The sequence below is a fragment of the Megalops cyprinoides genome, chromosome 14 (genome assembly GCF_013368585.1).
Source record: "Megalops cyprinoides isolate fMegCyp1 chromosome 14, fMegCyp1.pri, whole genome shotgun sequence".
In the NCBI taxonomy this organism is placed as follows: Eukaryota; Metazoa; Chordata; class Actinopteri; order Elopiformes; family Megalopidae; genus Megalops; species Megalops cyprinoides.
Window position 1 is genome coordinate 33,356,756 of NC_050596.1, and position 71,701 is coordinate 33,428,456.

Below are 71,701 nucleotides of genomic sequence, written 5' to 3' on the forward strand. Positions count from 1 at the left end.
CAGTTCTTGATAAAAAAAATGCTCCTTATTAAATTATTTAACTTAAAAACACTTTCTGAAATGAAATGCAGTGCAGACTCTATGGGTCAGTCCGAAGGGCTGTGATTGGACAGGTGCTCTTCCCTCTCCACGTGTACGCCGCTCCGTGATTGGTGCGTTCCAGTCTTTCGGTTTTCTTTTTTTCCCACTTCCGTTCCACCAGCGGAGCCAGCCGGAGCAGGGGGTCCATCGCGAGGCCGCGTCCCACAGTGAGTCCCCGTTCAGAACCAGTCAGTCAGAGTCTTTCCGTGTTTGCGGGCCTCACTTGCACACGCTGACCCACTCCGTTATCCTGCACTCCTCGCACACCACGTAGCAGCACCAGTGGAACTTGCAGTTGCAGCGCTCACTGCGGGTCTGCTGCAGGATGTTGTGGCCCCGCCCACAGCACAGGCTCTCGCAGCTGTCCGTCTCCAGGCTGGTCTTGTTGCAGATCCGGCCCTGCGTCCCCGCCGAGTCTGACCCCGGCTCCCGCTCGCAGAAGTCGGGCGACTTCTCGAAGTAGACCAGCTCGTTGAGGTTGGCCCTCCGCCGGTGGTGGGCGTGGTTGTGGGCATGGCCGTTGCCGTGGGCGTGCTCCACCTGGCCGGTGTTGCGGTTATGGGCTTTGATGAGGGTGGCGATGTGGAATCGGTCCTTCAGCAGCGAGCCCACGGTGCGGAACTCGGGTGTCACCTGCCAGCAGGTCTTCAGCTGGCAGCTGCCGGACGTCCCATGACATTTACACTTTCTCTTCATGTGGTCCACCACCACCTGCCCAGAGGAACAGGAGACATCACGGTCAAATCACGGTCAGCATCCTCTGCATACAGAGCATCATGGTCAACATCCTGCCAAAGAGTGTCACAGTCAACATCTCTCTCATATAGAACATCTCGGTCAAATCACGGTCCACATCCTCTACATACAGAGCTTCACGGTCAACATCCTCCTACCAAAGAGCATCACAGCCAACATCCTCCTCAGGCAGATACATGTGGTCACACAGCGGTAGCCTGATAACAGCCCTACACGCTCATGTTCATTTCTCATTCAGCATGTTGTCATTCAGCTGTGCAGCTGGGCAGCTCCTCTATATGTAAATACCCGCTGTGGAATTACCCTGTGAATTTCCTGTCTTGTGCTTAATGCTATGGTTCCATGTACTGTTGCACCTGCACTACATAATCAGAGTGTATTTGTTGTTGAATGATGGTGACCATGACAAAACAAATGCAATTTAAAGTCTGTCTGTAAATGATGTGAATGAGATTTCAGACATTAAAGCTGCAGGTGGGTTAGGTGCAGAGAACTTGTTTGTTGTTTTTTTTTTTTTTATTCCTTCACATAATGTTGCTGTCTTTTGGGTGCTCCTTCCACAGTCCCTGCCCCCCCCCCCCCCCCCCCCCCCACCCCCCCACCCTTCCCACAATGCACCTGTCTGTCAGCATGTGTCAGAAACTCTCAGAAAGCATGTCTGAGTGGGAGTGGGGCCACCCTCTACTCACCGCACCCAAAACCCCTTCCAGCATAAACACGCTCTCTCAGCACCGTCAGGTCACTGTAGCCCCGCCCCTCTCAGCCGCCCGCACAAACACCCGCAACACTGTCTGGCTACAGGCAAATCACTTCCGAGAAACACCTACGGTAAGATTACTGTGTAATTAACCAACACAGTCAACAGTACACAAGCAGCCGTACCACAGGGCCGAGCGTTTAATGGCATTCACTGGCCTCTCTCCTGTCCTGTGATTGGATCTCAGGGAAAAAGAGAATCTAGCCGAGCCGATTTTAACGCTCTCATTCTGCTGCCCTACTGGTGGGCGTCACTAACCCACTGTCCCTTGTAACAGTAGCCAGAGCCAGGTGGGCATGACTCCATGGCCTCCAGGTGACTGTAGCCAGTGCCAGGTGGGCATGACTCTGTGGCCTCCAGGTGACAGTAGCCAGTGCCAGGTGGGCATGACTCTGTGGCCTCCAGGTGACAGTAGCCAGTGCCAGGTGGGCATGACTCTGTGGCCTCCAGGTGACAGTAGCCAGTGCCAGGTGGGCATGACTCTGTGGCAGTAGGGCCTGTGTGGGTGTTTCCCTGAGAGGGCAGCAGCACCATGTGAGTGAATGGCTGCTGATTGGCTATAAAGGGCTTTAAACACTTTAATTTTCCATCAGTTACTGGCTAATGCTGTCAGCTGCTGAGAACCCAGTCTGAGATAGTGTCAAAACAAAAACACTATGATTGTTTTTGGTTAATAAATGTATCTGACAGAATTACTGTTCCTACCAAACCTTAAACCAGCAGCATGGATATGTCATGTTTTTCAGTGCCGCAGTGCAATCTAGGATATGTACCAAACCTTTACAGGATGTAAAGTTGGAAATAAAATATGCCCATCTGATAGGCTTTATTAAATCTGGATAATCTGGGTTATGGTCACTTCATATGGTCATGTGATTGAAAGGTGTGCATCCAGCAAAATGGTCATATATTCTCCCTCTCTTCCCCAGGTGCCATTCATTAGATTGACTGCTTTGGCATGTTTTAAAATGTTGTGCATATAGTCCAAGTGGCTGCCTGCAGATAGAGGGCCTCAGGCCCTAAGCTCTCAGACCGGCCGTTTCTGCGTCTGCCGCTGATTCTAGACACTTCTGTCCTCTGACAGCGGGATTCATGATTCACTTCAATAGCTATTTTACACAAGTCACAAGTCATTATTTTACACTGGTCGCAAGTCACACACTCTGCAGGTTGATTTAATCTAAAGAAACAGAAATGCTTGCTCAAAGCATCTTAACAGCACAGTGCGGTGTGCATATGGCAATGAAAAAAAATGTTTTGATGTAATTACTTTGAATTCATTGGTGGAGGAGTGGTCTGAAAACACATGTGGCCTGTTTTAACTGGAAACCAGTGGAACGAGCTCCTCTATAAAGTGCCACCAAGCTGAGATCAAAGAGACATACTAGTGGCGTATTAGGCTTGCGGGCACTGGGTGACATGCTGTGTTTCTCGAAGGGTTCGCCACGTCCCCCTCCGATCCAAACCCTGCCTCCCCTGCTGCTCACGTGAGCAAGGACACGTCCGAATGTTCGATTGTTTCGTTTTTGCGTTAATTCAACCAGCTCGAGTTGCTCCATATTGATTACTTTAGCAGTATCAGTATTCAAATTCAGTATTTTTTTTCCTGAATGGATGCAGATCCTTCTACAGTTACTCATTAATTCCACAGAGAATGCACACAGCGTTTGGGGGAAAAAAAGAGGGACCTGATCATTTGAATGTTTGATCTTGGGAGCCATGCTGTACAATACCTGAATATCAAATTAATCAAAACACGCTCACTTTGTGTGGCTGTATAGTAATATATACTGAAAACCACCCTTCCAAATCATAAACCTAATGCTGTCTATTAATCATTATTAAGTGTTAATATAAATAGAACTATTGTTTGCTGCAGTTATTGTTTAGTTTATTCATGGTGAGTACACATTTATGCCCTTTTTCTAAATTAAACAGCAAGCGCAATGATTTACACCTTCATTACACAGACAGGAAGTGACACTGAGGACCCAGGGTCCCTTGAGGGATTACTTCCTGGTCAGAGGGCATGTAGCGTGTAGCGTGTGTCCTTTCAGGACTGCAGTAGGATTGTCGAGCGTCTCTGATCTGATTGCACTTGATAAATACTACGGCCCACTGCAAGCTTTTCTTCTGAAGGCCTTAAATGTGTTCCATGTGGCCCTGAGTGTCTGCACTGAGGCCTTTATCAGTGCAATCAGTGTTGTTTTGGCCTGGCTTGGCTGTGTTGGGGTGGTCCGTTCGCCTCCTAAAAATATGTTCAAAGAAAAAGACCCCCCCCCACCCCGCTTCCCCCGACCTTAGCATGGGAAAAGAAAACAGATGGATAAAGGCTTCCCCAAACCCCCCAGAATCGTGAATCCATAATCATACATAATCACTTTAAGATTCGCCATGAGCTCTAAAACTCTGCTGCTCTCCGTGGTGAAGACAGACACTTCATAAGGCATGAGGTCAGAATCTCTTTAGGGATTAAATGACAGTGTGATTGGGCTTTAACATAACATTACAAGTTAGATGGTTACAGAAAAAAAAGTTAGGTAAAAAGTGAAATAAGTACCACCGGCTTAAATTTCTTCCGTAAAATTAATGGCAGATAACATATCATCAGGTAATATAGTTGCAATACACTAAACATATTACGACAAAATTACTATGCTTGCAAACATTGCAATGCAATTTGTATGCCTGTATTTACTGTAAATAATGAAATGCAATCATGTCTTGGTTTTATCAGAAATATGGTTTGGATATATTCATAATTACTTTTATGTGAAGTGTCTGAGTGTCCGGTTTTATTGCTGTAGTTTCCCCTGGTTCGGGCTCTTTCTCCTCTGACTTGTGTCAGTGTTTGGGGAAGGAAGGGAGAATCTCTTTCTACTTTCCGCCGTGTTTGATGTCTCAGATCTTTCGCTGGGTTTGAACATCTGTTTCCAAACAGCCAGCAGCCACTAATTAGAGCTTTTAACGAGAACGAGTGTCGTGAGAACCGGGGGGAGGGCGTGAGGAGGCACGTTCAGCCCTGCAAACCCACCGCATTCCTGCACAAAGGGGACCGTTCGGGGGGGTGGGGGCTGTGGGGGGGTACGCTCCATTATTCCTGACTTCACCTGGGAGGGGGAGGGGGTTGTACACCTTTTGAAGTCATCAAGGTCCTTCACCCTCATGTTGGCCAAGATTCTGAATTCTGTCGGCAGTTGAAAAGAGTAAAATGTAAGTTGCATGGTGTCTGTTGCGTTTGCAGTTCGCAGTAAATTCGGAGTTGTGTTGTGACTTATTCACGGGTCCAGGGAACGCATAACCTGATCCCGACTCCAGCCACAGGGGTCTGCACACGTCACTCTTGGTGTCGTGTCAAAACACACGTAACTCATTCTCCGTAATATTCGAAAGCAACAGATTAAATAAACAATCAATATGATGACAAACAGCTTCCTAAGACGAAATTCTAACTTTGAACATCAAACATTTTAAATGCTCACAAGGTTGTAAATTTAAACTGACACAAATACTAGTTTCACAGTCGGTGTTAAATTGCTCTGAATTCAGTTTCTTGCAGCTGTGACGTGCAAAACTCACAGAAGGTGTGCTACTTGACATCCACCGTGATATATTGTGTCATTAAATCGCTTCTGTTTAAGCTTAGAGCAAGTATTCAATAACATTGTCTTCTGTTTCTCTGTGAACCTTCCAGTAGTTTAATGATCTGGTAGCTGGTAGATTTTCTCACAATAAACTATTGAAGCTAAACAGCTTTTACAGCAAGCCTGGGGGCGACAATCCACCTGAACAATGCATCCTCTCTCTGACTGCATTCCCGTTAATGCCGGAGCAGATCAAACGTGTGGGACGCCTTCTCTCGTTCATAGGAGATTAGCTTTTGGCTTGGTTGCCATTCTGGTGACGATTCCGTTTCATCCCAGGACAGCATGTGATCAGGAAAGGAGTTTGCTGCCAGAGTACGCTTACTGGAGGCGGCTGCAACTCATTGCAATCTGTTAGTCATCCAAACAGGAAGAGGGACCTTCGAACCGAATAATCCACAGCCCCTCAAAAAAGCAACAGCAATAACAACAACAACAACAACAAAGCCGTGAGATCCCAGCGAGAGAGGGGAGTCTTCACTGTTACACGAGAGCCAAACCGAACAGTTGACAGCAGAATCTGTTGAAACTCTGCACTTCAGGGAAGGCATGAAGGGCCAAAGACACCAGACACAGAGTAAGCTGTGCCGCTGGAGAAAATGCCATGAGTCGCTTTGGTCACACAAATGAAGAATTTTACTTTCTCACACTTTGATTGGTGCAAGCAAGGGGCCTTGTGTCTCTTAGCAACCACACAGGGGACACAGGGGCCGGTAAAGGCGGGGAGCGTCCGAGCCGAAACGCGGCTCTGTCGTCTGCAGATCGCTCCCTGACAGAGCGACTCCGCACTGACATTTTGTTTGATCAATCAAGGAAGCCTGATGAAGAGATATTAGACCAAATTAGCCAGGAGGAAGCGCCAAACAATCAGCATGTTACTGCTGTTTCGGCCTGGACCAAAGAGCTGAGGACAATCAGAGGCGATCACTATCACATCCACTTACTGTTCGGTAAAGGACAGAATCAGAGGCCTTTTAAAAGGACCACGTGATGCACTCTCACTGTCAAAAGTGTATCGTCTTAGATCAGATTGTGACCTAGGAGAATCAAACGTGAGAGCTTGGTCGATAGCATTCAGCTATAGCAGAAATGAAAGGCAAGATGCTTGCAGTGAGGAAAATGTACTGCTTGCATCTGCAGTCCAGTCAGAAACAAAAGTTCTAACTGAATACAGGAGTTATATTAAGAACTTCCTGCAAAGAACTTTAATTACGGTTTCTTCCACTCTCAGCCACCAGTCTCAGCCCCCTGTCCTGTGGGTGCATTTTAATCCAGCTCATTTCATCCAATCAGTGTGACGCAGCAGCAGCGACAACACAGACACACCCAGAGTCCTTCCCATTAGCTGAAATGTGTTTGAGAAGGTTCTCAGCAATGAATTACTGTGGTTGCCTGGCTACTATATATGAGAGCAAAACCATCTTTTGAAAGCATCGCAATCGACAAGGCTGAAAGGACAGCATCTCTTGAAAAGAGACTGCAAATGTTAACCTCAGTATCGGAGGAGTTTTCCACATTTGTGTTGCATTTGATTTGATGGATTGTGTGTGAAAGTGGATTAGCAGGCTACTCTACGAGGCTGAGAGAAGCTGCTTCATAAGTACATTCAATTGAGCATGCTTAAGCTGAGTGCACAGCTGCTGAAGCGTGAGGTATGGCCATAACTTCCAATGCCCTGTGAGTCTGAAACCCGCTGAAAATACGGCAAAATGCTAACGCATACCTCAGCCAATGGCCTCAAGGAAAAGTGTTTTTGTTTTGTTTTTACTGTATTGTCCGTGCTGTGCATTATGTAATCTTGCACTGCCATTTTTACCCATGAGAGGATGTTTCACAATGTTTTAAAAGCCAAAAATAAATGCACAAATCCATGTATAGTCAGCTCTTCTCATACACCTGGCTCCCAGTTGCATCATCAGTGAGACAGCAGCGTGATTCAGGATGTCACGGGTAATTACAGATTTCCTCCAAGTGAAGTCGTCTGTGCCAACGTTTCCTAAACAGGCCCAGAGTAAAAAGAAGCAAGCCCTGCAGCCAATCACAGAGTGGTACTCAAAGTTGGCCATTATGACATCAGGGAACGCCAGCGCCTTACCTGCCTGCCCACTCTGTTGTTGTGGAGCCGCATCCGGGCGTGGATGTCCTTGTAGGTCTCGCGGGAGTCCAGGAAGTCCCGGGAGAACTTCTCCCCGAATTCCACGTTGGGGCTGCAGCCACCCCACTCCCAGGAGTCCTGGGGCCCCAGGGCGTCAGCGGGGAAGTGCTCCATGACGCCGTGCACCATGCCCTTGCCGCGGTGGATGGCCTCCAGCTGCAGCCGGTTCAGCTTGATGCGGAAGGCCTCCTCGTCGCCGCGGCGTTTCTCATCGCAGCCGCACGCCTTCAGCTTCCCCATGGCGCAGGCATTGGACACGGCGTGGACCACGCCCGCCGCCGCGATGGCGTAGGCGAAGGCGCTCTCCCTGAAGCCTGCGCGGAGAGGGACAGAGAGGGCGTCTCAGCGGAAAGAGCAGGAGGAGCGTCCGAAAGAGCGTCACCACCCTACTGCGTGCGTAGAGTGGAGCACGGCGCAGTGCGGGTCCTGGAGTTTCACCTTAAGTAATAATGGGGAAAATCATTTTGTTTTCATTTTTTTCTTCAGGCACCCATCACATACAACTGTTTCTGCTTCTCCTCCGCCTCTAAGACGAGGTCTCTCGAGGTAGTGTGTATTGTGCATGTGAAGCAGATCGGTATCTGCCAGATAAAAAGAAGCCCCCTCTGCTCTGATGGCTTTGGGAGACAGAACAGTACCAGTATGGCCTGCTTCTGTTGTGCTGTGACAGAAAGATCTGCAACAATAGCAATCAGGGAGAGCAGGGCTAGGTCCTCGGCAGCCGAGAATGAACCCCTTCACCCGCTGCTCTCAAAAGAACCCCCTAAACTCAAAGATCTGTCACTGAGCATCAAATGGACTGTAACTTCCACAAAAGACACAAGAGGCACTGCTGCCCCCCCTCCCCCCCCCCCCCCCCCCCCGAATCATCTGCTCTGCACCCCAGGGGGTATTGTTCACGCCAAACATGTTTACAGTTGTAGTGGCTACTGTGGGCTGGCGTTTGATCTGGTGTAATCCTATCCCATAATCTCTTTAACTCTGATCATCTGGGCTGACAGTAAAATGGAGCATGGTGTGTGTGTGTGTCTGTGTGTGTGTCTGTGTGTGTGTCTGTGTGTGTGTGTGTGTGTGTGTGTGTGGGTGGGTGTGTGTGTGTGTGTCTGTGTGTGTTGTAGCCGTAAATGCTGGTACCAACATACAGAGATACCTATCTCTCTCCTACTTGTACTCCACAACAATAAACGATAATGGATGAGTTGGGCTGGCAGTTTGCATTATTATGCTTAAGCTTCTCAGTGTTGTTAATGCAGACCCTTATAGTGGTTAAGGTATTTTAATGGTTCTGGGTTTTAGCCAAATGGGGCTTCATACATTACCAGGGTAAAATAAAGAGCACATTTCACCCCAGGTGGTTGCGTTCTCCTGACCGCTAATCACATGGAATGGCCTCTAACAATAATAAACGGGTCCTGTAAGAGAAACAGCATTACAGTATCATTTCCCCACATCATTTCCAAGGGCATATGGAGCATTACAGAGAGTCACTTGAGAAGTCCCACACAGGAGGACTGACATTTAGAGAAAATCTTAAAATTAAAAATGACACAATATTAACACAGTATTACTACGTGCAGTGCTGCTATATTAAATGTTAACGGTCTCGTAAATTCTGTGTTGATCTTCTGTCTTCTAATACTGAAAATACAATATGTGCTGAGGATTATTAGTAATGATGTCACTCCATAAACTTATTCAAATGAGGATGGAGCCGAAGTAAAAAAAAAAAAAAAACATTTTCATGATGTCTTTAATTTTGAAAATCCAAGACTAATTTCACAAGAATTAAACACTATTAAATGCATTCTTAAATGACTGTAAGTGGGTAAAATATTGTAAAGTCAGAAATATTTTGAGTGTTGGTCTGTATCTAGTTTTATTTGTTTTGGTTTAACCTTCAGATCCAGTAGTTATAATCTTGTGTCATGAGCCTAAATGTAAAAGAATGCAAGAAAATCAGACATATGTCAGATATGGATTTGATTAAAAATGTAAATGTTGATATGGATGTGGAAAGACATTTGTTTTTAGTCCTGCTAGTTTAAACAGGCTTTTCGTGGGCCGTGACCCCATGTTGTCAGGGAGGGATCCAGCTTTAGGTGGAGATTGCAGAGAGGAGCTTGGCTCTCTCTGCAATCTCTCTCTCTCGTCTTCAGTCCACCTCAGAGAGAACGGAATTATGATCCTCACTCAGTAAGGTCACCTGTGAAGCGGCCTCTGTCAGGAATTTGCTGTATTTAAAAGAAAAGTTCTGGTGACTAACCCTGAGGGCAGAATAACTTTAGGATTATGAAATTGGATCAGAAGTAGTTGTTCAGTGTTCATTTGATTAACCCCCACCCATACCCACACACACACACACACAAGGACAAGCACGTATACAGACACACACACAGAAGAAATGCAGACATACACGCACACACACATACACACACAGAGGCAAGCAAGTAAATACACAAGTATACATACACACACACACACACACACACACACTGAGAACAAACACAGACATACATGCACGCATGCACACACACATACACACACACTTGAGTGCAAACAGACAGACACGTACGCACACATAGAACAATCAGAGAGACACACACACACACACACGCACGCACGCACACACATCGGGAAAGTGCTGCTTGTTCTCTCTTTCCTTGCAGGATTTCACGGGGGACAGATAGCACTTAAAAGCTGCCCAGACACACTGACATGGAAATGCTGTTTTAGATTTCCTCCCGAACGGGCGGGAGTCCTCCACCAAATCTATCTAACAAATAATTGAAAGTGAGGGGCACGCCCGACTGAGCTGATGGCAGAGGAAGTGGGAAAATGAATTAAAGATTGAAGAAAACTGTCACTTTGGGTTACACAAACCAACTAAACAGGTTTATGCCTTTTGCCACTGAGAGTTGGGAAAGTGCTGAGAGCAAATTCACAGAACTCACACTGGCACAGAGAGGAAGCATTAGCCAGCTCAGAGAAGCCCCTCTCCATGTGTCTGATGCCTTCACAGCCTAGATCTAATTCAGCACATCTGTGATATACAGTCCCGCAAACTTGTTTTGTCTGTAAGGGCAAGACAGAAATGTGTCTGTTTAGCACATGGTGTGAATAGGCATTGAACGCACTCCCCGGCAGTTTTGCATTGTAGACAGACATGCTGTTGTCACACAGCGGGTTTTAGTTTTTACCGTACATTAAACAAATCCGTAATACTTATGGAAATGTAACTTGATCGTATTTGAAGCTATTTGGTATCATCTGAGTTGCAAAGGAGTGACACAGAAAACATTGTCAGTATATATGTGCTGGAGTGAGATGGACTTGCTTTCAGTTTTTGTTTCAGATTGTCTGTCAGCCTGGTTGTGATAGTTATTAGAGACGCAGTGGATCTGTGTAAAGTTGAATGAAGAGAGTAGCAGCAAGGCTTAGTGCTCAGGGACCTGGAATTGCTGAATAGGGCCACAGTGAGGCTCAGCGCTCTGCAAGCTGGACTTGGTAACCGGAAGGTTGCAGGTTCCAGTCCCCGTGTTATTACACATACTTAGTCCTCTGTTCCCGGCCATTGTCACATACACAGACTATGCGGGTTTCTCAATGCTTTGAAGCAAAGCACAACAGTGGAAAAACAGCATTTTGAATGGAATACTTGAGTGGCACACGAGCTGCAGAAACTGGACCTGCAGGGGTTGTTGTGTTTTAATATAACCACTAGCTAAACTGCACAACCGATTGCACTTTAGCCCTTATTGCCTAAATGGTGGCGCCCTGACCGAGAGGACTCTGCCTCACTGTGGCAGCATGTTTTTCACAGGTATTTTATCTCCTTATCATATCAGGGAGCTGGAATTGAAAGAAACGTGCAGAAATTAAAGTGCTTTTCTGGCTGGATGAACAGAGCCGTGCCTGTCCAGATAAAACAGCTGTGCTGTCATTTCATCAGCCATTGGAATCATGTCTCATGCAAGTGCTGTAGCCAATGGCAGGAACCAGCAATGAAGCAGCTTCAGTCAGTGCGAATTTAACTTCAACTCTGCTGCCACAGCTAAGGTGGTGAATTCATTTTGGAAGATATCCTTTTGCATAACTTGTCCTCAACAAATTAGCTGGTCTGCTAGGTATTACTCTTCGTGTTGCAAGATAGCTTTAATGCAGAAACCTGTTACCAGCTCTGTGGCTTGTTGTATTATCTATGTATTTTGCTGTTGTGAACCTTAAAGAAAATGGCTGCTGCAACACCAAATTCCCTCAACAAGTCTCAAAGAGTATTGGTTTTTTGTGGAAGTCAGTGTGTCACTTTCAGTGCTGTTGTAAATAGGCAAAATGCAAGAATTATGTGGAAGGCAGTTGCCTGAAGGCCGTTAAATGATACTGTGGAGCTATGGCTGGGGAGGGTCTGCGGGATTGGGATAACTATCCCTCTTGCCATTGTAATCTGAGAAGGATTGATAGTACATTCGTACTCCTTTTTGAGTTGACAGGATATGCAAAAAAGGGCAATTTATAGCACAGAACAAAAGGTTCTCAGTATCTCGCACAGTATAATAAAAGATAAGAGTTTAAGCGATTGCTCTTTTAATCACGCCCCCTCATGTCCTGTTAAGTTTTTTTATCTTTTAATTTAGCTAGCTGGCAGTGATCCCGCTTCCCCTGAAATCACACTCAGTATGAATGAATGAAATGTCAGATGGAAGCCACGAACGTCACCCTGGAAGAGGGCATCTGCTAAGCAAACCTAATGAAACAAAAATGACAAAAACCTCCACAATTTTCATCTTAACCTGCACACCATGCATGCCATATGGCAGCCAAGTCACTCGGAGATGGTCACATGAGTGCACATCCGTGCAGCTGCACACGGTACCCGAAAGGGGCCACATCACGACCGCACCCTGACCACACCCTGACCGATCCGCTCGGCCCGGGCCTGGGACTGACCTCGGTTGAAGACGGCGCTCTCGTAGGGGATCTTGTTTCGGGTCTCCAGGCTGGAACAGTTCCACCGGTGCCCCCGGAACTGGTGCTGGCACTCGTGGATGGCGATCTGGATGCCCTGGATGGCGGAGGCGGTGACGTCCGGGTTGCGCATGCACACCTCCAGCTGCCGGCGCGTCAGGCCGGGCAAGGTCAGGCACACCGTGTTAGCGTTCAGGATAGGGTCGTATGGAATCTTCAGCCCCAGGATCTCATTGGAGTGTACCCTGAAGCACAGAGGTGCGGTCACACCACCACACGCAAACTAACCAGCATGGAGCTCCACTGAACTAATAATACATGCAAACAAGACTGTGGTCCATACAGGGAGACAGGATGACATGTGATAAAAATCTGCTCTTTCGTAGAAAAAATGAGTCAGCTTTGCAAATGATGCTGTGAGAGAGAAGCCTTGTAGTAGCTGTGATACAGTAAGGGGAAAGAAAACTCCAGTTTGTGCAGTTAGTGTCCAGGGTAGGGTGTGCCAGTGAAGTGTTCTCTTATATAGTAGCTTACATAATATAAACACTTTAAGTGTTTATATCATGAGGTATTATTTGGCAGTGGTTTGTTGTGTGGGTGTTTTTTTATTATTATATATCAATTTCCTATGGGCAACTCTTTAAATGTTTTGAATATCACTTTGAGAATATTACTTTCCTTTTAGTTATATTTGACATTGGTTTGGACTCATGGTTGGACCGAGCAATAAGTTCAAATAAATTGTCTTTCTCAGACAGATCGAATTCCATATTATGTTACATAGGAAATTATATTCCGCTGACCATAATTTCGAGAATCTAAAAATAATAATAAAAAAATAAATGAATAAGACATAGTCAGAGGCGGCGCTGCATTTAATTATTTCAGCGTATTTCGTGGAAGTACTGAGAGGCAAAACGAGTATCCCTATAAGTATCACCTGCTTCAGTAAAATAATTAAGAAATGTTGCGTAAACACCCTTTTGGATCAGGATAAATGGTAAAGCATGCGCTTTCTAATGACTAACTATACAATTACTTGCTGTAATAGTGAGTCATAATGCCTATACACAAATATTATTCTACGACTCATAGTAATTGCGCAAAGGCAATATTGTGTGTACATGATACAGTTCCAAAAAAGGATGACTTGGATGACATTCAGGGCTCCAGAGGTCCCCATTGCGTGCCAAAAGCAGAAGAAACTGTGATAACGTTTTGAGCGAGGCGGGACGGGGGGTGGGGGTTGCGGGAGAGTGGCGTACGCACCGCAGCGTAATTAGCAGAATAACCGATATTAGTTACTTTTAAATGCAATGAGCAGAATTTGAGTATGCTGTTGATAGCGTGGAATGAACAAAGTATGCGCTCGTAGACAGCAGAATCGTGAATGACAGAATCTAATATGTGAATATTATGTACGATAATAGCAATGTGAAAGAAATCAATCAACGTGTTAATACAGGTGAACCCAGAGTTCCAGAACAACACAGATTCAAAGTGATCAAACTCACATAGCACATAGTCAATAAAAACGGTTTGCTATTCACATATGTCTTCCTATAAATGGCAAAGTATTACAGAGCTTTTCGAACGAACTTTAAAGAAAACTTACCGTTGTATAAGCAGGGCCACGACCATCAAGGATCGGAACAGATGTTGTACCAAGAATCCCATTGCTTTGGGGGTTTCTTAGACACTTCGGAGCCGGTTGAAGAACTGATGTAAAATGCTATCACTCCTCTGTAAAATGACAGCTTTCTCACGGAAAAGTTTCCCCCTCCTTAGTGTAAGTTCCACAGGTCCAGTTCAATTAAAAATTTTATTCTGTATTCATATTTCATAAAGAAAATCCAACTAAATGCCCAGCGTTAGTAGAAAAAGTCATTCATAAGACGCAAAAGTTTGATTCTGATATCTTTAAAACTTTTTCTTTAAGAAGTAGTAATTCTCAGACGGAATGAATGAAAACTCACTCGCACATGCTTACTCTACAGATCAAATGTGATATTTGTGTTGGAGCAGATCCGAAAGCGGCAGATGTGAGGAGAGGAGCACCCGGCGCTTCGCACTCTCGCTGCTTTGTGATGTTTTGCTTATCCCGAAAGCATTCTCAACTACTCCACTTAGCGCTCCGCCGGCCCCCTCTGACGTCACACGACAGTAAAGAATCGCTGCAGGAGAAGACAGCGTGCTTCTCCAGAGAAGTGATTCTTCTACCTGACGGTAACAGGCAGCGCTACTTTGTATTCTACGAAACTATTTTGGGTACTTCTTTAGCACAAACATGCAAACTTCAGACGTCTTCAGTATCGGGCGTGCCGCCACAGGTTACGTTTCTGTTGTGTCCCCTATCCCTGGAAGCAATGACAGTAAGGTACTCTCTTTATCTCCCTTTATGAGGTACATTTTAATAAATTATACATAATTTATATAACGTACTATGCTTACACTGGAACATAAACTAAGAGAACCTGCGCCAGAGCAATTCAGCCGTTTCTGGCCGCAGATCAACTTTAGAATTAGGGTGATGACGGCGACGGCGATGATCAAACATTTTTATACGTTCATAGAAATGGATATGCTTGCACGTGGGGCTTTTACCCGTTTATGTTAGAAAACATGAATCTGACCCTGTTAGTTTTAAAAATGTAAATGAAAAGCCTGTTCTGCAAGTCATACCAGCGTATAACATCTTACCTTTCCATGAGAAAGACATCCATTGTGTGCAATTAAAGATGTTTACTCCAGAATGGAAAAATATTAATATGGATTTAACATCAGGTATTTTGAATTCTGGACAGACATTCAACTGGTTTTCTGTTCGTCTTTTACTATGCCAATTCATTTTTAAAGAGCAATTTTATACGTCAGTCACTGTAATGAAATTTTAATTTATTGCTGATATAAATGATTGCACTTGTCACCAGATTAATGATAGGTTTGCTTTTCTAATTTACCAAACAAAGTGTGCGTGAAACCTCTGGAACGTTCGTCGCCCCACGGCTCGCCTCGTCATGTCAGATTTGTGGACGACCACACCTCCAGACCGTTTAAACACCCAAACTCTCATAATGCACAGATTATGTGGTCAACAATAAATGGTTTGTTCTGTGCCTCCTACGTGTCTAGTACATTAACAACATAAAATGTATAATTAAGGACCATTTGAAAAGGACTCGAATACTTCAGACTAATTTCATCACTCATACAAATTAGTAGCTTGATAGCATGGATCAGAGGCCCCTACGTCTTGCAGCAATCATCTTCTGCTGTATAAAAACAAACCAGCTGCCAATCTGGTACCATTTTCTGCACAGATACAGAATCGGAGCTGAATTCTTTGCCACATTTATTGGTCACTCCCATTGTTTGTTCTAACCCTTTCACAAAGTAAATAATATCTTTACACTGAAAATGCCCTCAAAATCAGCTAGGGACAGGGGGATTCATGGATCAAATATACTTATTTTTTGATGTGCAGTAGCTGGAAGAATTTACACACATTGCAAATGTCCAGATCCAGCAAGCTACGTTTGTATATTACCCTTACATACAGCCTTGATAAGTTAAAGCTAAGTCCCCATACTACGTGAGCAAGGTTTTCAATTCACATTTTTGCAATCAAAATAACATGTCATTCAGATGGTTTTGAAACATTCACAATCATGACACCTTGTCACAGAGATGAAGGTTAAGCGTCCACTCAGAGCAGAGTGATCACACGTGATGAAAATGGCACTGCATGATCTTCTGTTCTGACACCCCCTCAGTGAGGAGAGCGATGGTGGAGGTGCAGTTAAAAATATAACTTTAAAACAGGGCTCCAGCACGGTGGCGGTGTGCTCTCACAGACTCAGGGCAGCACGGTGTCAGTGTGCTCTCACTGTGCAGACTCAGGGCAGCACGGTGGCGGTGTTCTCTCACAGACTCAGGGCAGCACGGTGGCGGTGTGCTCTCACTGTGCAGACTCAGGGCAGCACGGTGGCGGTGTGCTCTCACAGACTCAGGGCTCCAGCACGGTGTCGGTGTGCTCTCACAGACTCAGGGCAGCACGGTGGCGGTGTGCTCTCATGTGCAGACTCAGGGCAGCACGGTGGCGGTGTGCTCTCACAGACTCAGGGCAGCACGGTGGCGGTGTGCTCTCACAGACTCAGGGCTCCAGCACGGTGGCGGTGTGCTCTCACAGACTCAGGGCAGCACGGTGGCGATGTGCTCTCACTGTGCAGACTCAGGGCAGCATGGTGGCGGTGTGCTCTCACAGACTCAGGGCAGCACGGTGGCGATGTGCTCTCACTGTGCAGACTCAGTGCAGCACGGTGTCGGTGTGCTCTCACTGTGCAGACTCAGGGCAGCACGGTGGCGGTGTGCTCTCACAGACTCAGGGCAGCACGGTGGCGGTGTGCTCTCACAGACTCAGGGCAGCACGGTGGCGGTGTGCTCTCACTGTGCAGACTCAGGGCAGCATGGTGTCAGTGTGCTCTCACAGACTCAGGGCAGCACGGTGGCGGTGTGCTCTCACTGTGCAGACTCAGGGCAGCACGGTGGCGGTGTGCTCTCACAGACTCAGGGCAGCACGGTGGCGGTGTGCTCTCACAGACTCAGGGCAGCACAGTGGCGGTGTGCTCTCATGTGCAGACTCAGGGCAGCACGGTGGCGGTGTGCTCTCACAGACTCAGGGCAGCACGGTGGCGGTGTGCTCTCACTGTGCAGACTCAGGGCAGCACGGTGGCGGTGTGCTCTCACAGACTCAGGGCAGCACGGTGGCGGTGTGCTCTCATGTGCAGACTCAGTGCAGCACGGTGTCGGTGTGCTCTCACAGACTCAGGGCAGCACGGTGGCGGTGTGCTCTCACAGACTCAGGGCTCCAGCACGGTGGCGGTGTGCTCTCACAGACTCAGGGCAGCACGGTGGCGGTGTGCTCTCACTGTGCAGACTCAGGGCAGCACGGTGGCGGTGTGCTCTCACTGTGCAGACTCAGGGCAGCATGGTGGCGGTGTGCTCTCACAGACTCAGGGCTCCAGCACGGTGGCGGTGTGCTCTCACAGACTCAGGGCAGCACGGTGGCGGTGTGCTCTCACTGTGCAGACTCAGGGCAGCACGGTGGCGGTGTGCTCTCACAGACTCAGGGCAGCACGGTGGTCGTGTGCTCTCACTGTGCAGACTCAGTGCAAGTGGCTGCAATCTGCTGCAGCAATGAATGGGGCTTATGGCAAGGCAACTCTCCCACTGTCTGCTCAGGGCCTGGTCAGGCCCGGTCAGGCTCGCGGGGCCTGGATCACTATTCCACTTTATTGCTTTTTTCCTTCTTTAAACCAAATCAAAAACATTGCAAGGGGCTTTTTTTTCTCCTTAGGACAATTGCAAGATGTCGCAAGAGCTCCAGGAAAACTAAAAGACAGTTCCCATCTGGACTGCAAGAGGCTGCCAAGGAGATCTGTGGTCAGAGCCCTAATACACACTGATTTTAATTATTTCCCATTGTTCTCAGGGGGATTCCAATCCTATTAGATTTACTGCGTTATTATGTCAAGTAGAAACAGTTCTTTTGGGACCGGTTCATTTTAGGCCGTTATCCATGTCAGAAATCCAAGAGGAATATATGCGTTTGTTTACCTGAATGGGAACAATTGGTGATTAATCACTTGCATTATAATTACTGTCATAAAGCCATGTGCTTTCAGTTATTTAGCTTCTCAGCGGACACCCTTAACCAGGGCAGCTTACAGCGTTTATATAACGTTTTTACTATGTTTTTGTCAAGCAATCAATTCAAACTGGCTTTTTCATTTGGGCAACCTCACCTTGTTGAAGGTTACAACAGCAAAGTCCAACCAGGGGATCATGATGTAGAATTGAAAGCTCTAGCCCTAGCCTCTAGCTCTAGTTTTTGGATGCCTTTACTTAATATTTTTGATTTAAAAGGTCTTTTTGACCTTTGGAGCAGAGTCTTATCAATGCTTTGCAGGATTAATGTAAAGAAGACATATTCGTTTCCTGTCTGTCTTTTCCAGGCAGAAGTAGAATAGCCCTGGGGGAGAAATTCTTCAGGTCGACACTGCTGACAAAAGACATGCTTTCAGCTCGGTGATTTCCAGAAACTGCATTACCTTTGTTTGGCAATGTTATATCTGATCACCAGTCAGAATTAATGCAATCGAGTTAGATTCGCTGGTTATAAGTATCAGTCAACCTGTGTTGAAGGTTTTATTCAAAAGTTGAGAAACATTAAGAGGCAGCCCACAGTGTTGACCAGTGACTGAAATGTATATAAAGCATTATTTACAATGCACAGTACCTTGGAATAAGATGCACTGACGTGTCTTTATCAGAGTATCACCAGGCCTTACCAGGGGAAAGGCTATAAGGGATTCACAGATATTCTACTCAGTATGACCAGATAACCAGCTGTGTGCTGCGCTGAAAGTTCTGTCTGCCCTTGTCAAAGCTGTGAGCGCTCTGATGCGCTGACTCGTAGCGAACGTTCTTGATGGCGTGTAGTCTAAAACAGCACATCCATAGCTAACATAGTGGTGCAGACAGTGCCAGATCCTGTGAGACAGAGGATGGAAGGGAACGGAATATCTATTCATACCAGAAAATCTGTGCTGGAAACTCATGTTGCCAGCCAGAACGTCCAGGACTCAGAATCCAGGTAACAGGAAAGTGTCCCATGAATAAAGTAGAGATGTCTGAGCTAATCTTGGAAGGAAGTTTTTGGGTAGATTAAAGTTAATTAGACTGTGCACAGTATTGCACTGATTGCATTGAGGAAAAACTTGACTGAATTAGCCAACATTACCCACTGTCTCATGCGGTTCTACAGCCTGTGCAAAGCTGGTGTTCCACCTAGTGTTCCACCTTTGTTTGCTGGTGAGACTGTCCAGTGTCTGTACCAAAGAAATAATCAGTGTCTTCTCCAATGAAATAATCCAGCCTTTCCCCAACTATTCCACAATGTTTTTCACTGGGTCCCAAGCCTGCCTTTGTCCTCCAAGCGTCTCACTTGGGAATGAAAATGAAGTTGATGAAAAAGAATGCCAAGAATACCATGGAAATCAAGGTGCATGAAACGGCGTAAACATTCTCAGTGTTTAGCAGTAAGTCTGTTCTTTTAGCAAGGGTGGATTTTACATTTAAGCATGATATCTGTAATAAGCACAAACTTACACAGTGTATCAGACAACATAGTTCTACAGCATATTCCACAGCATTTAGCTGGGGATTTAATGTTGTTCAGTTTTGATTTTATATTTTTTATGGTTTTCTCAGCAGTTGTGAGTGTGTGTTATGCATATGTAATGATACTGGATGGCAAGTCGTCGTGTTGAAGGCCTGCCCATGTTTTTTTTTTTCTCATTGTGTTATTTTGTTTTGTGATGCAAAATGCCGTAAAGAGTTAAAGCAGTAAAACAGCGTGCTCTCCCCACACCGGCACGCCTCCATCCAGGTAAACATTCGAGTAAATCAGTGCAGTGTGGATCCATGGTGTCAATCACTCAGTGAAAAATCCACATCATTGGCTGTGTGGTCTGGCGTTCTGTACAGTAACTCTAAAACTCAGAAAACTAACTTTGTTATGGTGCCGGATTAATATGGGAAGCTTTGCTTGTTTGGATGAATTTCCCTCTTCCCTAACATAACTGGGTTGTTCTGATTGAAGCCAGGCCTATGTCACTTTCCTGAAGTCCTACAGGTAAAATTACAGGTAAAATTTACGATCCCTGCTGTCAGGGAGTTTTTTTTAAGAGTATTTATGTGGTTCATTACACTTTCTGGATTGTGTAAATGCAGTGCACACAGGGCCCAAAGGGTGACCAAACGAAGCAGAAACCCTCCATCCTTCAGCGTGAACCCGGAGCAAACTGTTGCTCAGACGTATGGCTCAGTCGGCATATTAGTTAACTGGGGAGAACCACTTTGGTTACAACTTTTAAGAGGCACTTGAGCCATTTGGATCAAATGCTAAATAACAATGCTTTATTGCAACCCATTTTTGACCTAAGGATTTGCTCCCATTTTTCAGTAGCTGTCACGGCTTGCCAAAAGCAAAATGTCATTATATGACATACCCTGATGTGTGAAGAGTGAGTGAGTCTGCATGTAACACACGGCAGGCCCAATCTGTAGGAAACCTGGGCCTGTATTCAGTCAGCTCACAATGTGTTTGCATCAGTGTCTTAGAGTGACACGCTGAAGTGAGACTTACCTTCCCTGCTTCCTACAAAGAGCTCCAGCAGTCATGAAAAAGGAAATGGAAAGGGTCAGATATGAAAAAAAAAAATTGCTGAAATCTATCACTCAAAAATCAGGAGAGGGCTGTACTGCAGGGAGGCTGAGTCTGATTCCCAGCCTGCATTGCTAGCCTGACCGTGTGCTTCTAAACCACACCTGATTCCCAGCCTGCATTGCTAGCCTGACCGTGTGCTTCTAAACCACACCTGATTCCCAGCCTGCATTGCTAGCCTGACCGTGTGCTTCTAAACCACACCTGATTCAAAACTCAGTCACACATTTTCCGGGTAATTTACATTGTGCAGATTTTAATTCCATCAGAAATGGAAGACAATGTTATAAAACAGTGTGGGTTTGGTAAAAGAGGGATCCTGCTGGTCAGTTTCTACAAATGGCTACACTTGCCCCAGAATGGATGACATACTTCCTCCTACCATTGTATTGGGTGACTTGCAGGACCTCCATACACGTTCCTTTGAGAGCTGAGCCACTGCAGAGGGTTTAAGTTGCTGTCAAGTTCACATTTTTTGAAGAGGAATGAGAGGAGAGCATTGGAGGTTAGGCAATTACACCTCTCCTCCAGCAACAATTTTCCAACAAGCAAATACATGTGTGCTCTGCTGAAGAGAGGGAGCCCATTGGAACAGCAGAACAGAGTGGCACACAGAAAAGCGCTCTTTCAATAGCACTTCTGACAGGTTATATTATATGTGTGCAGGAAACAATCAACCTTTGAAAGGGACCCACCTTTTGGAAATGAGAGAAAGTGTGGGATCTTAATTACAGAAGAAAAAAAAAACATCTTCAGACAGCTCTGTTGTTGCGTAGGTTTAAGGGTTTGTGTATTTAACAAGGAGCGTGTTTATGTTCGATTATTACATTTACCTCTCTCATCCTTTGTCTTTTTTGAGCCGTAGACTTCAGGCCCAGATTTAATCTGACCACAAATTCCTTTGTCGTTAACTTTGAAAAAAATGCATCAAGAAAGAGTTCCTTTTTGTCCGTTTCACAGTTCTGCGCGTTCACTGGTTGCTGTTGTGCCTTTCTCTTACGCTGAATCTGGCCATTTGTCTTCCCTGCTCGCTTTGCTGATTCTGTTTTTGCTTCGCTTGATCCAGCCCCCAGTGAAAGTCACCTGTTTGCCCATTGTGTCTTCGTGTCCCAGGTGTTTGGGAGCAGCGCACAGAAGGGTCTGCCTTTCAGCTGTAGCTCTTTGGATTTTCGTAAATGGCAGACGGGATAAAAATGGGAGACCAGCTGACATAAGAGAGGTGGGATTTGAAAGGTTAACGACCTCTTGTTTCTTTGTGTCTTTGAGTCAGAATCCTTGAGGTAGTAGAACGGAAAGTTTTAAAACAATTAAAACAATTAACTGGCTTTTGCGGAAATCTGAATATTTTAGAGATTTAGCTTTTTTAGGACAGCTGGAATAGCTCATAGAGGGTACAGCAGCCAGCTGACCGGGGTACTCCTTCCTTGTAGCTTTTTTATTGCTTTTACAGATGTTTAGCCTGTTTTGTTTTCACTCTTGTGAAATCGTGAGAAGCACTCTCTATACGAGGCAAAGCCTGGTGCCAGTGCTGTATCCTACCTTATTTATTCATTTGGAGGAGACATGTTTACTGTTAGGACAGAAGGCCCGTATCACCACTGACATCTGTAAACCGGAGGCAGGAGTGCAATGTAGGAAGATGAATGTGTAGAGCGTTGTGTAAAATTGAATCTGGAGAGCTCTGTGGAACGTGCATTTGTTCAGACCCAGAGCATTAGTGACCAGACTACGGCGGGTGACACCAGGGGGTCAGGGGTTTGAATCCTGTATAGGCCTTTGTAGTTATTCCAGCAGCAGGTCCCTACTGGAGCATAGTCCTTTACCTTAACTTCTCCAGTGCTGATAACCCAGTAGTACACAGGAGTCCAATGTCCCAGTACTCTGTGCCTACCAGCCATATTACCTGCTATATTATATATTATCTATTATTATTATCTATATTACCTGCTGTTAATTAGCGAAAAACAAAACACTGTTGTCATCAGTTCCCTCTCTCCTCTGGAGGGAGGAGCTCAGTGGAGGGAGGAGCTCAGTAGAGGGAGGAGCTCAGTGGAGGGAGGAGCTCAGTAGAGGGAGGAGCTCAGTGGAGGGAAGAGCTCAGTAGAGGGAGGAGCTCAGTGGAGGGAGGAGCTCAGTGGAGGGAAGAGCTCAGTAGAGGGAGGAGCTCAGTGGAGGGAGGAGCTCAGTGGAGGGAGGAGCTCAGTGGAGGGAGGAGCTCAGTGGAGGGAGGAGCTCAGTGGAGGGAAGAGCTCAGTGGAGGGAGGAGCTCAGTGGAGGGAGGAGCTCAGTGGAGGGAAGGGTTCAGTGGAGGGAGGAGCTCAGTGGAGGGAGGAGCTCAGTGGAGGGAAGAGCTCAGTGGAGGGAGGAGCTCAGTTACACTCACACCCAGGGATGGCTGCATGCATAAACTGTCTACACAACTGGCCACCGCTTACTACACTAAGTAGTTGTTTATTATACTTCATTATACATAGTGTTTAAAATAAACACTATTTTTATATTTGAACTTTCATATGAGTTGTTTTGAATAATAAGCTGAATCACGTACATGTTGCCATTTGATATTTGTCAGTCAAATTCGCTGATGTGAACACGTTAGGAAGGGGCGGGGGGGTACTGAAGGCAGATATTAAACCTCAAACTGTTTTTAGCCCTTGGCTGCTTAAACTGTGAGTATGCAAAGTTTTAAAAGTACATTTGCTCTATGCGAGAGGATGAGCGAAACAGGTGGGAGAGTCTCTGAAATCTATGGCTCCCCCTTCTGGAGAGACAGTAGCATGTCTGAGAACTTTCACCAACGCACAGCTACACCTGAGCCAAGCAAGCGTCTGTAGCTTTAGTAAATACCTTAGCGCCTTGACATGTATTAACACAATATCCAGGGGATCCGCTGACACTGATAGTTACCCACCCTCGCTCATGCACTCTGAAGCTGGCTGAGGGAAATCAGAGAGCTGCTTGTTTTCTTTAACACTTTATTTGTGTCTGTCTGTCAGTAATTGTGTGTAATTAGTGCGCAGCCTATCTGAGCTGCACTGCTTGTTGTGCAGAGGTACTCGCGTGTGTGTGGCGGCTGACTCACAGGCCAGGAATGTGAGGGGCTTAATACAGGTGGCAAAATATGAATTTCTGTAGGAGTGATGCCTTTCACAGACACTAGTTGCATTCCTGAGATATCTGCAATAGTAATAATATAATTATATAATAATAACAATAATAATAAAAAGAAACATATATAGTAGACAATCTGCTTTTCATCACATTTCTTTAAACTTATTGACAATATTATTGTTATGATGATGATGGTGGTTATTATTATTGTGTGTGCGTGCGTGTGTGCGTGCATGCATCTGTGTGTGTGTGTGTGTGTGTGTGTGTGTGCGTGCATGCATCTGTGTGTGTGTGTGTGTGTGTGTGTGTGTGTGTGTGTGTGTGTGTGCGCGCGCGCGCGCGCTGATGCCCAATTATGGGCCTGTGGAGATGCTGACGCAAACGTTTCCTGATGGTGGATAAGGAAGACAGTTTGAGGTTTTGTGATTCTGCGTGCTCCAGGGCAGAGGGTTAAGGGGTGTCTGAGAGTTACAGAGAGGAGACATCCCAGATAGAGATCTGCAGAGAGGCTGCGTTTGCGCTGTTTTTAAAAGCCCTGAGCGAGACTGTGTCTGAGATCAGGGGAGGATAACACAGGAAGCAGAGAGAGCAGCCGGTCAGGCTGCTGCAGCAGCTGGACAGCACTGGACTGAAGGATTCTGGGAGATAAACCGCAGAACTTTACCCAGACTGCTCCAGTGAAAATCCATTTTCTGTAATTATATGCCGCTGAGGGATTCTAAACAAATCGCTTAATATGGATTTCAGGGATGACCTTTCACGGTATGATCTCCTGGGTAAACCAGTCAGGGAAATCAAATGTTCAGATATTTAAAATTTTGAACAGGGAAATTACTGGTTCCCTCATTGGCTGTCTTGTGAATCTTTCCCTGTTCTCCCAATCTCTACACGGACATTTGTCTATAGGCTGAGGAAAAGTGAGAGTGCTTTTATGGTTGCAATTGACCTTTTTCGTGAAGACATCTTAAATAAAGTCTTAATCTTAAATAAAGTGAGGAAAAATAATTGAAATTTTAATACAGCTGAATGCATCAAGACACTCTATTATTGCAAATTGTTTTGAAGCGTTTTTACTGAACTGTCGCATCCTTAAACAAAAAAAAACACTCTGTTCAACGGCACCATCTAGTGGTTACACGGAGAACACATCATGTTTTCAGGGCAAGCTGGTTCCTGGCAGGTGAAACATTACTGAAGAGAAAACCAAACACAAGGAAAGACAGCTTTGTAAGGTCCACTGAGCTGGGGTTCATTTTGCAAACCTTTTTCTCTTAAAATCAAGCTCTGAGTAGACATCTGAGATCTGAGCTGATATTTTACAGTGTTACAGTGTTGATCGCACATTAAAGGACATCCTGCATTAATGGATACCCTGCTGCTACTTCATTAAAGCCTTTTGCAGGAGCTGTTTGGACACAAGGGCAGTTTTCCCAGCCCAGTCCAGCTCAGTGTGTTTCTGCCTGCTGAGAGGTGCAGTGTGAGACTGCATTCTACAGCACACCTTGGGCCCTGAAAGATGCTCAGTGGTTCTCAATCAGCTATGATTCATCATGTACAGCATGCGTCATTGGAGCCTAAAGTGTATTTACCATGTTCAGAAAAAGAGCCAATTAGTACTGAAAATGCACCGCAGTGAAGGTGTATAGTTAAAGATGCAATGCTTAGCAAGTAAATGTCCCTTTAAAAAAACTCATTTACAGATGAGTGTCGAGTCCAACATAATCTTTACCAGTGTTTACCTTTCTTGTGGAACAACCCACATTGCCTTTAAGAACATGTTTAAAGATGCAGTGGTGTGCTAATTGTTTTATTTACCACGCTGTGTGTGTTTTATCTGAACCTCTGTCCCAAACAGAGCGTACAACACACATATGCCACTGTATCATCCATGCGTGTTAAATTCAGGCAGAATGGAGTTGAAAATACTAAAGGTTGTAATTAAGAATGATGAATCTTAAGATGAGATCTCCTGCTTTAAAGAAGCATATTATGGGATGGATTTAGATCTCAGGTAGGAATTTATGAAGAGATTTACTCAGATTAAGCGCTTCAATTTAGATAAAGACGGGTTGTCAGAGCTGGGTGCATGTTGCGGTGTTGCGTTACCTGCGGCAGTTTCTCTCCCTCCCGCTCTCTCCGCCTCTCCGCTGTGGGCTGAGTCTGAGTGGTGAGCCTGGTTCCTAATTCTCTGACTCAGGAAATGGTTGCGGTTTCCATATAAAACCCAACGACCTGACTGGCTCAAGGAAAGAAGATCAGGATGTTCAATTCGAAGTGATGATATCTGTACAACTTGGTAACTGCTTCCAAAATGTTATATAGCCTTTTTAACGAGGAGTGATGTCAACCTGGTTTGCAACGCATGATATGATTTAATGCGGTTTAAAATGCTGTTTAACTTACACAGGGATATTTATCTGAAAATACATCCAGCTCACCTCAATATTATGAATTTATATCTATATATCTCAAGAAGGTTTTTTTAATAATATGTTGAAATAAATGAGTAAGTCATTCAAAACAGCAGGGAGCACCATGCAGGACACCATGCAGGTGGCCCAGTATTAACGTACAAATGCTCGGTGCGGCCAACCAACCACTTTCCCTTTGTTCTGTCTTTCAGAGAATAGGGTCCTTTAACATGGAGTCCATACCATGAATTCTTAGCAGTCTTTCTCCGTGAGCAGATAACAATGATTCCTATATTCCCAGCTCGGGGTTTACGTGTTGCAGTCCTGATTAATGTTACATAAAATCGGTCTGATTGATCCAGGTAAATGAGCGTCTGCCCCATGACAGATATCCGCTAACGGTGAGCTTGGTTTGTGCCGCGCAAACAGGCACAGGCAGACACATCTGGGAGCGTGCCACGCTGTGGGGTGAGAGGGAGAGCAGGGGCTGATGGGAAAAGCTTACCACCGATTCCGTAAATCTGTCCCCAGTCCATGTTCCCGTTTCACGCGTGTCGAGGAGTTGCCCCATCAGGGCAGCGTTGCTGGCAGTGTTCCTGTCTCTACCCTACCTCCGTCTTTAACACCACTGGCTCCACACACCGAATTCCTGGAAAAAATGAACTTGTACTGACTTGCAAGGCTAACACTAATAGAGAGGGAGCCTTTTCCAACTGCATAAATAACTCAAAACAACACCTTTTTTCTGCTGAGCTGCAGAAGGAGAGGCTTGGAGTGAGAGAGTCTGAAAAGTCCGAAAAAAAAAAAAAAAATCTTCTCGGAAAGGACTGGGGTGAAAGTTGCTCAGCCTTGAACGGGTCTGAAGTCAACCGGTTAGAACAACATTTACATGTTGGGTTTAAGGTCAATGGAAGGAAAAAGTGACACGAGTTTTATGAAACCATCCTCAAAAAAGACTTGTTTAAACAAATGCCCTGTCTTTAAGTCAGAGATGAGCTAGAACAGCAAAGCTAGCCGAGGTAGCTAACAAAAACCAAAAACCTTTGAAGTGGAGATGGTGACTGTGTACACCAGAGACAGAGAGAACTCTGGGTAAAAAGAGAAAATTTTTACACATAGATGGAGAGATGGTGCTTATAGAACTGTAGAACATAACATGACACATGACAGAAGTGTATAGATAGTTAGAAATACACGCCGATTTTCAGGTCCTGCTGTTGGGAATTCTGCAGAGGAGAAGTGTGTGTGTTTTGCACAGCCCTTCTGCAGTAGACTCAGGGTGAATAAGTAATAACAATAATAGCAATTACCCAAGCTCCGCCCACAGTGTGCGGGTTATCACTCAAAACAGAGAACCAGGTGTGGATTTCAACAAATTTAAGTGGCTACAGAGCGGTTCAGTAAAGCATGCAATATGCCTACAATGTGCATTTACTGTAGGTTTACTCACATTCAACAGCACAGGGCATTCCGACTGTAGAGGACCAAGACTGAATACGTGCCAATCAGACCCACACAAAAACATCATCCTGTCCTTCAGCATTTTAGTTGGGCAACTGTGAAACAACAAACTGTTTTACATTATAAAGACATTAAGAGATCTTACCTGAAATGTGCATTGAACAGTTACAGGGATGCACAGTGTGGTACCTGGAGCTGCTGGTAAGGAACCTCGTTGTGTTAAACGCTGGAGAACTGATGACAAGCTTTAGTGATGTCATGGCTTCTCATTGTTCCTCCTCCTCATTATTTTCATGTATTACTTTCCTGTTTTTACACGGATAAAGCATAAATGAAGCTTTGGTTCACTGTTGCATTAAATATGCCTGTGTATTTGGAATAACAGTGTAAATTACAATATTATTACAAGATTAAGTTGTTCACAAAAGAAGCAAAAGTGTTTATTTTCCACAAGCAGCCAAATATCCACAGCTCTGAATTATGGGCTCATGTCGGTTTATTATGATTAATGCTACCCCCCCCTAACATGAGAAATATTCGAGTTAAATGCGGATAAGAGAGAGAATGGTGGCACACTGGCTTCAGTGAGCTGACTGTTGAATTCTGCCGTTCACATGACCTCGGGCAGTGTTATGGAGGCTGGCCTTTGTGCACACAAAATGAATATGTATGGGGGGAAAAAGTTTCCTCAGAAGTGCATTACAAAAAACCATATGCAAAATAACTGAGAACCGTTCATTATGTATAATCAGATATAGTTTACATACATCATAAAATGGAATGATTTCAAATATGCTTGTAGTCAGTTGGTTTTTTTGGGTTTGGTCTGTTTTATAGAAAACAATGTCGTACAAATTGGAACAAACATGCACGTATCACCGGAGAACACATTCCTGGGTTATACAGCTCTTAGGGTTCACAGTGCTTTTGAGGAAGGGTGGGCACGTTTGTCAGCTTAGCGTCATGAGTAGTCTCACAAAGAAACGTATAAATAAAAGCTCAAACAGAAGTTGAGTCACAGTCAGGTGGGCATGTGCAGCGCAGAGATTCACTTTCCCTTTTAGCTCTGCGTCCTGCACACTGATGTGTTCTGCTCAGGAACAAAACAAAAGAAAAGCCCGTCCACGCGAAGCACATCTGTAATCCTGTCAACAAAAAGGAGCTTCCTGGTTCTTTGTGCGTGTTTAATATTACCCTTTCCCGCAGTACATTCAAAGATCCAGACTCAAATTCCACTTCTACAGATGCAGAACTTTTCCTCCTGTCCTGAAGGTCTAAACCAGCTTTCTGCTGCTGGGTACTATATTCTGAAACTCTTCCGTTCCACCATTCCAGAAGCTGAGATTCAGAGTGTTCTAGAAGCACAGATCTGAACAGAAATTCAGCTTGTTGTGGTGAACATTAAAAATTCTGTATCTGCCAGTGCTGAAGCTGACAGTGTTATAATTTGTTTGAGACAAAACATTGTCAAAGACAAAACATCCATAGCTAGCTCACCAGCAAGGACAGAACAAGAAACTTCTGGGCACAGAACATCAAGGACGGAAATGACAAAGGTCTGGAGGCCCAGTTCTGCATATGACCGGGGTTTACACCCAATGCTCTCTCTTTTTTGAAGATATCTAGAATCTGAGGCCAAGCTTTCTCTTGTGGAGGGTTCTAGAAGCAGAGGGCCAGTGCTCTGTTGTGGAGGGTTCTAGAAGCAGAGGCTCAGTGCTCTGTTGTGGAGAGTTCTAGAAGCAGAGGCTCAGTGCTCTGTTGTGGAGAGTTCTAGAAGCAGAGGGCCAGTGCTCTGTTGTGGAGGGTTCTAGAAGCAGAGGCTCAGTGCTCTGTTGTGGAGAGTTCTAGAAGCAGAGGGCCAGTGCTCTGTTGTGGAGAGTTCTAGAAGCAGAGGGCCAGTGCTCTGTTGTGGAGGGTTCTAGAAGCAGAGGGCCAGTGCTCTGTTGTGGAGAGTTCTAGAAGCAGAGGGCCAGTGCTCTGTTGTGGAGAGTTCTAGAAGCAGAGGCTCAGTGCTCTGTTGTGGAGAGTTCTAGAAGCAGAGGCTCAGTGCTCTGTTGTGGAGGGTTCTAGAAGCAGAGGGCCAGTGCTCTGTTGTGGAGAGTTCTAGAAGCAGAGGGCCAGTGCTCTGTTGTGGAGAGTTCTAGAAGCAGAGGCTCAGTGCTCTGTTATGGAGAGTTCTAGAAGCAGAGGGCCAGTGCTCTGTTGTGGAGGGTTCTAGAAGCAGAGGGCCAGCGCTCTGTTGTGGAGAGTTCTAGAAGCAGAGGCTGAGCTCCTTCCTGACGGAGCACTTCTTGCACTGCACCATGCAGCACCAGTGGAACCTGCAGAGGCAGTTCTCCTCGAACACCACGGTCTCGTCCCTGTAGCCGCGCTCACAGCACAGCAGGTCGCAGCCGCTCACGTCCATGGCGGTGCTGTTGCAGACGCGGCCGCGCGTGCCCAGAGACCCCGTCTTCCTGTTGGCCAGGCAGAAGTCAGGCGACTCGGCCGAGTAGATGAGGTCCTCCTTGTCGGGCGGCTTGATGTTGTGCCCCACAGGGACCAGCGTCTTGCCGTCGTTCCCGCCCATCACCTTGGAGGCGCCGTTGAAGCGCTCCAGCAGCCGGTTTCCCACGTCGCGGAAGTGCGGCATTTTCTTCCAGCAGGTCCGCAGCGTGCAGGACCCAGACAGCCCGTGGCATTTACACTCCGTACGCATGTAATTCCGCACCGCCTGCAGGAACCACACAGAGATGGATCGGTGAGATGAAAGTGAGACACAGAGACGGACTGTGAGATAAAGGTGAGATAGAGATGGATTGGTGAGATAAAAACGAGATGCTTTCTGAAAGAATCCAACCGCCTCTTGCCCTCTGGGGCCACCTCCATACTCACAGACCTCTGAAGGAGGAGTCTGTTTCAGTAAGCACTGATGATAATTACTCCATGGCCAATGCAACAGCCTTATCTCTTTGTTCTGTTTTAATTGAGATATTTTACGAGCGAGCATGGAGAGAGGATCCTGTTTACTTTATATCATTATCTCAAAGGATGTGCATGTCTGCTGTCCTGGAAAAGTTACAAGTCTACATCTGTCTGCCTCTCTGAGCTCTCTCTCTCCACCCCACACCTCCCTGTGTACCTGCATCTGACCCCGTGTCAGGAAGGCTTCAGATGTGTGGTGGCGTCTCAGACAGAGACGAACTGAAGCCGACCCAGTAAAAACAAAGGTGAGGCTGATGCAGTTTATTAGCATTCAGTATATTAAGCAGGGGCCCATGAAGTGAGCTCAGCTAGCACAAGACGGCCACAGTGGTTCCTGTGTGCCAGAGTTATTTGCATATTTGCTTGTTGGTTAAGGATAACTCTTACGTTTTTATTAAAAGAAGCATGACTTGAAGGGATTCATAGTTAATAGGGAAGTACCCACTTGCTTTCCCATTTCAGCAAAATGATGAGCAGAAAGATATCGGTTCACACTGTAAGTAAAGTATTGCTGAGTAGTAAATAACTGGGTGGCTGATTTTACTCACGTTTCCCAATGTAGGTGACTTCAAACGTGCCCCAACAAAGGTGGGAACATTTTATATTAAAAAATCTACCATCATGAAATGAAATAAAAAAATCTTTTTCCTAGGTGTGGCAGTGACAGTCATAGTCAGTAAATGTAGTTTACATGATGTTCAGTGGTGCCTTTGTCTGAGTTTTTGATCCTGTTATCTGGTTATTTAGGCAGAACTATGTCAGCAGATCTGTACTTGCAATGAAACACTTGGCTGTACATGAAAAACCATGCAAACGCATCAGTGAGTCACACAGGTGTTTTGAAACCCGAAACATTTTTCCCCAGTGATCCGCTAAGCCTACAAAAACGGCACGAAACGAACAGCTAGTTATGTGCAGATGCCTGAAATTTTCAAAAATATCTCACACATCAAGTAAATCTAGCCTTCTTTCCATTACATGCTGATTAGGGGAGAGAAAAGGGGGGGGGTTGTACCGTACCAGTCTTCCACTGTGTGCTGATTAGGGGAGAGGAGTTGGGGTTAAGGGGGAGGAGTGGGGGGTTTAGGGGGGAGGAGTGGGGGTTTAGGGGAGAGGAGTGGGGGGTTTAGAGGAGAGGAGTGGGGGGTTTGGGGGAGAGGAGTGGGGGGTTTAGGGGAGAGGAGTGGGGGGTTTAGAGGAGAGGAGTGGGGGTTTAGGGGAGAGGAGTGGGGGGTTTGGGGGAGAGGAGTGGGGGGTTTAGAGGAGAGGAGTGGGGGTTTAGGGGAGAGGAGTGGGGGTTTAGAGGAGAGGAGTGGGGGGTTTGGGGGAGAGGAGTGGGGGGTTTAGGGGAGAGGAGTGGGGGGTTTAGAGGAGAGGAGTGGGGGTTTAGGGGAGAGGAGTGGGGGGTTTGGGGGAGAGGAGTGGGGGGTTTGGGGGAGAGGAGTGGGGGGTTTAGGGGAGAGGAGTGGGGGTTTGTTCTGTACCAGTCTTCCCGCCTCGTTGTTGTGCAGGTCGATTAGCGTCCTGATGTCGCTCTTGCCCTTCTTGCGCTTGGCATCCATGAACTGCTTGGACTTCTCGTAGCCGAACTCCACGTCGTCTCCGCAGCCCCCCCACTCCCAGCGGACGGCGTCGGGGCCGGCGCCGGAGGCGGGGCGGGGCGGGGCGCGGCTGCGGGTGGCCTCGCACCCGCACTGCAGCAGCTCGCCCATGCTGCACGCCTGCGTCACCGTGTGCGTCACGCCCGCCGCCGTGATGGCGTACACGAACGCCGTCTCACGGATGTCTGCAGGGGGAGACACGGGCGGGGGGGTGAGAGGAGATCCCTCAGAACCCCCCCATCCGCATGCCTGATCTTTATATCCTCATACATAGCATTATTAATATGGCCATTAGTAATAATAATAATAGTAATAATAACAATCATTGTCATCGTCATTGTCATAATCATCATGAAAATTAAAAACTGCTTAATGATTTTAAATATAAAGGAGACAGCATAGCAAATTCAGTGAGCTTCACAGCACATCTGATGCTGCTGCCACCATCGACTGGCCAAGTAGGATGTTGCACTAGCAGCAACACAAAGCAAAAACATTGTTTTTTTTTTTTTTAACCAACAGTAATGCCACCCCAAAACTGTGAAATAAGAGCGTCAGAAATGATTTCCATCTGTTGAGTGACTTTAAGAACTGCACAGCATGCTGGACCATCACTGCCTGCTGCGGCCAATCAGCTGCCACGCGTGCACCATGTGACCAAACATCTCTAAAACAGGCGGCATTACATGCATACACAAATGATTAACAATGAAAGCATCTGAAGATTTACCCCCGGAGGAGACGTCCCCCCTAACCAGCCCTCACAGACACTATTATTGCCCCGGGCCACTCACACCGAAAGTGAAAACCTCCACACAGTGTCAAACCAAGGCCAATCAAAAGGCTTCGCAAAGAGAAGTACAGAGAGTTCAGACAAGTTCACAGGAGATCCAGGCGGCTGAACGCCTGCATTGGGTCTGCCTCTCTTTGCAGCTATGCTGAGCACGTTTTGAACACAGCTACCGGTAAACACTTTGCGCGGATCGCTGTAGTTGCAGCGTATTAGGAATGGAAGGAGGCAGGGCGCGCAGAGCAGTCCGCAGCCGTTGCGATAATGCTAATATAATTCGCTCTCCGTTTGTGGAGCTGGAGGAAGCGAGCGTGCAGGCAGTGCTCAGCCCCCTGCCAGATCCGTATCGCATGATTCAGCGAATGGGATTCATTAGAGCCCGTGAAACGTAACCGGTGCCGTGCCGCGGACTCTCACACCATCGCGCCGATATTGAGACCAGCTGTCCGTCTGCACACGCACGCACGGCGGCCAGGTTGCACGCCCGGCGTCATCCGTTTCCCAGCTCCGCGCGGACACCTGAACGCCGCGCTTTCATTTAACACATTAGCGCTGCGAAATGCCCAGCGTCTCTGCACGTCTGCGTCTGGCGGGAGGAGGGGGTGTCTGCGGTAGGACCTGCCGTCTGCATTCGGTCAAAAAAACAAAACTAAATTCTCCGTCTTGGCTAGATGTGTACCCAGAGGAGCGGAGCTGACGGCCTCGATTGCAGCAGTTGGGATTTTTACTCTGGCAGTCTGGCTACTGCTGTCATTCCTGCTGCAGCAGCGTGGGTGATGGGCGGAGGGGAGGGGCCGGCGGCCAGCGCCAGGCCGCGGTTTCCACTGGATGGGAACTGAAGACAGTTGCGCGGTGGGCAAGTGTGGAACTAATCAAAAGCTCCGGGGATTTCACAGCGCCGAGGGAAGTCAGGCTGCCGGTCACGGCCAATTCAGTTCACGAGCTCCGCGGCTCACTGCTTGTCCCTGCGACTGTGCCTCGCTGGAGTGGCACATTAATACCGTATTACTGTTGCGCTAATAGAAGTTCCAGATACATACTCCACGAGACTTTATGTTTCTTGATAATCCAGGCAAAGAAGCTGGCTAATAACTATGCCAAAATGTTCCACAAACCTGAAATTGTCTTTTATCTAATCATTGGGAAAGCAGACCTGAGTTTATGATGATGGGAAATAATGTTGTTTTTTTTTTTTTTTTAAAAGTCTCTGTGATATAAGTGAGTGACACTGGCCACAAAGGCAATATTAAAAATCTCTTGATTTCAGCCCCTTCTTTTATACTCCTTCAGGACACAAATTCCAAACAAATTTCTGCAGCTGCCTGTGTCTGGGCCTGCCTGAGAACGAGTCGCCAGAGGGGACGTCAGCAGGAATTAGCAGATATTTTTAATGCTCAATTTTGCATTCAATATAATGCATGTACAAAGGTAAAACAAAAAACAGGAGGATACAAGTCACCTCTTCGTGTTAGGCATTGCCTGGCAGGTGAAAATCGTTTTGATTGATTTACGTCCAGAAGAGACTCCCTGCTACTTTACTGCACACATCTTATCGCATACCTGACATCCATTTAAGTGGAAGCACACAGAGCTGGAGACAGTAATCCCGAAGACACTATTACACTCAATTACTCCTGGAGAGATACACATTCCGATGTAGAGAAGCGTCTTCGCGGCTGATATCACACTGATTTGGGGTTAATCGGTTTATTGGTTCAGCTCATCGTGTGCTTTATCTCCTGCCCACTCGCTGCTTCAGCTGCTGAACCGCGCTGCACTGGGTGACCTGTCTCAGGTAAAACACTCCAAACCGAGCTGCACTGGCTAACCTGTCTCAGGTAAAACACTCCAAAAGGAGTGGAGCATTAAAGAATGGGCTCTGAATATACCTGAATGGAGGCATTTAAGGAAGGCATTCTATACATATTTGCAGGTGTGTAATTGGATTATACAGAAGAAACAAGAGAGACAACTCTCTTAATTCTCACCACAGCTATTTGCCCCGGGGGACCGGGGAGTGTTTATACTGTGGCCACGTTATGTTACCTGATAAAACCTCGCCATCAGAGCTACCTTTTCTCAGTTTAACCCCCAGCAGCCCAAAACCTCCCCACACTGATACTGAATAAAAAACCCAGGGAAAGTATGTGGTTGGACACACTGAGCATTAATATAATTAAGCTTCGAAAAGATGTGCTGAAGGCTAAATACTTTGACCAGTAATTACAGCTCAGTGGCCAATAGTTAATCTCACTCATGCTCATTTTTCGAAGAGCCCAACTCACTCTTCAGTTTGAGGAAAGCTGTCTACCTTTTCACCTGTATTAACCAAAGCATCAAATGCATAAACCTGCCATGCACCCAAACCCTTTTCAGCCTGTGTGTTTTGGGATGCACTGACTCGCTGAAGTTCATGGTCCTCTCACCAATGTTTCTTTCTTTCTCTACAAAGTCAGTGGTTTAGTAGTTACTACAGTGCTACAGCTACAGCAGAGGCCCCCACTGCAGGGGCAGGTTATGCCTAAAGGTGACGAGACGTCAGATATTTCATTACTTTGAGAATTATGAAAAGAATTTGTCATTGCGCGAGTCGTAACATCATACCTTTGAACGCGAGCCCTGTGCCGACGCAGACACCCTCGCGAAAAGACTGACAGCGACACTCACCCGCCGTGAATAATTTCATTGGAAACAGACGTTCGCTGAAACTCCTGCCTGGAATGTGAGTCTGTGAGGTGAGTCACGGCAGCTACTGTGGCTGGAGCCTGGAGGAGAGCCTGCTTTACACAGGACAATGCATGCATCTGCAGAGACAGCTTGGGATATAAGCCCCATGCACACGCACACACACGCACACCAATACACATACACACACTCACAGGCACACACAACAATCACACACACACACACACACGCACACCAATACACCACACACACACACAACAATCACACACACACACACACGCACACACACAAAAAATCACACGCACAAAAAATCACACACACATACACACACACACATGCACACACCAGGCAAAGTGTGTAAAAAGGTGATTGACACAGAAACAGACAGAAGCAAGGACATTTGACAGGAGAAATAATTGACTGCATTCCTTTCGGGGCAGAGTCTCAGACAGACAGGCATTATTGGCATTTTTCTCCTAATTGGAGCTGAATATTGTCCATGTATTGTTTTGTAGCGAACGCGAACTCTGAGAATGCCGCGGCAGCAGAGGCCTTTCCCTGGGGCAGAGAAAGCAGCACGTTCAGTCTGTGTGTTTGAAAATAAGATGAAGAGCCGCGGGATAAAAATGTCCGCCACTTTGTGCAACCCCTGTGCAGGAAACGCGGGCTGTGCTGCAGAACAGGGGCGTGCTTACATTATCAGCACAGAAAAGGGTTAACAGCAGCTTGTCCAGGTTCATTCGAGTTCTCTCAGCGGTGAATTAGCACAGGTCATTTCACTCTGTGGAGACAGTTTATTAGTCATTTTCACTTTATCAGGCAAACTGAAGGGCCTGTTCCAGACGTAACAGGACATGCCTGATGCAATCCTGTCTCCATAGACATGCCTGTCTGCTTGGAGCCAGTATTACCTTTTAGCCATGTCTGCCATTGATTCTCCTAACATCTACATGGAGTGCAGTGGAGTGACATTAAGATCATCCAGATTGAAATAACTGAAGACCCGCTGAGCCAGAACCATGTTGTGTGGGACCCGCTGCAGTCCCTGTAAGCGAAGACTGAGAGCTTCACTTATTTCTTACTGTGGTGCCACTCAAACTCTGCACGGACAATGCTGACCACATAGGCTCTCCCCTGCTGGCTAACATGATTAAAGAGCTTTTAGGTAGACATAATGTGTATAAATGTGTCTAAACAAACCTTAGGCCCGGTACGTTAATTTTACAAATCTCCGAAAGCCACCAGAGTTGTGCCAACACGCTCTCACAGTGTTTAATTTGAAGATCAGACCTCACCATGGGTGGCTAACGTGACTTGGGTACAACTTGAAATTTAAGATATCATGACTAAACTCACCGAGAAGCCTTTCAGTCAGTAAATCTTTTATTTAGTGCATCAGGTTAATTCTTAATCCAGAAGCTGTACTGCTGTGTCGACCTGCCTGTTTGTGCTGTCCGGGTTTGAGCTGCAAGATTCAGCCATCTCCGGGGATAAAGGGTGCAATAAGAGTCGTACCGGAGAGCTGAGGCATTAATCCCAGTAAAAGCTGCAAAACGTCAGATTTAAAACACAAGGACAAAGACCGATGTCTGCGGAACATACCGAGAGGAAGGAGGAAGAGGGGAGGAATGCTTTTCTAAAAAATCAACAAAATTAGCTAAAAATGAGCAGCTACCTGCATTAAATTTATTACTGACATCAAAGGGCTGGATGACACAGGGGACCTATGGCTTGGAGGGGCCATTTAAAAGAGAATATTGAGTGTACGATGGGATGGGATGTGGGGATTCTCAGACGTTAACCTGTGCCGGTCAGACACGGCAGCGCAGAGAGGATCAGGGGTTCAAAATGCAGCAACAGCAGACAGCAGTATGCAGGCAGCATGCCCTGATCCACAGGGTCACGGGTTCAAAGCCCACACAAGCGTCTGCGGGATTAACCCTATGGGGCACACAGAGCAGCAAAACCCGAGCGTTACAGTTACAGTCTGCAGACCTGGGGGGGGGGGGGTTGTGCCGGCGGGCGCGGCGGGCGCGGTTGGGGTGCCGGCAGCTCGGCAGGCACGGCGGGCGTGGCGGGCGCGGTGGGCGTGGCGGGCGCGGTGGGGGTGCCGGCAGCTCGGCAGGCACGGCGGGCGTGGCGGGCGCGGTGGGCGTGGCGGGCGCGGTGGGGGTGCCGGCAGCTCGGCGGGCGTGGCGGGCGCGGTGGGCGTGGCGGGCGTGGCGGGCGCGGCGGGGGTGCCGGCAGCTCGGCAGGCACGGCGGGCGCGGCGCTTTCCCTCACCTTGCTGCAGGATCTTGCCGAAGTGCTTGCTGCTGCTGGTGCAGTTCCAGCGGCGGAAGCGGAACTGGTGCTGGCACTCCCGCATGCCCAGCCTGGCGCCCTTCACCACCTCGCCCACGATCTCGGGCTGGCTCTGACACAGCTCCGCCTGCTTCCCCGCCAGCCGCTTTGTCTTCCTGCAGATGCTGTTGGGGTCCATCACCAAGGGGCTGCCCACCGCCCTGCCCGAGAAAACGGGGCAGGCACTCAGTGATACAGAAAGCGCTCAGCACAGGGACAGATACTGAGGGAAACCTGCTGTCTGTACGTGCTGGCGATCTCCCTCATTAATCTAAATGGATTTGCCAACACAATAAAGGTTTTTTTTGCCTCCTTCAAAAAGAGTCACTTGGGTTTGCTCCTAATTTAGACATATTAACCACACTGTACAATGGGCATTTGTCCATTTTTGGTTTATCAATATTGATATTTCCAGAAATTTACGATTTTGATAATCTTAAATTTCAAAGTAATTTCAAGCATGTTCATCAAGTCATCATAACACTACAGATCATTCATTAATTTACTCCTAAGCTGGATGGTGCAGTATTTTATTCTGACCTCAGTGTTGCCAGAGTAAAAAACCAAAACCACAGAGAGACAGAGACAGCACTTATGTGATCAATTTAATCCTTAAAACCGTCTCTACGGTTGGGTATATTGTTTATTTCAACACCTAAGCGTTGTAAGTCACACAGTTAATGCACTGTGATGTAATGTCCCACAGTTACCCTACGATGATGTAGTTTTGACCAATACTGGACTGTGTTGTAATGTCCCACAGTTACCCTACGATGATGTAGTTTTGACCAATACTGGACTGTGTTGTAATGTCCCACAGTTACCCTACGATGATGTAGTTTTGACCAATACTGTACTGTGATGTAATGGCACACAGTCACTGTACTATGACACAGTATAAGGTCACATTATCGTTCAGTTCTTTCCTTTTATTGATGCTGTGTCTACCCTGAGTCCGGATGAAGTGATTCGTAGAGCTGGAGTGATTTTTTTTCTCCTCATAAAGACCGGAGGGAGGAGGCCTGCAGAAGGCTCATTGCTCTTCACTCACCCCTGCCCAGGCTAATCTCTCAGGCTGATAAAATGTGCCTGTCTCATATGTGAGCTCAGTTTAAAATAGCAAAGCAAAGCGCTGCTGATCCAGCATCCCGCTATGATAAAACAAAATTACAGAACAGGACAGATGGTTTTAATATGCACCCTTTACTGTGCCAGATGTACATTGCATTGAGTCCTAAACTTTTACACTATGACAGCTGCTGTACTGTATAATGCAGAAAATGCCCTATGGAGTTTGAAGCATATCAAGCAATGTAAAAATATTATTACTTAATGGCTACAGATAAATGATGAATGTTTTTTTCACCTTAAAGGGGAAAGTAAAGCATTTTCAGCCAGGCTCACCATCTCTATCAGACTCAAGCAAAGTATGCATGCACTGTTTTGAACAAGAAACACATGCTTGCAACGAACCCATCAACTCATTATTTTGTCAAAACACTCAGTTAAAGAAAATATCAAAAAGATCCTCTGACTTCATGAGGAGGTTTGAGTAATGATTTTCATTTAAACATGCTGCACAATGAATTTAAACAAACAAACTGGCACCCCAATGAAGAAACACAAATGCTGTACTTATTTACATTTACATATTTCTGCCGAAGATCTAAAATTAATCAGGAAAAATTCTGTGTGGTTATCAGGACAAGATCAGGAATTTCATGCAGATAACCTTAAAAGCCACTAATATTCAGTTCGCAGTGTGTATCTATGGTTCTCACACAGGCAGGCAGAAATTCATTTAGCATTCAGTGCAGCCAGAGCATGCACCAAAGTGTCCATCAGCTTCAAAGAGCGAGGTGGGGATGTCCTGTTATTTGAACACATTGAACGATCACACCGTGTCTTGTTGAACGGCGAGAGGCTCTGAACCCTAAAACACCAGTGCTGAGCGGAGGAAGTGACTAATAGACGGTAACGCTGAGAACCCATCTCCACGCTCATTCTCAGCGGCAGTGAGTGAACCTGCCCCACTCCCAGCTCTTCTGCGGTATCCTCAGAGCTGGGAACTGACAGCCCTCCGCCGCATATTGACGATTTATTGACAAGGTTTCCATGGGAACGGAGCATGAAGGAACACACTGCGGGCAGGCAGTACAGTAGCGCCGCCGTGGTCCGCCCAGAGCATCCCTGCGTCACTCAGACGTGCGGGTGCAGCCCTCTGCGCACACCCCTGGACGTTTACACCCGCTGATTATCAGCCCCGGAGGCCTCCGAGCCTGTGTGAATTCACATGCCAGAATCGCGGCTTTGAAACACGCTCCTGAAGCTGCTCGCAAAATATGGAGCTGACTTTTACAACAGGAGGTGTAGACCCATAAAAGAGCAGCAGACAATGTCTTTTTCTTCCTGAAGTCCTGATTCATTGTTCAAAGGAACAGTAACCCTTTGCAGGAGCCAGCGTTCTGGGGAAAGGATCGGTATCGCACTGTGGCACAGCTCTGGGTTCGTAATGAGTCTTCAACCGATGCCAGTTGCCATTTAGATTTAAATGGCGGGAGGCCATTGAAGGCTCCTTTAGCCAATGGATTGTAAATGCATTATTGTAAATTCATAATAATGTTGCCTGGACTGAATTCACTCAAAGTTTTACACAAAATAATTATAGACATGTTGGCACACTGAGTCTGTCAATCAATCTCTCAATCAATCAGTCTGTAGCTCAGTTACGTTGTATAGGATGTAGACAGACTGATAACCTGTTTTTAATGATGAGACGTACTGTCTGTTTGTGTATCATGTCTTTTCTGCAGTTCAGTCATCAGGACAACGTGAGCAAACAGGAAGCAGTCACCCGATACACACCCCAGGGGCACCATGGGAAACGATGACTGGTGTCATAGGCTAAGAGGAACCAGACGTAACAGATAAGCAGTAGATTTCTCTTTGCAAACGTGAAATTGTTACATTTCTGAATCCATGAGCTGTGGGGCAGTATGATGCAAAGATAGGGCCTTATCGCAACAGCGACGGAAAGCAGCGGGGAGGGACGGAGCACGTCGCGTGTGAGACTGAGGAGGGTGAAAGGAGGAAGGCTGGTCCGGCACCCACCAGCCTCTCACCTGCCGCACACCTCCGGTTTTGTTTTGAACTCTCTTTTCTCCCTTTGAGAATGAGTTTCATCCTCCCTAATCCCCCCGGAGAGCTGGGAGTGCAGTCAGGCACGGCAGGGCCTCGCAGCGAGCATGTGGCTCAGGTTCAGGCCTGTGGGCCCTGGCCTGTAGCCTTGGCACAAAGCGCGCCAGGAACCCGACACTAACCCAAGCGCCTGGAACCCGCGGCACTGCACGGCTCTGCTGCACGGCTCTGCTGCACGCCGGTCACGCGTCGCATGTTTGTCTCGAAATAAATACGGAAGGGGGGGGGGCGCGAGACTCTGTCCGGGGGGGAGGGGGCCGCGAGACTCTGTCGAGGGGAGCGGGCCGCGAGACTCTGTCGGGGGGAGGGGGGGGGAGGGGGCCGCGAGACTCTGTCGGTGGAGAGGTCCAGCAAGCCTGTGTGCTCCGGCACCAGACAGTACCCTCAACACCTCCCCACCCCCCCGCCACATGTTTCTTCTTTATCAGATACTGTCTGTCTTGCCCTGGTTTGAGATGTTGCCGTTTTTCAGGCCGTTCTCTGTTGGGAAAACGCTGATCTCTGACAGTCCTCTCTGGGCACGCTCACAGATCCTGATCTGGAGCACAGCTTGTTGTTTCACTAAATCAATCGCAGTGAATTTGGTCTCCTTCCAAAAGAAGAGCTAGGGACTGCTCCAGTGTCAGCTCACAATGTGGCAGGAAGTTCCTCTCACCCAGCTGACTAAGGGCTCTGTACTTCCATTGTGAACAGGAAGTATCTGTTGGTGTATGTGTTCATTTTCTTCTGTTCTGTACTGACGTTTTAAAGAATGTTAGGTGACTTTTCTGATGAGGGTCTTGCATAAGACCTGCATAACATCTGCATCAGGACTACATCATATTTTCATCACTGTAACATAAATATCCAAAAACTGTATGTCAAGGTGCAAAGAAGGTCCCCATCCTTGTCTTAAGTGACATTACCATAGCATTGTGATTTGGTATGCTGTGGGTATGTCACTCAGGGTACTCTCTGTCACAATCTGAATCCTGTGACAGGCCATATTATTGAACACTAGTATGCATGAATGTTTGAATATTAGTTTAATGCTTATGAAGATATTATGCACTGTTTACAAAGGACCACTCTTACATATTTTGTAGGGTCACTCACAGAAAGCACTAACAGATTAAAAAAAAAATCCAACAGTCTGGGAATCTGAAGAAACCGTAGCACTCGCAGCAATAACAGTAGCTGAAAACACTGAATAAATACTGGGGGCTAAACACTAACCTAAGTGCCAGTTTTATAATACGAGGCGAGAGAGATAGAGAGAGAAAGGGAGAGAGAGAGAAAAAAGACAGACCATATGCACATCTGTGGAGCATGTTCCTGGATGTGCACCAGAGCGTGCCCCAGAGACACCAAGCTAGGTCAGCTGTCCTGAAACTTGGACTGCGAAAGCTCTACCCTCCCGAGGAATCAAACAGCACTGTGACAGGGGTTTACTCCCCCAAACCGGAGCATCTCTACAGCTGCTGCATCCCAGCAGCAGCAGAGTCCTGGCACTAGAAGATGACTTACGACCAGAAGGTTGTGTGTTTGAATCTCAGCTCAGACAGTGCTGTTGTGCCTTTAAGTGCTGCACTTAGCGTTAAATCACCACATGAACAATCCGGACAATACTTCAAACTGCAATCCTGGAGAAGGACAGCCTGATTCCCTGTTATAACAGTCCTATCCTTCAGACAGAATCATTATTTAAGGCGGGGGGTCAGAGTGGAGTCTACCCCCGTGCTGTGACCATGTGCTCGGCTTCGTCACGTCTGCCGTACGCAGCAGTGCGGCAACTCTGCTCTGTCCAAGACAAGAGGAGTTCAGTCTTTAGCAAACAGCAAGGACACGACTTCGGGAACACTTTACCTACCATGCTTCGAAATGACCTATTGCCCTCCATTTCTGTCATTGTTCATGAAAATCAATGATATATACATGATTATAAATTTTATAATTTCTGAAGACCGTTTTATAATATTGTATATAATGCCTCGAGGTCCACCTAAAATTCCAGCTCTGACCCCGTCGTGTCTAGCCCATACTATAGACTTTCACTTAACTCTTGGGGAACCTCGGCAAGCTCCTCATAAATTGCCTCAAAAAACCTGCCCAGACAATTTATGTCTGATGCTATCAAGCCGTACACTTTAATTCAGAATTTTCGAAAAACACTTTCGCTGGCGACATTTCACGTTGATGTTTTATAACGAAATGAAATTGTTTAACTGTTCATTTACTCACTAAAATTTTTAAGAATAATATCTGAAACAATGTGGGTTAGTCGGTCATAAAAGCAAAACAGAGTGCACGTGTACTGTGATAACGTACCCCAACTATGCTTCTACCATCCCTGATATACAAGTAGTCCAAATTAATACTGTTTCTGTCAATCGTCCAAAAACACTGAATGTAAAATCATTGTATAATGTCTGCTTTCTGAGCATCTATTTAACACCGCCACTAAAATTGATTTGACATTGCATGAAAACAAAGATGACAATATCTAAATAGATCAGTTGTAAACCTGTACTAAATAAATTATGTAAAGACTGATTGACACAGTGACTGTTTATTCCGTTAATTTTGATGAAATTAAGTCACCGAACTATGTTTTTAAAATCACACTTAATATCCAATTACAGCTGAGATTCCACAACAGTGACTTACCACCATAACCCGATTATGTTGACCGGACAAAGGAGAATGAAAAACACAGCAAGCTGAGTTCGAGTTAGCGGGATCATCTTGTTTAACTGTATCCCGAAATAAAGTGGAATGAGTGGAAAAGGGAAAGCGCTCAGATCCCGGCGCGGTTGTTCCGCAGCTTTCGCGCAGCGTCCTGAACAGTTGGTGCGCTGCGTTGGGGAGGTTCAGTGCCCCCCCATCAAAATGCGGGGAAAGTCTTTACAACTTGCCGTCCGTCAGACCGTTGAGCTCGACAGCGAAGTGCAGCAGTTGGAGATATCCGCGGCGAAATTAAGTAACATCTTTCTGGCGCACACTCTTCTTGGCGTTTTTTTACGTGGAACACAAGAGAGCGGAGGTACTGTACTAGAGGTGACAAGCACGTCCCAACTAAATCCTCCCGAATTCCAATACCACGCAGCGATTTCAGTTTGGCAGCGAGGATCTCACCGCCCGAGGAAGGATGGAACGAGGCCAGACCTCGGGCAGGAGTTATAGAAAAATAAACGCATGGAGCTAACGCCTTCTCTCAAGAAATTCAACCAGAGGAGCACTTTTAAACACAGAGGCTTAATCTCCGTGCTGATTCCTCGTGTCCTTCACTCCGCTGGTTCGAATGCAACTGTCCAGCTACAGGTAGGCGTCAGCTGCATCATACGCACCTTTTCCACTCCAATGTGATTGCGTTTCACCCCCCTTTGCAGCGAAATGCGCTCATCTCCCGCCCGGCATGCCGTCGCTTTGGGCCAAAAGAAATCCTTGCTGTCACTCAAGAAAGTTGTATAATTTGTGGATGGAACTGGGAGGGGGTACTAACTGTTACATGTGGGAGGAGGGGGGAGAAAGAAACGTCTCCCGAGTGTTGCGTCTACGGTAAAGAAATCAGAACCCGACAAAATCAGACAGATGAGCTCACCTACAGGTGTTCCGTAGGACAGCTCGTCCTGCCGCAGGAACATTTGTAGAAGACAGAAAAACAAAGACCGCATAAATCAATGACTCAGTCAGGTGCGCGTTTCATTACAGATGAAGCATAGAGTACTGCAGATATGAATTATTAATAACGCCATGTTTATTGTAATTCTTTATGTAAATGTTTGTCTTTGTGTGTTTTTTCTCCTATTTCTTTATTTTGTTCATCTGTTCTCTACTATAAATGTATTGGTATTTCTGCATTTGCCTGTGTTTAAAATATGTTACCTTTTTATGTATCTTGGCCATAGCTTTGGATATACATTGATTTCTTATGGTTTATCGAGCTTTAGACTGAGAAAACGTAAAGGGATTGGAGCATAAACCACAATGGCCTGCCAAGTTTCTGTATATTCTATAGAAACACGGGTGCAGAGGCATATCCAACCCAGCCTTGTCATCAGTTCCACCGGGCCATGTAGACTTTAATCTCTATAGGATTTCACAGAGTTATCATTCAGTTATTACTCAAGACTTACGAGGGTCGCATTTATTAACACCATTGTCTAAACTATTAAATAAAATCCAATGTAAACAAATGTACATCAGCATTATGCTCTGGAAGCTGAATGGAAACCTGTGGAACCATGCAGAAGCATCTGAGGGGTTCCTGTTTCCCTGGGGGATAAAGGGAGGGCACACACGAGAGTTTCACTGGGTAATGGAGGGCACTGTGTGTTTGTTAGACACAGAGAGAGGGAAGGGAGGACAGTGTATTAGAATAAGAGCTGTGGGTATTGGCTTGTGCTTGTTTTCTATTGGATGGGTTTTGCAGTTTAAATCCTAGTGTGTGTCTGACACATTTGTCCAGAAATGAGAGCTTTAATGAGTTAATGAGTTACACCTGCCCAATCAGACAACCTGCAGTACAGGTGTGTGGATGCTGGGTGGAGCTGGTTAGCTGTGAGGCTGTTTTCCCTTGGTGCTGTTAAGACTGGTTCCTCATCTGTGGTTCCTCAAGGCTGGTTCCTGGTTCCTTGTCTGTGGTGAATTTAGTTATTTAAATAACTTTTTTATTTGCATCAGCTGGCACTGTTAGAGCACTTCTGACATGGTGCTTGTTCTGTGGCATGAAACGTTCCTGTACCTGGTTACACCTGTCCACACCTGTCCATGTGCAAACAACCATCCACAATGGGCCGTAAGTGTCTCTATGATAATGGAATTATGTTATTAATGTCAAAAAATTGCAGGCCATGCATTCGGTGTGGTCACCATCCCCAGCAGACAGAAATGAATCTCCCATCTGGTCTTTAAAGTGGGAAGAGGCTCCATAATTGGGCAGAAATCCATCATCCTCCCCTCCAAACGCACACCTTTTCGGCCGCATCTGAAAGATTTACTGTCGCGATGCAATACAATGATGAAATCAATCAAAGGAGGGGACAGGCTGAAAGGGGAATGTTACCAGCACGACCCGTGCATATTTTTCCCATCAGGCCTTTGATACGACGCAGAGAAGGGGCTCTGAGATGAGCTGTCGCTGTGCTATCTCACGGGCGGGTCTCTTTGATTCCCGCCTTTGTTTTTGCCCCGACTTCAAAGGAGGGAAATATGGAACCGTTTTGTCTGAGCCGCAGGTGCGTCACGGTCGTAACACTCCGATTCATCAACTTTCGCAGAAAGCAGGAGATAAGTCACGCTGTGCCTCCACGGTCCTTTAATGTGTGCAAAACCGTGATGGTGGATGCCCCCGATCATGTGACGGAGGACACTGTAACTCCCCCATCGCGCAGGCAGGGCAGAGTTGGAGGGAGGAATCTGAGGGCCCTGCTGTTTGTTTTTGCATTGGATCAAGTGCCGTGCCGAGAGCGTGTTTGAGCAAACCGGCGCAGCCTGGATACAGAAGCGCTCAGAGAAACCTGCACATAAAGCACCGATGGAGCTGTAAGCCAGTGTGTGCTTGTAAGGTCATACTGCGATTAGGAATAGCCTCTGTCAGTTACTGAGGATAAAGCACATAGATGTTAAGAGTATTTATTGTTGCAGAGTGATATACATTTGCGTACTTCCAGCTGTCATTTTCTATTTCTTCATGCAACTAAAGTTAAAATGCTTCTACTTTCATGTAATTTAATAAACATAAACTAGCTTTATTTAGAATGGATAACGTCCAAACTGTATTCTTTAAGTCATACATTAATGTGCATGGCATTTTTTATTAAATATGAATGTTATGATTCAGTGTAAAGCTATATTTAACTGAAGCCTAATGGGAGGCTTTAGGGAAGTAATAACATGCAGTTGCGTATGGTGCATCTGTGTGCTAAGCGCATGCCTCCGGAGTCTCTGTGTGAGCATGTTCCAGTCTGTGTGAGAGTATGTGTCTGTTTTGTTAGGCTGGAGTGATTTTTCATACTTGGCTTGAACTTTATGGACAATAAAGATCCCATTTCAAAGTACAGCAGGGTGTTGAGCCCGGGGTCCTGGCTTAGCGTTCTCTGGGAAAGGCCCTCTGATGAGCGAGAGAGTGCCTTTATCTGTCCCAGCTCCCCAGACCCCCCCCCCCCAAAACTGCACGCTCTCTCTCCCGTCAGTGACCCGCTGCCTGCTGGCCCTGCCAGGGACAAACTCAGAGAACTTCAAACAGAACCAGCCCCCAGCATTAAAAACACTGCGACCAGTCTGACTCGCACGCCAACCTAATAGGCCAAAAAGCAAGAGACCCATTTGTAACTAAACAGTAACTTTTAACCAAGCCAGTTCCTTGTGAGGACAGATATTGCCATCCTCCCGTGAGGATGATCGCCTGTGAGCCTCGTACAGTTTTCAGAAGAGATCTACAGTGTTCAGGTTCAACTGTTTTACCCTTAAAACAGACACACATTCATTACTGAACTCTATGGTGTCCACTGAAAAGCGCTGTATGGAAATATCAGGATAAAACTGCTGAACTGTGCTGAAGATGACACAGTACAAGAACTCTGAACTCCCAATTGTGCCATTTCAGTACCACACAGCCACTCACCCCAGCACCGCACTGCAGTGAATAGCACACAGCCACTCACCCCAGCACCGCACTGCAGTGAATAGCACACAGCCACTCACCCCAGCACCGCACTGCAGTGAATAGCACACAGCCACTCACCCCAGCACCGCACTGCAGTGAATAGCACAGGGCCGCAGTCGAATGTGTTTGCCACTGTATGAAGCCTCTCTGCAACCTGTTGATTCTCTGCCTCCACTGGACAACAGCACACATTAATAATAGTTATACTTTCCCCAGGGCTGACTTGGTGCCATCATTACCAGAGCCCCCTTATCTTAGCTGAAGTGAACTTTTTTTCATCAGTGACAGGTTTTCTTTTCAGTACAGGCAGAGATTACATCGTGTTTATGGCATAAAGGATTAGAAGGTCTGTCATTTCCCGTCGACTGTGATTTGATTGTCATTGTTAGGGGTAACCAGGGAAGTGCTTTTGAATTGTTAACTGCACCTACAGTGGTGTGGTACTGTTACCAGCATGGCATTGTGCCCATTTCCAATACTTTCTGATGAGTTCCAGGTGAATCCCTTACAACCATGACTGTGGCATGATTGTGTCAAAATCAGATCAATGAGGATTTCAAATATGTTCCTTGAGATTTGGAAACATTTCACACCTTCAGACAGCTGCCGAAGTAGCTTTGAGTTTTCATCCTTAGCAAGCACTAGTGTACTTGGTGGCAGGGAATTATTGTGTGAGTACTCGAAATGTTTTCCCTGGGGTACTCAGGCAGTTTCAGCTCTTTTAAACGCCCGTCCCCTGGGGAATTCACTCCTTCCTCTTCTCTCCAAACCCATATCCTCCTTTTCCACGCTCGTCCGTTTCGTCTCCCTCCCTTTTTAATCGCTGGCCTTTCATTGGCTGCCAGGCAGTTCATCCATCCCTGCAGGACCGTCATCCCGAGCGATTAGGAATCCTGTCACACACACACACACACACACACTGTTTTTATGTTAAGTGAAAAATTGAGGGCAAATCAAAAACACATGACGGTTATGTGCCATAACCTTTTTAAAACAAACCGCAGTCAGTTCTGGAATCCCTCCGAGAAGTCCGCTTCACGAAATTCCTCACCAACTGGCAGGAGGAATTCTATTATAAAAATGTTAGCGTTTCCAGGCGCTTTCGGACCTCTGTGCATAACAGTGAATGTGTTCAGCGAAACGCAGCGTTCAGTCATATGACGCTCTGACTGCACTGAATGGGAGTGACTCGGTTTACTATACAGTAGTATGTATTCTCAGAGTCTTTCTGAGTGGCCAAATGGTTTCAGTGTTCAGAACTAATAAGGAGCTGTTGGGTGACTGAACAATGCGGGTTTGTATCGGAGGCCATGCTCGCTGTTTACTCTCACAAGTCGCTCCTCTGTTTTCCCGCTCTTGCGCCTGGCCTCATGAACCCTCTCGCCTCACCGCTGACCTCCCGCTTCCACTGCGCGTACATGATTCCGGCCAACCTTACGCTTTGCTTACCGTAAAATGTGTTAAAGTCGTCTTCTGATCGTAACATCAGCCCCCTCTGTGTTGAATATTCCTCGCCTAAATGGTCAAGGTTATTGGAAAACGAATTAATTACTGCAGCGGTCGCGTCTTCCAAATGCGTCACATTTAATACTCCGCAATAACGTCGTCGCCGAATTGCTCTTTATTAGATTAGGCTTGGCTCAGACGACGGTGTTGCCAGTCGTGTTGTGCAAGCGACAGTCCTGCAGTGCGAGTATTGCTTTGCATGAAATAGCTTTGGTGACCACGCACGGTCCTGTTGGACACCGTCATATTTATACAAACCCGAGCAACGTCTCAAATGTCCTCATTTGGGGGGACAAGGGGTTGTAAAGAAGAAGTACACTCTTTCACTCAGATATTGCCAGAAAGCAGTAAAATGTGTTAAATTTACTCATGTCGGCAAGTAGCACTGCACAAACACACGTAAAATGTTATGCTGACTGTGATGAGTTTGTGATTCTATCTTAGTAAGCAAGCACTGTTGCAGAAAATTAGAAAGGCGAACAGCAAAAACAAACTGAAAACAGGTCAGATTTGATTGATGTGCTCTACAGTAAATGTCCGATTGGTCCGTCACGGTTATTTCCCCGCCTTGTTCCTAATCCACGACCTGTTTATGAACTCCTTAATGAGTGAGGTTTGAACTGTTAATTAAACACGGGATTTCAATCAAGCACGCAGGATCCCGTACTGAGGGAGGTGTGCTTGTAAGGGGTGTGTTTGTGACGTCATGCATCATGTTGGATGCCGTAAAACAAAGCAGTAGGCGTGTGATCAAATCGCCACACCTGCTAATTATGGGGAACAATTTAATTAATCAATCAAAAACAGGTTCCGGACAGTTAGCGGTTCAAGGATCCGTCTGCAGCCCTGCTCGAGTGGATGCGTGTCAAGAGCTGCCAAATCATTATCAGTGATCAGTGATCAGTTAGGTTTCATCGAAATCAACCATTAAGAGCTCCGCTGAAGGAAAAGAATGGGACGCAATGGGTCCCAGACACCAGAATCTGAAACACGGGAACTGAACGTTGTGGCGGGCCTCGGGAATACGCAGAGGCCCCTGTGGCTGGCTCTCAATGAGCTGCGTGTTCGCTGGGCGATGATGGGGGAAGATTAAGACGGGTGTCCTGATGGCCGCGCCGATAACCCGGGCGCAATAAGTCTTAAAATCGTAGTCAAGGAGAGAGACCGTGCGTCACGCTGCATGGCCAACGAGCATGCACAACGCTCAGGCAAGCTTACACCACCGGCGGAATCATTTTCCCAGACGTGTTCACCAGTTGCGTCTGAATTTATCCGATTAGTGTCACAGTTGAGAATTTTGATTTAATAATTACGATAGCTTTTCCAAGGAAAAAAAAAATTAAATTTGTATTTATTTTGAGGGAGTGATGCCTAATGTCCGTGGGTGCAATACTGTTTCCGTGATTCAGTGAGCTCTGAGCTCTTGTACGACATGCCCCATGATCCAGCATCAATCTTTTATGGAACATTTTATGGCCTCGTTGGGTGATTTGGTGAGGAAATTGGAAGGAAGAATTTTTAAAATATATTCTTGACAGTTTAATTATCAATAGTATTTTGTTTAATGTTTGCTTAAACAGCCCCAGTCTCTCGCAGGAAGTCTTTAATATCAGTAGAAGTATAAGGCAAGGAGAAGGACCTGAAACACAGTGGTTTGATTCCGCTGTTGTAGGGTTGGCTGTTGTACCCTTGCACAAGATCCTTAACCTGAACTGCCCCAGTAAACAACCAGCTGTATAAATGATGATATGCAAAAGTGTAACCTGCGAAGGTCGCTCTGGATAAGAGCATCAGTTTAGCAACTGAAGGTAATGTAGGAATATACTTGGAGGGTTTGTGTTCGTGAGCAAATACTGCCACCTTGTGGAGTGTGTGAGGTGCTACGCATGAAAGATATCCTGGTGGATAATACCTAATGACAACGCTACCAACAGCATTATTGTGTCACATCCTTACTAGTTATCATAAACACAAAAACTTGCCTCGCAAAGTAGGGATATCAATATGGCTGGGATGTACAAACAACAATCTAGACCACATTGTGTGAAACACAATAGAGGCCAATGTGGTACAAGGAAACCATAGGGCCAAGTTACAGTGAAGAACAGAACTCTGGGTGGCATTTTTCTGGCATAGAGCCTCATTAGTGTGTGGGGTTGCAGGAGCTTTGGGGGGGGGGGGTATTTACACATCACATGGGGTTTAAAGTGACCACAGGGTGCTTGCTTGAGGGGCACAGAAAGTCTCATTAGATTTTCATCTGAGGTGCCTTTTCTTTACACAGACACACCCTTCCTGGCTCCCACATTTTTCAAGACATTGCAGTAAAACTGCTGTCTTCTGGGGGCCTGTGACCTGGGGGGCAAGGGGGCTGGTCAGGGGACCCCAAAATGTCCTTTTGCTAGAATTGCTAACACCACCACCTAGTGGCTGAAATTGGTATTGTAGTTTGGCATCATACTGACCTCAGCACTTCTGAGGTTTACAGTGCTGACCCCTGCAGCAACATTGCACAGCGTGATGGTTGCTGAATGGATTCCTGTCCTGCATGTATCCAGTGAGCGCTCTGTTTTTCCTGTGCTCTGTCTGCGTCCCACTGGGGAATGTCTTTGTGTTGTTCTTGAGTCTGTTACTGACGTAGAAGACACCGTTGGAAAAGCCTCCACTTCTTCAAATGCTATAGCACCCGTTTTCAGAGCAGTCAGTCTCTGAATGCTGTTTATGGAGCAAAGACAAACAGACTTGTGGCACGAGCTGCTACAGACCGGAGGTGAAGATTCGCTCTGCTTTAAAGACCCAGCAGAGCACATCTGCAGTCCCTGTCTGCTGTCACCACACACTGGCCCTTCTGTGTGTCTCATTCATCCTTTGTATTATTTCTGATGCAGAGTTTTTCATATCATAACCCTTCCTACCAGCATTCATTTGAATTTTCATCTCTTAGCTACTATCAGCCATCAGGGCCACTTTTCAGTATTTGCAAGCAAAAAGCTTTGGCAACACTTGATTCAGTGTTGAACCTGGAGGATTAGTGTAGTCCTAGATCAAGGTCTAATATTTACTTCATTTTTACTTTTATTGTTGGGAATCTGTGGATTTCTTTATTTTGTTTGGATAAAAGATTGAAAGAGTACGTTTTAACAGTTCACATCAAGTTTGAGACATCAAGAAAAATAAGTGATTCCCCTGCAGGATCGAGGCTCTAATTTCTTGAGTGAATTCCAAAAGCAACATGGAAAGAGACAGCCGTGCTGATGATAGTATTGTTTTTATTTCAAAGCACAGAGACTGAGCGTAATCTGGGAGAGAACACAGCACAGAACCATGCCGAGGCCAAGCTGGAGATTATTACTAAGGAAAGATATAATTACAACACACTGATATGCGTCAGTGGAATTAAGGATCATGGAGCTCAAGATATATTTTATTAATATTTAACTCCCTTTCCATCTGAGAAGCCTTTCACCCATCCCCCCCCCCCCCCCCCCCCCCCACACACACACACACACACACACACACACACACACACACAGCTGCATGTACACCTCGTATGCAGTTACGCCTGAGCTGTAAGTGAGGGTATGAGGCACACCGTGGGCAGGGGGGAGGGGTACCCCCGATCCGACGTGCTTTTGGATTTGACGTTCAGTAAAGAAAACTGAGCGCCCAGCAGTCCACCCCAGTTTGGCAGGAGCACCACAGAGGCATGTGTGAGCACGCAGCAAGCTGCCCTGTGCAAATAACACGGAGCTGGCAAATTAGGCGATCCGAAAGGCCTCGCTAAAATACAGCAACAACAACAACACTCCAGCCTGTCCAACACCCATGTGCGTTTAATACATCTATCCATTTTACAAACGAGTTTAATGCATCTCAGCTTAGGGGATCTCTTTATTTCACATGTGCGTTTAATACATCTATCCATTTTACAAACGAGTTTAATGCATCTCAGCTTAGGGGATCTCTTTATTTCACATGTGCGTTTAATACATCTATCCATTTTACAAACGAGTTTAATGCATCTCAGCTTAGGGGATCTCTTTATTTCACATGTGCGTTTAATACATCTATCCATTTTACAAACGAGTTTAATGCATCTCAGCTTAGGGGATCTCTTTATTTCACATGTGCGTTTAATACATCTATCCATTTTACAAACGAGTTTAATGCATCTCAGCTTAGGGGATCTCTTTATTTCACATGTGCGTTTAATGCATCTATCCATTTTACAAACGAGTTTAATGCATCTCAGCTTAGGGGATCTCTTTATTTCACATGTGCGTTTAATGCATCTATCCATTTTACAAACGAGTTTAATGCATCTCAGCTTAGGGGATCTCTTTATTTCACATGTGCGTTTAATACATCTATCCATTTTACAAACGAGTTTAATGCATCTCAGCTTAGGGGATCTCTTTATTTCACATGTGCGTTTAATACATCTATCCATTTTACAAACGAGTTTAATGCATCTCAGCTTAGGGGATCTCTTTATTTCACATGTGCGTTTAATGCATCTATCCATTTTACAAACGAGTTTAATGCATCTCAGCTTAGGGGATCTCTTTATTTCACATGTGCGTTTAATACATCTATCCATTTTACAAACGAGTTTAATGCATCTCAGCTTAGGGGATCTCTTTATTTCACATGTGCGTTTAATACATCTATCCATTTTACAAACGAGTTTAATGCATCTCAGCTTAGGGGATCTCTTTATTTCACATGTGCGTTTAATACATCTATCCATTTTACAAACGAGTTTAATGCATCTCAGCTTAGGGGATCTCTTTATTTCACATGTGCGTTTAATACATCTCAGCTCAGATTTCTTTGCTTCCATTGCGCACAACCCCTTGCTAAGCCAGTCCCAGTGTTCAGAGGAGCCCACTCAGCTCTAACGATGTCGTGAGCAAATCCGGGACATCAGTGTGGATCTGCATGCCATTGACACAATACAGCAGTGTTAAGTTTTACCAGGTTGCAAAAACAGATTCCTGTCAGGTTTGGTTTCTGACTGAGGTTCGTCACTTTGGCTGGAGAGATCTGAGAGCAGAGGGAGGGTCGGTACTGAATTTCACTGACCCATTTGGGTAAATCCCATGATCTGATGATATAATTTAATCTCAACAACCACTTTAAAGGCAGGTGCCATAGCCTCACAGACAAGTGATGTCACCATAACAGCACTGTTTCCAGGCTGAGCTGAATGGCTGTGAGAGGTGAGTCTGTGCCCGTGCACATATTCTGCAGTCTCAGAAGGCTGGTGTTTCTGTGCAGTGAATGACCCCTGAAATGAGGGAGGGGCCGGAGGTCTGGCCTGTGCAGACAGAGGGACAAACTTCAGGTAAACTGTGTGATGTGGTCAGTCTGAGAGGTTAGTCTAGTCTAGTCTAAAATGTATGAAAGGTCAGATTTAGGTCTTTTGTGTGTGCGTGTGCGTGCGTGCGTGCGTGCGTGCGTGCGTGCGTGCGTGTGTGTGCGCGTGTGTGCTTTGACAGGGCATTGTGTGGGCAGGTAAGGGACACCTGCCAAGGAGCATCTACCTAAATGTCAGTGAGATGCGCAACATCACCCTGACCTTCCCAGCCTCACCCTGTTCCTCCCAGCCCTGCCCACACACTGAACTTTTAAACAAAATGCTTCAAAGACATGTTTACACCTGCGAACATGATCAAAGACACCACAGACACTATCTGAGCAGCCCTCTCTGTTCTTTCCAGAGACAAATGAAGGCACCTTTGTGGGTTTGGATGTTAGCAGAGCCACGTTTAGGTCTAACGGTTCTGAGATGCAATCAGAGAGACCTGCAGGCGGTGAGGGAAACAGCACCCCCACCCGGAACACTCCTCAAAGCGCTGTCTGGTGTTATCTCACCCACTCTTTGGTGCCCGCTGCCAGAACCTGGATGATTTTGTTGGAGGATTGTTCCGGATTTCGGCTGCACCTCAGGGATCATGCTGAGGTTTTCTCATCACAAAGGTCAGGCATCAATCCGTGCTAACAAGCACTGATGAGATAAGCTTCAGGGCTTATCCAGACTTCTGTGATTGGTACACGCAAACAACACACACACAAACACACACACACACACACACACACACACACACACACACACACACAGACCTTAAGTCAGACATACACACACACACACACACACCCCCACAGACCTTAAGTCAGACATACACACACACACACACACACACATACACATACAGACAGGTACACAAACAAATACACATATACACACATACACACACCATTTGCTTGGGTCTACCAAGATACATGCACACATATTAGTGTTTCAGTCACACACACATTAGGTCCTGTACTTTTGATGGTGACAGCCATACATTATCCTGCCTGCTGATCCGAGATCAGTGTCTGAGTCACAGAGTGCACTTCTTCAAGAAACTTTTCTAGGCCAGTCTCTCCCTGTTAATTATATCTATACTTACATATTAACAAATATATCCAACAGCACAGTATCTATTTGTCTATGTATTGAATGTGCCACTGGCTACCTTTCAAGCAAATTGAAATACAGGTATAATATCTCTTCCTCAGGGTAATATAACATCTGAAGAACAGACAGGACATACATAGTGCATGTCACATGACAAAAGTACTGAACACATGACTGTGAACAAGCAAGGAAATGGCAATTAATGTGTCACTCAGTATATATTACAATGCTATGCTTTCATAATGCTAAAGCTTCACTGTTGTACAAAGGACTAAATTGTACTGAGTGTAAAAACAAGAGCTATTTATTTATATATAAGAGGTATAATAATTATAAACCTGTGAAGACAAACAGAAATGGTTTATCTTTGACTACTGCATTAATTGACTGACAGATAAATGCATGATCACCCTCTGGCATAAAACAGAGAACTTTGGTACATTTAATTATATGATTATTATCTGACAAACTGTCACACAATGTTTATTCATTGGTTAAAAGGTTTCAGATTAGCAATGTGGCCTCACAAAATAAACATTATATTTTGCTCTCCTGTTAAAATAATTGTGTGCTGCAAAGCCAAAGAATTTGGTAGACAGTGCCTCCTGGAGTCTGTTGATGCCGCTTGCAAAATGATTTCTTTCTGTACCTTTCCTGTAAAATATGCCAGTTTTTCATGCACAAAAAGGTTTTTCATTTAAACCTCAAAATCATTAAAATTCATAATTTGAAAAGCACTTTCCCTTTCTGATAGGTTCCACAAATCAAGAAACATTTATTTTCTGTTATGCTTACATGCACTCGTTGGCAGATACTCTTACCCTGAGCTACTCACACAGAAAGGGACATGAGTGAAAATGAAAAAGCCGCAAGAGAGAGAACCAGAAAACGGCAATAACGCATCTGATCAAAACTATCAACACATAGGGACAGATTCACAGGGAAACGGGTTACAGCAGTAGTACAGCAGTTGGGTGAATATTGCCATGCATTAATTTTACTCTGCACACAGTTGGATGAGGAGTACACTATTAGTTATTGTAACTGCAGCCAAAGAATAATAATATCAAGATGATTACCAAAAGGAAAACGAGTGCATCTTCCGTGTGATATTAAAGAGCGTTTTTGTGTTTGTGGCAGAAGCAGCCGTGGGGGGGAAGCAAACAGTATTTCCATAAACTGCAGTGTTCCGCTGCGTAAGAGTGCGTGTGCAGGCCCGTGCTTGCTCGGCCTGGAACTGTAAACAGCCATGTCAGAGCTGACAGCCGTTAAACAGCGCCTGTTACGTCACGCTGGCCCCCGCGTCTCCTTGATCTTCAGATCCCGGCTCGACGTGAATAATAAGAACCATTGAAACGGCCGAGGCGCAGGTTGGGTGCAGGGTGCCTCGCGCTGTTCTCTTGGCTGCTGGTGTGTTTGAGAAAATGTGCCTCCAACAGGGGGAAATAGGAGCGTTTTACTGGTCTCTGCACGGCTAACTCTCACCCAGTCCTGCGTTTCCCTTAGGAGCGCTCTGCTGGTCTCTGCACGGCTAACTCTCACCCAGTCACTGGTACAAGACTGCAGCTAATTAAACGAAAATGAATCTCAGGTGCTGATTATGCTGTGTCATCTACAGGGGTTTAAGTGCGTTTAAGCCTATTAAAACACACACACACACGGGCAGTTTGCTTTCGAGGCTCTCTGGCCCCATGTGATGGACACCCCTTTAATGAAGGCAGCATTTTGTATATTTCAGCTTCTGCTGAATTTCATTTTTTTGTTTACATGGTATTCCTGGTGTCACAGTGAAGCATACTGATTGGGGATGGGGGAATCAGTCTGCTTTCCCACAGAGTCTTCTCCAGTGGGTCACTTTCAGAAGCTGGGGGTCTTCCCAAATTCCTCTCTCATCCTTTACACACTCTGTTCTCACACCTGGCTGACAGGACAGGGACCTGGCCAGAGGGGAAGGTGACCTCTGACCTACCTAGTAAGAACCAGATGCAGACCCGCCTTAGGCCTGGAGCTATGCTTTCTAATCCTCGTTTCTGGCCTGAATGTTGTGCAAGGCGAATAGTATCACTAGCTGTTACATCCACAATGGATGGGAAAAGACTGAGCGGAAAGGAGGGCAATCCTAGGCTTTTTTGTGTTGCTGTAGCTTTTGGCTTCTGAAGCCATAACAAATTGAGTTACAACCTCTAAACAGAGTGAAATTCATGGAAAATATTGAGATATGAGTAAACAAACACAACAGAACCATTAACAAAATCGAATTTTTCAAAAATAACTTCATAAATTTGCGGCAGTGCGCGCACATTTTGAATATTTCTGCTTGTTAGTCCAAGCGTTGCGCAAACTCAAGCTCTAAAGCATCTCTAATAAGAGATATGTTTCCCACCAAAGTGGGAGCCTTAGAACCATATGAAGGCTCGTGTTTAATTGGGCTTCGCTCAGTCATCTCTGCCACGTCATTGGTCACATTACTGGTGAGGCGGGGCAAGACATCCGTGGACATACTGGGAAAGGCAGGGAGAACGTGGCTTAATTGACGTTACTGTGGTGAAAAGGCATTTTTAATTCCCAGTGTTGTAATGGTGCGGTATGATGTACAATAATGTTCAACAGCAGCGATGTAATCAGTGTCGTAATATATTTTTTTAAAAGCATTTTAGCTATTCCGTCTGACAGTTAGCAGCTGACATAGGGGACTACGCAGCCCATACAGTGCCATAACTTAATAAAGTCATGGACTGTTGGTTCGGTGGCCCGAGTTATACACGAATCTCAGTCCGTACGCCTGCTCATTGCCCAATATATGGTTTATATTATATATTATACACAGTTTTGGGGTAAAAGTTTTATTAAATGTGTTCCATTTGCACTTAACAGAGATGACGTAAATGACCGACTTCCATCAAATTTTGCGTTTGAGTTATTTTTTTTCTGAGAGATCGATCAATTCTTAGCCCTATGGGAAGTTCTGCCAAGTCCGATATGTTTTAAGGAAACAGACCAAAGTAAGCCTAACCTAGCTTAAAAAACCTCATGTCTTGACCCACACTCTGTTTAGTAAACATTGGACTACAATACACTTATGCAAAAATAGAAGTAAATAAAATTACAACTTGGCTGCATTCACAGAGACCTGGAAAATATGATTCCTTGTTGGCTGCGTTGCCTTAGCTGCATAATGCCTTCATAATATACATATATTAAGATATTCTAGAACTGCTAAAAAAAAAAATGAAAGGTGCTTAGTTTAATGTTTTTAGTCCACTAAAAAAACATAAGTAGATTAGACTAGCAAGGAAATTTGTATCAAGACATTATGAGGTGTGCAAAGGCAAACATCAAGAGCTAATATCATCTGCGGGGTCCACATTGCTTAGCTGTGAACTACTTAAGCTAGACCTGGAAGGTTCAAAAAGATAGTGAAGGAAGGGGAACTGCCGTTTTCATTGATTTAAGTCAAAGTTGCAACATTCAAACAGGGGACTATATAATTACGGCCGTGTTTTCAAAGTGTGCTAAACACGCTGAAAGTTACTGCGGCTACCCCACTGAGTGCTCACAGTCTGCGTGCGTGTTTCCTCCCACGCCTCTGGTGTAGTAAAAAAAAAAGCGTTTTCTGTCTTTCCGTGTTGTTACGGAGAGTCTGGTGATCAATCAAAACGCGAGTTTTACCGCGGTTCTTAGTTCCACAGACCCGGACAGGAATATGTGTCTGGTTGCGCCCCCTAGTGCCACAACAAAGTAATGTCCTACTATATTAAGCTTTTACTTGAAACTAGGTTACACCTCATTATCTTGTAGCTGGCACGTATGGCTTCCCATGGAAATGATACGGCAGGAAATGTAAATCCGTTCGTAATGTAATGTAGGCCTAATATAATGTAATGCCGAGCATATCGCGCTCTGTGGCACGGAAAGGGTGCCATCCTACGCCGTGGTTTACTTTTCTGACGTTTTGCGTTTATTATGTAGGAGGAGCCGGAGCACTGACACGTAACAATCTTAGGTAGCTACAATATAACCGGACAGCGTAGGGACTAGACGGGCTGTACCTACACTTCCGATGGGAAAGAGTTGATGAGTTGTTAGCTACGAAGCTAGCTAACAGTTTTAGAAAGCATCGTTGAGTATTGTGATTTTAAAGGGATCCGCGAGGGGAGCGGAGGCACCTTTCATCGTTGCCAGCAGCAGTAAAACAATGAGATTTTCCATGTTAATTTCTCTGATTAGGCCGATCGGGCCGGTGGTTATCGGCATTTCTTTGGGATTTACCCTGAGTTTGCTTAGCGTGACGTGGGTGGAAGAACCGTGCGATTCCGATTCGAAAAACGCCGATGAAGTGGTTTTGGCTCAGGAGGGAAATCTGAAAGGTGCTAGGAGACCAAACTCGATATCCACTGGAAACGCGGAAAATGGGGACACGGAGGAGGATTTTGAACCTAGAATCGTCCCCTACAAACCAGTAAAACAAAGTCAACCGAAGAAAGTTTTCAGGTAAGGAATTTGGGTCTCTCAGTTAGCAGCACATTTTAGGTTTCCATGCATTGCATTTATTAAACGCCCGGAGTGCTCGAGGTTTGTATTGGGTTAATTGTAACGTCGCATATATTTATTCTCGGAAGACTCACCGGAGCTGCAGTGCACGGAGCTCTCTACCAAAGCAATGCACTCCGTGAACTACAGCACATGGTGGCAGGAATCATTCACGATAGAAAAGCGTCGATCATGGATGCTGTTTTACTTTTGCGACAACCAACATTCTTAGACCAACATTCCTCCAGAAGATCGGGATATGACCCGTTCAAGTGGTCAGAATGATCTGCTCAGTGAAATGTAGCTAAATGTAGTTGCTCTATAGCAGAACTGTATCTGCTTAGTTACTGCCAACAGCAGCAGGACACTCTGATCTCACACTGTTAGCCATAATAGGCAACCAGGCAATGAAGTAGTACCCTACTTGTACTTTATTGTAAAAATAATTTAATCGTCCTATGTTAAACATTGATCTTTTCATAGAGAATTCGATTAAACCAGGTTCACGATTGATTTCTTAAAAAATAAAGTACTCGCTAAGCTATTTCGAAGTCTATTAATTAGTGTCCTTTTCCTCTGGTAAACCTTTTACACTGTATTGACACAAAAAAACTGTGAAATGCTAGGCTACAGAATTAGAGCTACAGGATCGCTATGATAACAGTGACTGCGTTTGTAATAACACTGTCTGAAAGGGAGGTCAAATCGGAAAGAGATAGAGACATTCTGCTCTTATCAAGAATACCGAAATAGAGATGTCTCACCACGGCCTTACAGTTCCTCAGGGTTCCTTGCGTTTTGGCTGTATTTCAAATTTCGTCAGCCCTCGGGCTTGCCAGCCAGGCTATGCACAGAAAACGTTGACTGCAATTAATAAAACAACTGAATTCTTTGTAAATTCTGAATAGTTATTCAGCTCCTTAATTATTGCAAATAATCACAACCCCAAAGTAGTCGTAAAGTTAAAAACTTTAGGTGCAAAGGGTTTGTGACCGTTTTTGTGGTTTGAGTGACAGATGACAGTTAAGATTACCATTTGCGCGGATATATTGCGTGTCCGCAGACGGCTTTGCGCTCTCCTGCCGGAGTAAGCGGAAGAAACGAGGCCAGCGGGGCGTCTTAACGGGGCTTCGGCCACCAGAGATCAGCTTCTGTGTAATTTGAGCTCTCATGGGTTCAACATAGTGACTCCCATTACAGTCAGTAGCAGAACGTCTTGGGGATAATCAAAGTAAGGTTCTCTATATAGTTATGTTTTTTCCACTTAAATCCTTGTTTCAATAAGCCAGTATGTGATGTTTTACTGCATTCATTTTTTCTGTCTTTGTAGCAGTACTGTCAAATTAATCTTTCCGTCCTTGATAGTTTGACCTAATTGCAATTTCTACTTCTACAAAGTGTGGTTAGGACACATGTTAATATTCCACCTCTGTTGAGGGAACAGCAGAATTCATTCTCAGGGTCAGAGCCTTGTGTTTCTCATGTGGGTGTGAATGTCAAAGCCTGTGTGAGGTATGTCAATGTTTTCCCATGGCAGTGTGCTAACCACTCAAATATGGATTTAGGTCTTTTAAGCATAGAGTGTGAAATGGCTGCCGGTGACATACTTCCTTTAGGTACTGCCTGCTGAACTCATGGTGAATCTGACTTTTGTGGAAATACCTGCAGGAACTGTTACAGATCCCTGTGAAACTGCAGTCCTCTAACAAATGCAGATATATAATGTAGTCCAGAAAGCACTAAAAACTCCCAGGAATGAATGTTGTGAGTGTAGAGCCATGATTGCAGGTGGACACAGGCGTGACGTGGGCCAGGACAGGTCAGGCGTGGTGATGCACAGCACATGGCCTGACACACACTCCTCTCAGAGCCAGGACTTTCACTTACACTTTTTAATGTCCTGTGGTATTTATGACTTTTTAATCTGTGGCGTGCTGGTGCTAAATGAATGGAGTCAGTGTGTCAGTGAGGCAGCTGGAGAGCTGTGCTCTGTGTGTCTGTAATGTGAGCGCATGAGTAGCATGGTCACTGCAACACGATCGCCCAGCCTGAAGAAGAGCGAAGAGAGAGTGATCAGAGAGGAGGAATCAAACAGTGACCGCACAAACCCGGCTGCGGGGTGAACCGACACACGCACGCTCATACACGCGCACGCACGCGCACTCACACACACGCTCATATACATACGCACGCACATACACGCTCATACACACGCACACACACATGCTCATACACACGCACACACACACGCACACACACACACACACACACGCTCATACACACAGGCTCATACACACACACACACACGCTCATATACATACGCACGCACACACACGCTCATACACACGCACACACACATGCTCATACACACGCACACACACACGCACACACGCTCATACACACAGGCTCATACACACGCTCATACACACACGCTCATACACACACGCACACACACGCACGCACACACACACGCTCATACACACATGCACGCACACGCTCCTACACATGCACACACACACACGCTCATACACATGCGTACACGCACACGCTCATACACACGCATGCACACACACACGCTCATACACATCTATAGGTCTGTATTGAGAATAGACACTCCATATATCTCTAAGTCAAACACCTGTGGTGACATTCCAGTTAGAATATCCACAAAATGCTAGCTGGAAAGTTTGAATCCTTTGGCCTCATCTTTATTAGGAGGAAAAACTGGTGTGGATGTTTCCCATGAGTCAGTCTCTGACTTCAGTTCTTCAGTTTCTTGTAAAGCCTGTGGTGGTGTATTGAAGTCCACAGATTTTACGCAGCTGTGGTTGCACAGTTTGAATCTGAGCTGTTACTGTTGGCCTAAGTTGGTCAACTTCCATTACTTCTACTGAAACCCCTCTAGTGTAATGTCACATTGCGCCCTACACAGCTGTGTGTTACTCACCGCTGTGTATGCGGTTCCTCTGAAAGCAGCTGGAGGAGAGCCTGAGTTCTGAGGGGAGGGGAGGAGATCTCTGCCCTCTGAGGAGAAGAGGGGAGATCTCTGCTCTCCGAGAGGAGGAGGAGATCTCTGCCCTCTGAGGAGAAGAGGGGAGATCTCTGCTCTCCGAGAGGAGGAGAAGATCTCTGCCCTCTGAGGAGAAGAGAGGAGATCTCTGCTCTCCGAGAGGAGGAGGAGGTCTCTGCCCTCTGAGGAGAGGCGATCTCTGCTCTCCAAGAGGAGGAGGTGGTCTCTGAGCTCAGAGGGGAGGAGAGGAGCAGATCTCTGCGCTCGGAGGAGAGGAGAGGAGCAGATCTCTGTGCTTGGAGGGGAGGAGAGGAGCAGATCTCTGTGCTCGGAGGGGAGGCTGCGCTGGTGGTTTTGGCGCTCCCTGCGGCACGCGCTCGGGGCATGTGATGGAGGCATTATGCTGCCTGGCGACTCGGGCTTCTGGGCGAGGGCCAGCGTGGCAGGTGGAAGCAGCAGGTGATGCCTAATGAGATCCCTGCGCCAAATCAGGAGTCCTCAGAGGCCGGGGTTCGAGCCGCACACGCACCGGCGCGGCCCGCACGGCACACCCCCCTGAGCGAGCGCAGGGAACGGGCTGGTTACACGGGCTGCTGCCGGAGGGGGTGGTGCTGCTTTTGGGGAGCCCTCGTGTTGCTCTCAAGGTCATGGCACAGGCTGGAGGCAGGTCTGGAGCTTTCTTTCACACCCCTACAGGGAAATACATGGTGGGGTTCCAGCCAGCATCGGGGGCCGTAGCAGTCCACGTTTTTACTACCACTGAATCCCTATTAACATTAAGTGTGTACTTTCTTATCGGATACTTGAATTTCAGTTTTGGCATTGTCTACAGAGCAGGAGGTCATTGAGACAGAGTAGATCCAACTGAATGCCTCTGGGAGACAGCTTTGCCTGTATGTCCTTCAGCACAGGGCTTCTTTGAGATTATTCAGTGAATGAATGTATTATTGTGGTCTGACTCAAACCCACCTGTTTTGATGGCTGCAGGTAACTTGTCAGAATGAAAAATAGTGAAAGAATTTCTTATTAAAGCATGCAGAAGGCTAGTCTCTGTCCTCATGGCCAGAAGGTGTCCTAAAAAGAACAGTCTAAATTAAATTTTGAAGTTGTTTTTGAAGTTCTGTTTAAGCACTGCAGCCTGCATTGCTGTGTCGGTGCATTGCATGCGGAGGAGGGGTGCTGGCCTGGTCCTGCTCTCTCAGCCTCATTATGTAACCTCGGTCACGCCAGGAAAATGTGGCATTTTGACGTGGGAGAAGGGAGATGTCTGCCGTGAGAGTCGCTGGAAATCAGGGCATCTGTGGAGGGAACAGCTCAGTCAGTGTGCTCTCTCTTACACCTCTGTCTGTCTCTCTCTCTCTCTCTCTCTCTCTCTCTCTCTCTCTCTCTCTCTCTCTCTCTCTCTCTCAGGGCCAAGTACATCAGCACCGAGCTGGGCATCCGGGAACGCCTCTTCGTGGGCGTCCTGACCTCCAAGAACACCATCAACACGCTGGGCGTGGCCGTCAACCGCACCATCAGCCACCACCTGGACACCGTGGTGTTCTTCACGGGCACGCGGAACCGGAAGATTCCACACGGCATGTTCGTGGTGACGCACGGGGACGAGAGGCTGATCTGGAACATGTTCCAGACGGTGCGCTACGTACTGGAGCACCACGTCGCCGAGTACGACTGGTTCTACTTCGTGCAGGATGACAGCTACGTGGAGGCGGACCGGGTGAAGGCGCTGGTGGGACACCTCAGCATGGACCGCGCCCTGTACATGGGCAGCCCCGAGGAGTTCATCGGGGGGGAGACGGAGGGCAGGTACTGCCTCGGGGGGTTCGGGTACCTGCTGTCCCGCACCCTGCTGCTGCGCCTCAAACCCTTCCTGGAGAACTGCCGAAACGACATCCTGAGCGCCAGGCCCGACGAGTGGCTCGGTCGCTGCGTCATCGACTACGGCGACACCAACTGCGTGGACGAGTACGAGGTGAGATCGATTGCTCTGGGCTGAGTGGCTCGGTGGTTGTGGTGGTTGTGGCTGTGGTTTGGCACGGCGGCGGCTTTTGCAGGAAGTTTTTAGGGTTTTTTTTTTCTTTCTGTGAGTCAGACGCTTTGCTGAGGCGGCTGCCTTCTTCCCTTCCCTCCTTCCCTGTTACAGATGACAATGTATCTGAGAGTAACGAACCCCTCAGCTTTGACAAAGCCCTGCTCAGGAGGTCTCATTCGATCGCTGAAAGCGTGTAAACCTCCTTCCTGCGGCTCGGGGGACCTGCTTGGCATCTGACAAACACTGACCTGGGCACTGCCAGGAGGAGCTGCTGAAATTTAGCTGCCCAAACTCCCGTGAGAGCACAGCGGCTGTGAATGTGTGTGAGCTTTAAGCCCTTGATAACATATTAAAGACTATATTTATGCGTTGCAGAGCAGCTGATAACCTCTCATTAGGGGGAAAAAAAAAGCTTTGTGTTTTTTTGTCGGTTTGCTGTGTGTGATTGACGTGCGGAGCTGCTGTTCTCTCAGTAGTGTCAGGGAGCTGTCGGGTTTGGTTTGCAGGAGGGTCTCTGAGGTGACAGACTCTCTGGGCTGTGACTGTGAGATCTGTACTGGGAGATCAGCCCTGACAATCTGGGCTCGTCTGCCCCCCCCCCCCCCCCCCCCACAGGAGAACAGCCGGCCGACAGCGTTGGGAAACCGCGGCTCCTCGTTACAAACCCTCAGCGACAGTAAAACTGACAACTCCCTTACTATATTTGTAGGATTTAGTCCTTTTTTTGGGCGCTGTCCTGAAAAGTCCTGAGAAATTTAACCTGCTATTACTACAGCAGCAGGCATGGTGCTCTCTGGGACTGTTCCAGAATCTGTTGGATATGGTTCCTTTCATTCACATCACAGGACACAAATTAGTACTCTGTACCAAAAATATGCATGTGAAATGCCTTTTCAACGTCGCTGAAATAATCTTGTGTGCAATTTTTTTTTTCTCAAATGAAAAAAAAATAGTCATACCAAATTTGTCAAACCAGAAGTGCAAAAACAAGCTTGAATCGATAAAGTAAACTTTTCAGGACGCCATTTCCCCGAGATGGCCCTGTTTTATTTGCGTTACAACCAGCTTCTTTTTCTCTCTCTGTGGTCTTGAGTTTCAGCAGGAAGCCAGCTTGCTCAGGAGTCGTTACCTAAACACGGAGACAGGGGCCTGCTTCACATCTCAGCTGCAGAGGGTGCAGGCCTCTCCAAACACACACACATTCACACACACGCTGCTGCCCGGCGGCTCTGTGCAGCCAGCCTGATGTGACCTAAAGCTGCCTCAGCTGTGTGTGTGTGTGCGTGCGTGCACGTGTGCGTGTGCATGTGCATGTGCGTCTGTGTGTGCGTGTGCGCGTGTGAGTGTATCTATGTGTGTGCGTGTGAGTGTGCGTCTGTGTGTGCATGTGCGTGTGTGTGTGCGCGTGTGAGTGTGAGCTGTTTTTATATAAAATGACTGTTGCGATACATACAGTGATATAAATTAAATGATATATAAATACATTTATTTACATATATATAATGTATTTATTTCAACAAATTATTATTTCTATTTTAACTAGATAGTAGTAACCCATTCTGGTCAAAGCATAAAGTCAGTATGCTAAAGTGTGCACTTTTCATTATAATATTGTACGTAAGACCTTCTCTGAAATTCTAACATGGTATTTGATGGCATCTCTTCAATTCTAATTAATTGGTTAAACTGCATTAAGGTGAACAAGCTTTTTGGTCTGAATTGTTTATGGTAAATAATCCTTACAGTTCAAACACCTTACGCAATTTACAAAATACACCAAATGTAATGGTGGTGGATGTTTTAACATGCCTTGCTTGGGCTATTGTTAGTGCTAGCATGTGTTTGCCCATGATATCACAGCAGCTAGCCGCTAGCTACTCACCATTCATCTGAATATGATGCCTGCCACAATGCCCTGTGCAAATACAGTATGGAAGATTAGATTACTCCTTATCACATTACTTATTATTTTCTCTTTAATTTTATATTCCAAGGGAAACCTAAGTCAGGTGCCTTTGTCTGTCCCATAAAGTGAATTCTTGTTTATCCAGTCAAAAATGCCACAGTTCCCTGTATCGTGCTTCTGTTTTAAGGTGCAGTTGCAAAAGGTCAGGTTATGTGTACTTGGCACTGGCAAAATGAAGTGAGGTATGCTGTACTTATCTGTTCATATGGAACCTATGGAACGTGCGCGCACACACACACATGCACACACACACACGCGCACGCACACTCACACTCACACGCACACGCACACACACACACACACACATGCGCGCACGCACACTCGCACACACACACACACACACACACTCACACACACACACTCACACACACACTCACACACGCACGCACACTCACACTCACACACACACACACACATGCACACACACACACTCACACGCACGCACGCACACACACACACGCGCACGCACACACACACACACACACACACACACACACACACACAGACAGTCTGAAACCCTGTTTACTGTGTTCTGCACAGTGTAGTGTGCACTCTCTCCAAGGCCCTGGATTAAACCTGGGATCACAGTATGCTGTTAAAAGGTACCTGCAATCGTTCTGAAGAAAATGAAGGCCAGAGAAAACGATCCAGCCTGCCGTATGTCAGCGTGAGAAGGAGTAATAATTTCACATATCGGCCAGTTGTTAGGTCCAGCTATACGTTCTTCCGGGGGTGCATCTTGAGATGCCTTTTGATTCTTACTCTTTTAATAGACCGAGTTGTTTAGATCTATTAAACTGCTGTGTTATCGGGATTAGACTGACTGTACAAAACTGGCACGGAAGCTGAAATGCCATTAATAGCCTGGTCTGATAGCTAATGACTGATTCTGTCTAATTGGCTCAGGTGCTTACTCCCCTTGTCTGAGGGTAAAATCAGGCATGCGGCAGGATCTCTTGCTCTGGGAGCCAGCCCCGCTCAGGGCTCCTCCTGTGTTATGCACCCCTTGCTGCTGGCTTTACCCTGAAAGAAATGAGACTTGCTGCTGTCTGAAAGGCCGTGATGGGAGTGTCCCCTGGAACGTGGTCCTCAAACTCACCTGCTGGAGAGCCTCCTCTGCACTGCTGCTGCCACCTCCGAATTACACCCCTCAAAAGGGAAACGCGTTCCAGAGAGTAACTTCTTAAAAATCAAGAACCCAGCTTTGCCTAACTAGGTGTTATTATTGTCTGTGGTGCCTGTGGCACTGCATAAGTTTGAGTCATCAGAGGATTGGTGACATTATAAAAACAGTCAAAGTGATTCAGTTATGTGTCAGAAATGAATCTCAGAGAAGCGGTTCAGGGTTCGGTGTTTCCTGTCCGTTGTCTGCGCAGGTCCTCCTGCTGCTCAGAGGCATGCACATCTGCAGAGAGATGCGTTTGCGCAGCCATCTGGAGCTGTGGTCCGTACACACTTTCTCCTGCGTGCCGGCGCGTTAGAAGAAGGCGCGTCCATACGTCGCTGCGTAAACGCGTGGTTCTGCATTCTCTGCCACATGTAGGCGTGTTTTTAAAGTCTGAATCAAAACGGAGCCCTTCGGCCCGCAGAGGGCGGGGTCATTAAAGAACTGCTGAACTATGTGGGCCACGGGGAAGTGATTTAGCTGAAGGCGCTCATGGCGAGCACAGTCGTTAAAACAATTACAACGAGAAGTGAAGCGCAATTACCAGGTCCTGTGGGGGGCGACCCTCAGGGGGGAGATGCGAGGAATTCATTGGCCTACAGCTCTTCCACTTAAAATTCACATTTACATGCTTCATGACAGTAATCTAATGTAGCAAGATAATGAGTCAGCACTCATAATTAATACTCTCATATCGGTGATGGATTATGACTTTATATTGTAGTCACACACCCACTAAAGACAAGGATTAAGAAAAGCTTTGAAGTTTAAATTTAAAACATTTGCTTTTCTGTGTGAGTGTTCGGGCAGTCAGAGGAATCACATCTGAACATCACATGCCTCTTTTGTCCACAGTGTAATGAAAATAACACTTTGAGGGAGTGACTGCTTTCATGTTTTTTTTTTTAAAAAAAAAACTACAAAGGGAGTGAGCGCCTCTGAAAAGAGGCTGATTCTGGAGCTGCTTATTTAGTGTTTCTGTTTAAAGTGAAACCTCCTGCCTTTGTAAACAGCCCGGCTTTAAACACACATGAGCGGGAGCTTCGTACGTTTTATTGTGTCTAGACTGTAGTGGCAGGAATCCCGTGGCTCCGGCTCAGAGCTCAGGATCCCGAAGTCTGTGTCATAAGTCGCTCCTTATTTAGATCCCCTGAGTTGAGATCAAACTGTGTGTCAGCCACAGACGGGCAGACATCCCTTCAGAGGCAAGCCAAACTGTCACCAATCAAAGTTCACCAGATTAAAGCTCACCAAATCCACTGCCAAACACTGTGTGTTGTCCTGCCTGTTACATAAGCTCTGTTGAAGTTGTTATATGTTTGTGTCACTCTGCCTTTTGGTGAAGTTATTCCCTAAGTTGAATACTGTTCATACAAGGTGTAAGGTAACATGTCAATGATGTGCTTGGTTATGCATAAATGTTTGATTTACTAGACTGTGACACCTGCTTTATGTAAAATTGTTATGACCTCATGTTAAATCTTGTGTTAATTGATGATTTGATAGCAGTTCTGCTTAGCGTCACCTCATGATAGTTATGAGGTGTTATTGTCTTAGCTGGCGCTGGTTATATACTCCTGTGAAGTGAAGTGTAGCTGAAGCAGCAATAATGATGGTTTAGGCTGGAAAGCCTCTGTCTGAGTGGCAATATTGCCAATTCCAAATGAAAGGATGAAAAAACTTGCTTTGGACATTTTATACGTTTCTAGATTGCCACGTCTTTTCTTTGACAGAGGCTTCCTTGCAGAAAAGTTCCTCTCAGAAATGAGTCTGTTTGATTTCAGAGCCACTCCATCACTGCTACAATAAGTGACAGTGTGGCAGTGAGACAGGCAGGCCAGCCGCAGACAGGCTAGCAGAACTCATTTCTAACCTGCCTCCACACTGTCGCTTTCTTCCTTGTTTATACACTTCTCTCAGCTTGATTAATGTCTGAGCGTGTTTCTGAAAGCTCACCTTTGAAATGTGCTGAACGGGCTTCCCAGCTGCAGTAAACTGAAGTGTCAGCTGTCCCTGGATGAAGGGCTTCTCCTCCTCCTCTTCTGTTTCCCCTTTTCCGCGCACTTCTGTAAATTGTCATTGACTTTGAGAAACTATTTTCTGAAATGTGGCCTCTTTTTAAACTTGGCGTTCTGTGCTGACATTTTCTGTGCATTTTCCCAGGGGCTCCAGTACTATCACTTTGAAATGGGCAAAAACTCGGACCCCAGTAAAGAGGACAGTTTGAACTTCCAGAACGCCCTGACTGTGCACCCAGTGTCCGACCCCGAGCAGATGTACAGGCTGCATAAGCACTTCACGGAGATCGAGCTGGAGAGAACGTACAGCGAGATTGAGAAACTGCAGGTAAGATCCCGCAGAACACAACAGAGCAGCCACTGTTCAGCGCCCCGGCGTCAGGCTCCTGGCACAAAGCCTGCTCTAATCCGCTGATTTCATCTAATTTAAAGTGCAGAGTGATGCTTGTCTTCTGAAGCACAGTGTTTTACTCTGTCGTGGCCGGATCTGAATTGTGTTCACTTAAAATTGTAAGCAGATTATCTGTGTCCATTAGACACACATGCACAGGAAATGCTGGAAGCCATTTTGTGGGGAAACTTGCTCAGGTATGTGGTTTTTGAATGGAATGTTTTGAGTGTGAACACTTGACAAAGGACAGTCGTCCCGTCTTTCTTTCTCGCAGGCGGAAATTAGGAACATCAGCGAAGTAGCGATCGATGGCAACCGGAGCGCCCACTGGCCGATCGGCATCAACCCGCCCTTTGACCCCAAGACGCGTTTCGAGGTGCTCAGGTGGGACTACTTCACCGAGGAGCAGGTGTACTCCTGTGCCGACGGCTCCCCGAAGTGCGAGCTCCGCGGGATCGACAAGGCGGACGTGACCGACATCATCGAGACCGCCATGGGCGAGCTGAACAGGAAGTACAAGCCCGTGCTGCACCTTAAGAAGCAGCAGCTGATAAACGGGTACCGCCGCTTCGACCCGACCCGCGGCATGGAGTACACGCTGGACCTGCAGCTGGAAGTGGTCACGCAGAAGGGGCGGAGCCGATCCATCACCAAGCGCGTGCACCTGGTGCGGCCGCTCAGCCAGATCGAGATCATCCCCATGCCCTACGTCACCGAGGCCACCCGCGTCCACATCATCCTGCCCATGACTGTCCACGACCG

The 71,701-nt window shown here is 46.3% G+C and overlaps 3 protein-coding genes across 3 annotated transcripts in view; 1 reads left to right on the top strand and 2 right to left on the bottom strand.

Annotated features, from left to right (window-relative positions):
• Positions 1–300: 300 nt before the first annotated feature.
• Positions 301–14,018, bottom strand: LOC118789107 (protein Wnt-10a-like). Its single transcript, XM_036545424.1, has 4 exons — positions 13,971–14,018; positions 12,338–12,600; positions 7,334–7,707; positions 301–792 (listed from the first exon to the last, which is right to left on the bottom strand). Exons 1-4 carry the CDS (start codon positions 13,994–13,996, stop codon positions 301–303), a joined length of 1,155 nt encoding a protein of 384 aa, XP_036401317.1. The 5' UTR covers positions 13,997–14,018.
• A 15,114-nt stretch (positions 14,019–29,132) lies between these two features.
• Positions 29,133–44,617, bottom strand: LOC118789572 (protein Wnt-6-like). The gene is made up of 4 exons (XM_036546053.1): positions 43,853–44,617; positions 37,949–38,169; positions 32,074–32,375; positions 29,133–30,338 (listed from the first exon to the last, which is right to left on the bottom strand). Exons 1-4 carry the CDS (start codon positions 43,927–43,929, stop codon positions 29,877–29,879), a joined length of 1,062 nt encoding a protein of 353 aa, XP_036401946.1. The 5' UTR covers positions 43,930–44,617; the 3' UTR covers positions 29,133–29,876.
• A 15,106-nt stretch (positions 44,618–59,723) lies between these two features.
• chpfa (chondroitin polymerizing factor a) overlaps positions 59,724–71,701 on the top strand; it is a 12,889-nt gene continuing 911 nt past the window's right edge. The window contains exons 1-4 of the mRNA XM_036545367.1: positions 59,724–60,315; positions 64,775–65,339; positions 70,694–70,876; positions 71,214–71,701. The exon at positions 71,214–71,701 is cut by the window's right edge and continues 911 nt beyond it. Coding sequence (XP_036401260.1) covers positions 60,020–60,315; positions 64,775–65,339; positions 70,694–70,876; positions 71,214–71,701 — 1,532 coding nt within the window. The 5' untranslated portion in view covers positions 59,724–60,019. The remainder of the gene's footprint in view (positions 60,316–64,774; positions 65,340–70,693; positions 70,877–71,213) is intronic.

What these genes read in the sequence shown, in the direction of transcription:
- LOC118789107 (XM_036545424.1), bottom strand. Translation starts at nt 13,996, where the DNA reads ATGGTCGTGGCCCTGCTTATACAACG. An exon ending in GAGCGCCGTCTTCAACCGAG is followed by an intron (nt 7,708 to 12,337) that starts GTCAGTCCCAGG and finishes CTCTCCGCGCAG; the next exon opens with GCTTCAGGGAGAGCGCCTTC. An exon ending in ACAACAGAGTGGGCAGGCAG is followed by an intron (nt 793 to 7,333) that starts GTAAGGCGCTGG and finishes TCCTCTGGGCAG; the next exon opens with GTGGTGGTGGACCACATGAA.
- LOC118789572 (XM_036546053.1), bottom strand. Translation starts at nt 43,929, where the DNA reads ATGATCCCGCTAACTCGAACTCAGCTTGCTGTGTTTTTCATTCTCCTT. An exon ending in AACATAATCGGGTTATGGTG is followed by an intron (nt 38,170 to 43,852) that starts GTAAGTCACTGT and finishes TTTCTCGGGCAG; the next exon opens with GGCGGTGGGCAGCCCCTTGG. An exon ending in ACAACGAGGCGGGAAGACTG is followed by an intron (nt 30,339 to 32,073) that starts GTACAGAACAAA and finishes TGGTTCCTGCAG; the next exon opens with GCGGTGCGGAATTACATGCG.